The 65643-nt window shown below is 39.2% G+C and overlaps 1 protein-coding gene across 1 annotated transcript; it reads right to left on the bottom strand.

Annotated features, from left to right (window-relative positions):
* Window positions 1-9821: 9821 nt before the first annotated feature.
* On the bottom strand, window positions 9822-50517 carry SLC17A6 (solute carrier family 17 member 6). The gene is made up of 12 exons (XM_072793766.1): window positions 49516-50517; window positions 46690-46942; window positions 45112-45230; window positions 28284-28398; window positions 27103-27190; window positions 26438-26524; window positions 23296-23438; window positions 18997-19146; window positions 13774-13906; window positions 13051-13161; window positions 12576-12703; window positions 9822-11846 (listed from the first exon to the last, which is right to left on the bottom strand). Exons 1-12 carry the CDS (start codon window positions 49599-49601, stop codon window positions 11511-11513), a joined length of 1749 nt encoding a protein of 582 aa, XP_072649867.1. The 5' UTR covers window positions 49602-50517; the 3' UTR covers window positions 9822-11510.
* Between the last annotated feature and the right edge of the window lie 15126 nt (window positions 50518-65643).

A 65643-nucleotide genomic window follows, 5' to 3' on the forward strand; every position in this document is an offset into this window, starting at 1 on the left:
TCTGTTGTTCTAAGTTACTCAACTTGTGATATTTCTTAGGACAGTCCTAGGCAACTAATACAGAGGTGTTTTGAGTTTCCCTCCATTTGATTCTGTATTAGGTGAGAGGCATAGTTTGGGGACTGGGAAACCATGAAGAGAAATAAAACATGATTGCTTCCTTCAATAACTTTGCTGGGGAGCATAAATAATAAGACAAATAGAAATAAAGGTTATGTGAAAATAGAAGTAACTTGTGTCAGTGAGCAAAACAAAACATGACATCTCAGGTTTCCAGAACCATTGCCTTCCTTTTCAGTGCACCTCTCTCTTCACCCCATACAGGGTCTTCATGCAGTCATGCTTCTGCCCACCCCCAGCAAAGAATGTCCTACTAGCCCTGAGTTCCAGCCCCGGATTGGACAAAGCAAAGACTAACCCTGGGTCTTGATTTCTTTTATTTGAAGAAAATGAGAATAATGCCCCTTCTCCATTCTGTCTCATAACATCGGAGTGTGGATAAAATTAGGGAGAATAACTGAAGGGATTTTGAAAACCTCTAATCTATCATAAAATATTCATAGTTATTAATGGTCTAATATGTTTACATCCAGGTAAATATGTCCCTCTTACTGGGAGCTATTTGCAGAGCTGCTACCTTCCACTCAAACGGAGAAACTCGAAATCACTGCCTTTGGTTAGCCCCTTCTAGAGATTTATGCAGTTCACCAATCAAATCATCTGACTTAATTTTTATCACAATTTAGTGAGTTATGCATTTTATGCCCATTTTGAAAATGAGCATACTCAACTCAGAGAAATGAAATGGTTTGCCCATAAATAGTTGGAAATATATGAGGCCAACTCCAACATTGCATTTGGCAACTTCTAGTAAGGGGGATATTTTGGATCGCCCATCCTTTTCTGTGCTTTTAAAAATCAACCCTTAATGTAAGCAACTATAATGTCCACCATTACTGATGAAGAAGTGCGATTTTGATTTTGAAAGCCCTCTGGTGATACTTTAAGATTTTATTTGTATTTCCAGACATATCATAAAGAATGATGTTCTAGCAAGAAAAAAAGATTTGTTAAAGAAATACAGTTTTTAAAAAGCAAAGAAAGGGATAGAGTATGGTCAAAACTTAACTTGAGTCTACCATTTGAATGAGCCTATTGTTCTCTGAGTTGAGTGCATCAATTTCCTAGAGAAAAGAAACAATTTGAGGTTACTTCTGGAACAAATATGCTCCGAGATATGAGAGAGAAAACAAAGCCACAATTGAGACACTTTGTCTTGTCCTTGTGAAGAACCTTGAGTCTCAGATAGGATTTTGAGAGAGAAAGAGAAGTATTATCTCATAAATAATTGTGCCTGGTTCGTTCTGTCTAGAGTTGTGAAAGCCAGGGACAAGTGGATCACTCTGCCTTGGACTCCTTCTGCAAGGTGCAGAAAGCATGAGTAATGTATTTGTCAATATATTTTGATTACCCACATCCTGCTCTTGGGTTTGAGTTGTGAGTAGGTGGACATGAAACAATGGAAAAGCCAAGCTTTTATCTTAACATCTAGAAAGATACTGAGATTCCCAGAGTACATCACCTTCCCCCACACCGTGTCTGCCTTGGCCCTCGTGTACAGAGCCTGCTTCCCGCCTCTCCCCAGTCCTGTGCCACATCCTCTATGATGGAAATGCTCACTCAGGCTTCACGAAAAATTCCTTCAAATACAACAACATCTGAAAAATGTAGTCTTCCATCTGAGGCCCCGCGTGGCCAGCCTAGTCACCCCATCCTGCCTCCTGCCTGCTCCTGAGCACACTCGATAGTTCATCTGCACCACCTTCTCCCTCCTCCAAACACAGCATGGTGGCCACACCTCCATGATCTGCCACTGATGTGGCCTCTGCCTCTGTGCCTTTCCGCCCCTTATAAGGTGGGCAAACATCCATTCCACTTTCAAAGTATAGTTCAGTGGCTTCTCTCTGTCACTGACTTCCCTTCTGACAAGAATTAATTTCATGAGGAGGGTAATGTCATTCTGTTTGCACATCATCCATGATCATGCAGTCTGCCATCGATTATTTGAAGGATTCCTAATCTATATCAGGCCTAGGGTGTATGGTGGAGAGCAAATGATATGCCTCCTAGGACTTACAGCTTAGTGGGGAAAATGAGTTAATATTAGACTCACCAACAAACATCTATGCCTAATTGCCGGTGGTGATAAACCATATGTAAAAAGTGAAACTGTGCAGTGGTGACTCATGCCAGGAATGACTGTGAATGTCTGTTGATATGTAGAATTTGCTGCCCACATGAGAGGTTCTATGTACATGAAGTTCTTTCCTTCTTTTTTTCTTTTTGCTCTGATGATGTTCTTTCTATAGCTATTTCTATTTCTATTTGTCTTCCCTTCTAAACCTCGCTCTTCTCAAGAGCAGAGACTATGCCTCATTCATTTCTGTATCACCATAGTACAGCAAAAGGCTGGCATATAGCTCAATAAATGTTAAATGAAGTAATGAATGGGCAAGTATTGTAACTTCTAAAAAAAAAGTTTTAGTATGCTAGACGTAAGCTTAGCCGATTGGCATTTCTACATATTAAATAAATCTCACTTATTCTGTGTGCATATTCACTAACATTTAGGTAGTGCTAAAATACTAAAATTGATTACCAAGCTCTTTCCACCTTAGGGTCTTGGCACACACCATTTTACCTTTTTGAAACATTTTTATCATGCTCTGTCAGCCTAACCCATACTCACCTGCGAGGGCTCACATTTTATGTAAAACCCCTGAGGAAATTTTCTTCCGCCCATAGAAATGGTCAAGTCCCCCATTTGAACTTTTCAAAGTACGGGTACATCTCTTTCATGGCATCTGTCAACAACCATAAGTGATTTTTCTGTTCATTTCTTTATCATCAGTCACCTCCATGTATTAAGAGCTCCAATGAAGGCAGGATCCATTTAGCTATTTTCCCCACCATACTTCTAGTACCTGACACATTGCATGTTCTTCATTTTTTTAATATTTATTTACTTATTTGACAGAGAAAGAGGGTGAGCACAAGCAGGGGGAGCAACAGGCAGAAGGAGAGGGAGAAACAGGCTCCCCACTGAGCAGGGAGCCCGACTCTGTGCTGGATTCCAGGACCCTGAGACCATGACCCGAACAGGAGGCAGATGCTTAACTGACTGAGCCACTCAGGTGCCCCCATGTAATACATTCTCAATATATAGGTACTTGACAAACTGCTTAACTTACTGAATGAAAGAGTGGTTCTTCATTACCTCAAAAGCTCTGCTGTGAATCCCAAGAGGTAGGTTAACATTACCCTTCTGCTACTGACTAGCGGGGAGAATTTGACCAGTCACTTCATGTTTCTCACTGAGCCTCCTCATCTATAAAATTAAAGGGTTTCGAGCATGTGTTTTCTTCCTTCCCAGTGCCAGGAATATAATATGTCCCATTAAACCGATAAAAGTTGAGTGACCTGTTTTTAGAACGTAGACTTGTGTTTTTCACACAAGCATGTCGACTCTCTGCAGGACATTTACTGAAAAATGGGTTTTGGGTTCCCACAAAATTCCCAAATCCAAAGTTTTGTAAGGATATGTAAGGTGTTCCTTAAAAGAATCAGAAAGAAAGCAGCGCCACAGAAAGAAGCCCCTCCCCGCCCCGGATGAAGTGAACCTCCAACAACCGTCAAGATTTTAAAAATGTTAATAGGAATGTAGGCAGAAAGTCAAAATTTAGGGGCACCTGGGTGGCTGGGTCAGTTGGGTCTTCCTTTGGTCAAATGTCTTCCTTTGGCTAGAGTCATGATCCCAGGGTCCTGGGATCCAGCACAAGGTTGGGCTCCCTGCTCAGTAGGGGAAGCTGCTTCTTCCTCCCCCCCTTGTCCCCCCACCCCCACTTCTCATGCTCACTCTTTCTGCTCTCTCTCTCAAATAAACAAAATCTTAAAAAATAAAAAAGAAAGTAAAAATTCAGTCTTACATTTAACGGAATTCTGAGAACAACTTTACTTCTTCAAGTGGACTTGAGGAACTCAGCTATTTGTCAGTAGGAATAAAGACAAAAAACTTCAGGGCTTCAGAGTCAGGAGGATCTTTAGAAACCATCAAGACTAACAAGTTCCTTTATTTTCCAGACTGGGAAGCTGCAGCCCACAAAACTGAGAGGACTTGCCTCGGATTATGCAAAGAGGCAGTAGTAGATTTAGGGATTCAATCCACATAATTCTGATTTTTCTACGATCTCATTGCAACTGGAATGGAGGATTACTATGCCTTTAGAGTAATGGTGATATACTAATTTCCACCCTGCATTCAAGGAGATAGGTATCTTCCTCAAACCCCTTTTTTAATCTTTGAGAAGCAGTCCAAGAAACTGATGAGATCTGTCAGGAAGAAGGCTTTTCATCTGTGACATTTATTCTCATGCACACTTTTGTTGGCTTTGTGCCCAAGAACTTCATTTGGATTCATAAACCTGTTCATAAATGTGTATAATTCTACCTTTATCTTGGCTTTATAAAATAAAAACATTTCTCCCAAAGCTGTTGCATTAAATGCTACGGCTTTTAAAAACTGTCAAATGCTCTGGAAGATCATGACAATATCTTCATTGGCAGCCCAAAGATAAAAAAAAAAAAAAAAAAAGTAACCCTGAAGAAAAATAAAAGACTTGTATTCTCTAGGGAAAATATCTTACCTGGTTTGTTTGTTTTATATTTCACAATACAGAAAATTGTTTGAAAAATTAATAAAAGGCCATATATAAATCCCAGAATAAATAGATATTGGTATTTTATCATATTTGCTTCAGATCATGTTTCGAATTTAAAAATGACAAGTTTGAAGTTTCTTTTATGCTTTTCCCAAATCTATTCTCTTTCTTCCTTTCCAACTACAACTCCTACAAATACTTTTGTGTGTTTTCTTCCCATCCATGTCTTTATCTTCTTCCTACACAATATACCATCTAATAAATATATATTTAACACAAATAGCATCCTACGGTGCCAGTTATTCTGCATTTGTTTTCTGTCACATAAAGTTGATAAGCTATACATAGAAAAATAATTTAGATAATCACTGTTTAATTCACTTTTAATTTTAGTAAAAATAAACTTATCTGCCGATAGTTTTCCAAATGACCTGCTGTGATGAATCTGACATGGAGTTCGTACTTGAAGAGTCAATACCTTGTATTTCTATAGCATGATGGACAACAGTGCAAGCAAAATGACCCTTGCTAAACACTAATGTGCAAGTTTCTGTGCTGCTAAGCACTTTATCTGCTATTTTATTTATTCACAATCCCAGCTACAAATTAAGTATTAGAGTACCACATTACTGGTGAAAAAAACCTGAGCTTCAGAGAAATTAAATTCCTTCCCAAAGTGACACAGCTATTTAGAGGCAGTGAACTGTAGGGATGATGAGTACAGGATCTAGAGCCGGATGGCTTGCACTCACATTCAAACTTTACTCCATAAATTGTAGGATCTTCAGCAAGTTACTTACTTCTCTGTGCCTACTTCCCGTGACTTACAAAATGGAGTTAACAATAGTATCTATACCAAGGGTAATTTTGAAGATTTTTTTAAAAGATTTTATTTATTTATTTATTTATTTATTTATTTATTTATTTGGGAGAGAGAGAACTCACACATGAGCAGGGGAAGGGGCAGAGAGAGAGGGAGAGAGAGAGAATCTCAAGCAGACTCCATGCTACACGGGCCTTGACCTCAGGATAATGAGCTGAAATCAAGAATTGGTCACTCAACCGACTGAGCCACTCAGTTGCCCCACAAGGGTTATTTTGAAGGTTAAATGAGTTACAGATTTATATGCGAAACCTGGAGAACCCTTGAATTTCATATTTCTATTAGCATCATTATCATTATCAGATCCCTCACTCATGTCCTCCTTTAAAATAAAATCAAAGGTAGTAACACCTAAACAAACAAACAGTGAGAACCGGAAACTAAATGAAAATGAGGGAGATAAAAACAGCAAAGGAACCAAACAGCGCGTCTCTAAGCTTCTCAAGGAGACAAAGAAGGAGACCCGAAAACCCCACGTCTTGTCATTTCTAATTGCCGATGGTGCACTAATGAATCAGGAAAAGCATTCCTCAAACTCTCAGAAATGCAGGGATCTGTATCTAATGCATATTAAGCAAAGTAATAAAACACGTCCTTAAATGCGATTTAACAAAACTGAAGAGGTTTCTTCAGTTGGTTTGCTCTTGCTGAAATCTGATGGTATCAATCAATAAAAGCTGCTGAATTTGGGCAAAGCACAGGGTAACAGGTCTGGATCCTGGAGCTTTTAGGTGCCTGGCTGCATTCGTGAGAAAGCTCAGAGAAGCCAGAGCATTTTAAGGGACTGTGTAGCACAAAGCAACCTTCACAAATGAAGGGTTTCTGACAACAGCTAAATAAATAAATAAATAAATAAATAAATAAATAAATAAATAAATAAAAATCAGGTTTGAGGTCTTGTATGAAGATGGAGAAAAAAGAATTAGAAAAAAAAAAAAAACTCTGCTCATTATATCACCCTGCTAAGAATTAAATCTCAATAGCCACTACATGTTGTTAAGACTGACAAGGCAGTGTGTACAAGAAGGAAAAAAAAAAAAAGGAAAGATAAAATGTACAGTTCATTCGAAACTCAGGGGAGGAACAGAAACAGAAAGAACTGTGAAGACCTGGGAACTGAGCTGAGAGGTTCAGCTCATCCGTCTCCCCTCCTGTGGACACTCAGGCCCTGGGGGGAGCAGACGCTGATCCTGCTGCCACCTGGCCTCCCTGCAGCGTGGGGATCTCTAAGGCTGAGAAAAGTCTCTTACCTAAAACTTAAAAAAAAAAAAAATTGACATGGGGAGCACCTTGAAGGCAGACCACGTTTGGGAGTTTGGAGGATTAAGACAAACCTTTGCTCGAGGAGGGGCTGGTGTTAACGCCTCTTCCCTTCAGTCATCTCTGAGTGGCCTGTCCGGGCAGCTGGGGGTTCTGCAAACACCTCTGGGAGGAGATTGACTTCAGGATTTAAAAGAGCAGGGGCTGTTTTCTCACCACACTATCGACGATGACTTGCACAGAGTCGGAGCTTAATAAACATTTATTGAGTGAATATGTAAATTAGCAAATGAACCCCAGAAAAGCCCATTGCCAGCAGCACTCTTGGTAGACAAACACAGGAATGAGAAGCTAGGGACAGGAACTTAAATATCCATCATGATTATAGAAATTAAAAGTGCGTATATGTGACTTTGCATTTCCCAAAATCAGCCACGAAAGCAGAAAGTTAAAGGGGAAAAGGTGCAAAGATAGAATTTTCGTAATCAAGGTACTGGATACATAGATTAAATACAGCTCATGCAATAGAGTGTTAGACTCTGGAACTCTATTGTTCAAATAGAAAAATACACATGCTGTATTGTTAAACAACAAAAAAAATAGTTTGCAACAGTAGATGAGGTATGACTTCAAATTTGGAAATTGCTAAATATTTTCTGTGTATTTTTCTTATGAAAGATGCCAGAAATGTTAAACAGTGCTTATCTCTGGATAGTGAGATTATCATTGCCCTCATATTTGGGTTTTTTTTAAGATTTTATTTATTTATTCATGAGAGACACAGAGAGTGAGAGGGAGGCAGAGACACAGGCAGAGGGAGAAGCAGGCTCCACGCAGGGAGCCCGACGTGGGATCGATCCTGGGACCCCCAGGGTCACACCCTGGACTGAAGGTGGCGCAAAACTGCTGAGCCACCCAGGCTGCCCCTATTCATTGTTCTTAATACTGTCTTTAGCTAATGAAGCTCCCCTCCCTCGAACTACCTTTATAATCGGGAGAGTAATACAGTGATTTAAAGATAAAAATAAATCACTCTTGCTGCAGCCAAATGGTCTGTATCTTATTCTAATCCTGCCTAGGGAACCTTTAGGAAGTTAATTACACTCTCTCACCCCCACTTCCCTTCCTTGGAAAATACAGCTACTAATATTGATATGTGGCCTTTCAATTTTATAAGGCAGCTGCGTGGATGCAGTGGGGGTAATGCATTAGAGAGCATTTTGCAAATTGCAGACTACCTCAAACATAAAACATGGCAGATGGGGCTAGGCATCGGGATGAGGAGGGAAAAGGGTGAGTGTGCAGAGAAAGGGAAGGGGTGCCTGGGCGGCTCAGTCAGCTCAGCTTTGGACTCCTGATTCCAGCTCAGATCAGGATCTTAAGGTCTCAAGATCGAGTCCCATCTAGGGCTGTGTGCTGAGTGCAGAGCCTGCCTGAGAGTCTCTCTCTCTCCCTCTTCCCCTCTCCCTGCTCCTGCACTTTCTCCCAAAGAAAGAAGAAGAAAGAAGAAAAAAGAAGAAGGAGAAGGAGAAGAAGAAGAAGAAGAAGAAGAAGAAGAAGAAGAAGAAGAAGAAGGAGGAGGAGGAGGAGGAGGAGGAGGAGGAGGAGAGGAAGGAGAGGAAGGAGAGGAAGGAGAGGAAGGAGAGGAAGGAGAGGAAGAAGAAGAAAGGAAGATGGAACAAAAGAGGACAGCTAGTGGTAATATCCGGAGACATTATTAGAAGATTCCTTTACAGGAACTGTAAATTTTTGCATTATCGAATTGGGGACATTATAAAGTATTAGTTCCAAGATGCTTTCATTCCTGCCAAAGTTATGCACGAATGGCATGTGGGGCCCCAAAAGAATTAGGCTGAGTCTCTGGCTGTTGTTGCTTTGTGCAGAGAATTGCAGGGAGAGAAAATACATTCCCTCACCTCCCACCCCCCTCCGCACACACTCTGAGCTTATGTGACTTGTGGATATGGGGTAGTGATTGAACTGATAAATAATCTTCAGTTAACTTCTCAAATTAAGCCCTGACTAAAAAAAGAAAACAGAAATAAAAGCAAAGTCCAGCTTATCCTAACAACTTCTTCCCAAATCCGTAACGTGCTCTGTGTCCTCTGGATCCAGTTAGTTTCTCCTGTTGCGGCTCGGTGTCCTCGTTAGTTATGTAGGGAGTGTCAGCTAAATCATCCCAAATGCTTTTTTGAGCAGCGAAATCTGGAATCTCAGATTCCAGTGCTATATAATTATGGTCTTCCCTTTCTGCACATCTGTAAAGTCGGGAATCAGAGGGAAATGATCACTTTTCCAGTGACACAGACATTCCATTGGCTGCTACGTTGATAAATCCTGCTCCCTGCTTGCTGGTTTGGCCGACACATTATAATATGATGATGTTACTCTATTTGACCTTGGGAAAGTTATTTAACCTTTATGAGCTTCAGTTTCTTCCTTTGCAATCTGGGAATAAAGGGAATACCTACTTAGGGTCGTTGTGGAGTCATATGAGACGCTCTACATAGAATGGTTAGGGCAGCGTCCCCCACAACCTACACAGTCTCAATTAGATGGTGTCCTTGACCTGATAACTTTTTAATTTTTTCCTATTTCTTTAAACTGAGCACACAAATCATGAGAAGACTCCCATCGAAAGATAGAGTTTGACTCAGAGACCTATTTCTTGATGTAAAACTCTGTCCACGGACCCATACAATCTAAAGGGTGCCAATGTTCTTCCGGTAAATCTCAAGTAGCTAAAAAGGTTATTATCCTTGAACCTAGATTTGGCTTCACAGGAGCACACAAAAGCTACATTTACATTCAAGCTGCAAACTAAATAAAATAAACCCAAGTTAAGGTATTATATTTTTACAAAAGGATAAATAGAGCATTTTATTAACACTTTTTCTTTTTGCAGCAACAAAATGGTAGTCCACATCTTCTCATTCAACACAACAAAAGCTATGATCACATTATATCACTCTGAGACGCAAAGCAAAGGATGTTTTTATTTTCTTAAGGTCAGGGATGGTTTGCATCTTTAAAACAAATGTCATGTTTTCTATTTGCAGTAGCAGGGCTTCCAGTCACTAGCACAATACAATGAACAGATCAAATATCCAGAATAGACAAATACACCAATGATATTTTGCATTGAATTGGGAAATGCATTATTATCATTTAGAACATTATAAAGAGGTCTGATGTTAACTTTTCAAAAGAAAAAAAAATCATTCCAACCACCCAGACAGCTACCACAAGCAAAATGAAGATAATATACAGACAGGAAATTGTATGCATTGCACTTATTGCTTGGAACACAAATGTTGCAATTCCTGTTGAGATATATTAAGAAATGACAAGCAAAATGCCTCTGCCCCATCTAAAATTCTAGACTCTATGAAAGTAGAAATTGCAGTCCCCTAACCCAACATTAGGTGTATGCTATTTTTGGTTTTTTTGTGAAGATTGTTTATTATGTTTTTGTGTATGGATATGTATAAGATATACAGATATATATAGATATAATTTTAATATAATTTATTGTCCTATATATTTAAGACAAATATCTTTTAAATGGGACTTTAAATAATAAAATTGTCTACTTACAATATCTCTATTAAGTTTATCTTTTCATATTATATATAGCTCTGTGGCACAAGTTCCATATAGTATTTAGGAAGAAGAATATCTAAACCATTTTCTATTTCTTTTGTTGTTAATATTGCATTTTAAGGGCTATATCTCCATAGTAAATTTATTAGATTCTTTATGGTGTATGCATCTTTTTTTTTCTAATGCAAGTTACAACCAGTACAAAGTTGTAATAAAAAATACATTAAAGTCTATTTACTTTTTAAATATTTTTTTGCAAAAAAGTTATATGATATGCTACATGAAAAGTCAGGTTTTTGTTGAAATGTGAAGTGTTTTATACTGTTAGGTAAATGAATGGAAGAACATGAAGCATACCCCTCACTTTACAAGTTCTCTTTCACAGATATAAGTATATGTGCACGAGCATTTCATATAAAACACTGCAAGATATTTCTTTTCAGAACCAACAAAATATTCCACATTATGTAATAACAATAATTATTTAGTACACCTTGCTAGTTGCTAGCCCACAATAGTCTTCTCTAATTGAGAGATATATCAACTCTGTTATTTAAATTCAATAAATGTTGCACACACCTGATGCAGCCAACATGACATCTTCAGGTTTCTTAACAGGATTTCTGCATGATATCTTGCAATACAGTGTAACAAATATATAAGTGCATTTTGCATGATCAAGTAGCTTTGGCTTCCTAACCTTTGTAGGATGGGATGTGCCAACTGTTTTAGTTGTGCTTTATTAAATGGTGATGAGTTTTAGCTCATATGAATCCAATGAGTAACTACTCGCTTCTACAATTTTGACCAGTCAACCTTTAAATCACAAACGCAAAAATGGATGACCTGAATGGAAATGGTGGCATTTCACAACTTCTACAGATTGCACTTGATGGTAACTTCATGAGTTTGTTTTGATTCATTTTTACAGCAAGACTTGCCTGGTTGATATGTTTATGTGTTTACACCACTTTTTTTTTTAATTTTTGTGCAATCACAATTAATTTAATCACAAACACTAAAAATAAATCCAGCAATTAGCTTTGTTATGAATAATCATTTCGGTCCTTATAGGTGTATGAGTCTTGTACTTCTTCTTGTACAAATTCCTCTTTCTTTTCCCAACCATTGGGCCAACCTCCATTGGCCTGTGTTGTGGCCCCGTAAGACTTGGTAGTACCATAATTTATATAATTCTGAGTAATGTCTCCTGTTTCTTCATCAAGCTCATCTTCATGGATAAATCCACACTTTTCTTCACTTGTTTCCTCAGGGTCTGCCCAGGGTTGCTTCTCTCCTGAGGCAAATATTGCATAAAATATAACTCCGCCGTAGTGGACCAAAGCAGCGATCAGGAAAACATACTGCCACTCTTCACGTGACTGCAGTGACAAAAAGTGGCACTGTGAAAACCAACTCCCCTTGTTTGACAAGCATAACCTCTTCTTTGAATGCTCCACCATCACACTTTTCATACAATGTTATCTTTAGGGGAAAACCCTGTTCTGAGTATATAAAGCAAATACTGTCCTAAAAACCTTCCATAATCCTACAATTTTCATTAATTAAATTTCTTTAAATCTCAGGTTCTGAAATAAAACCCCAAGTAAAACTCTGTGGTCGGCTCATTTTTAAAATGCCCATAATCTCTCTTTTAATTTCCATTGATTGATATATATTTTTTCCTCCTACTTCTTTTGTTTATTTACTTTAGGTGAACACAAATTGTGAAGCTCTACCTATAAGGACAAATAGCTAATAATACTATCCTTCCATTGATAACTGCAGAGTCTGAATTAACATTTCCAAATTAGCTCCAAACACTTCTACTTGGGTGTTCTAATAAGCTAAGAGAAAAAAGTCTTGCTGTTACTGTTTTACCACACACCAGAACTACAAGAAATATTAAAAGGTGTTGAAAAGTGCAGTGCTTATTGGTTGGGAAAGAAGACTTCCTTGGAGTTCTTAGAGATTTTCTTGTGAGTCTCAATTATCTTCCTTACTCAGAGATTTGGTGGCTGGAACTCAGAGATGGCCCAAACAGAACAGAGTAACTCTTCTCTACCATGAGACAGTTCAGAAAACTGAGCATTTCTTTTGCTTCATCTTACCTTATTCTTTGTCATTGCACCAACAATTATAGGACAAACCATTCCTGACAACGTGCCAACACCATTTGAAATGCCCATTAAGATACTGGCATATCTCGGAGCAATATCCAAGTGGTTAACATTGAAACCTGAAAGAGACACAACAGCTTTAAGTCAGAGAATCCTAAACCCCTTACAAGTGGGTGATTGTGGAATATTCTCTACCACATTCACCACTCTCCTCAGAAGGTACCAGATATGCAGCATGTGCTCGGTAAGTATTTTTTGATAATTTAGCTCAGGGATACGATTAGAGCAGAATGCAGTATTGTTTCTTATCCAGTACCTAATATGCGATGCTCAAATCACAGAGAAATGTTTTCTTAAAAAAAAATAAAGAAGAAGAGTAAGCAGGAGGAAAATGAGTAGCAATAAATCCAAATATCCAGTAAAAATAAGGACATTGCATGTATAAATTTTAAAACACATATCTTACCAGAAATAGCAAATCCACTGAATCCCACTGCAAGTACCAAGAACGAGATAGCTACCCCTCTGGTATGAGAATAGCCAACCACCAGAAGCAGTGTTGCTTCCATGCCAAAACCTTCAGGAACAAACACATGGAAACACTTAGAAATTTGTGGGCATTTTTCCAGTGAGCCAAAACTGCTGAGACTGCTTATGCTCATCTGACCTAGCAAACCTCTTCCAGGAGTATATCTTAAAAGCAATAATAACAGGGGCATCTGGGGGGCTCAGTCCGTTAAGCTTCCAACTCTTGATTTCAGCTCAGGTCATGATCTCTAGGTGGTGAGATCAAGCCCTGCATGGCCTTGCACTCTATGCTCAGCAGGAAGTCTGCTTGAGGTTCTCTCTCCCCCTTTCCCTTTGCCTCTCCCCTCCTTCTAAAATAAATAAATAAGATCTTTAAATACTAATAATAACAATCATAATCTACACATAGAGGTTACCAAATCCTTCCATTTTAATAAAATCATTGAAAACAACCTTAAGTTTCCATGGAGAGCAGGGACGAGTTAGTTATAAAGTTATTTAACACCAGGAGTTATGAAAATTGGAAGATAGAGAAATGATTCTAAATGAACAATGAAGACACAGGTTTAGCTGCATCTCTGGCATGCACAGTAGAAGTTACTCACTCACATAGGTCAGCACTTTGTGAGCCAAAATCATGTCCTTCACGTCATGTACTTACCACCACAATTCATGATCTTTCTCACTGTAGTAGTTGAAAGAATTTGCTTGCTTCTTAGAAAATCTGCAATCTGCCCTCCAATGGGCACAATAATTGTCATTACTAAGTGTGGCACAGCAGATAGCATGCCAACCTGAATAAAAAGAAAAAGAAGAAAAAGAAAAAAAAAAGGTCTTGGTTTTTTGAATCCATCCTAAATTCTTTATGGAAAAAGAGAGAAAAAAGTACTATCTCCAAATGACCACTTATTTATTCCTAGAATAAGCAACAATATCCACAGAAATAAATGAGAAAAGTTAAGTATGTTTACTTTTTATTTCAGAAGAGAATATTTTTTCTGTGTAATAAGTCAGTAAATTTTGAGTTTATGAATAAACTGTCCTGAATCTTAACACAGAATGATTCACATTTATCCCATTTTATATTCTTAAATATGTTTGCAAAAATTCATCATTAGTGAGTGAGAGACAGAGACTGAGTCAGAGGGACAAGAAATCTATTTGACAAGCCTTGAAGAGGCTGTAATTTTTTATTTTATTTTTTTTAATTTTTAAGCAGGCTAAAAACCTTAACTGGATCTTAAATATGTATCTCTTATAAGTTTTATATTTAGTTTCTAAGTTAAAGTAACCCAGAAAATGCAGATCAGTTCTTCAATTTTAGGTATTTTCTCTGTCAAATATCAGTATTTGGTTACATTGTCACACAATGGTATAAAGTCTCTGTATTAATTTCATACGAAAAAGCTCAACTTAACATCTAACCTACCAGCATTAATTCAACACACACTTTTTGGGCAATAATTATGTGTAAGACACTCCTCTAGGCATCATGAAGGTAGGAAATATGAATAAAATGCATTTTAACTGTGTAAATAGACTTAGATTTTGAATATAGACATCTAAGGAAGTTTTTATTCCTAAGTGTAATTAGAAATACACTTCCTGGCAAATTAGAAGTACTGGGAAAACGTATTATTTGTATATAAAAATATCTTCCAACTTAGATTATTGAAGGGTTGAGACAGATTGCTTGATTTTACAGTGGCATACAGCATGGTGCCATGCCCCTGGAGCTGAGCTTTTACCACAATTAATTAAGTAAGTGAATGACTCCTAAGTAGCTTACACGTCTGAGTTATGTAATTCTCTCCCTTTTATCCTGATGAAGGTTTATTATATTATTACTCTCTTGTATTGATGAATAAAGTCTAATTTAAAAATGATTTCCAGGACCAAATATTGAGCCATTTTTACCTGAGTCCAAAAACAGGGCTTTTGACCACTATGCTTAGCTCTACCACCATGTGAGAAAGAAAAATCAAATAAAACCAGATAATGCGTGTGAATGTTCTTGATTTAGTTCAAAACCTGGTATTTAGTATAGGCTCACCAAATGTGAGCTAAGTAAAAGTATGAGGTAAACTGACATTATTGCTTTTCAGAATAGCGTCTTGAAAGAGCAGAGTGGTTCTTCATTCTTAACTATAGAAGATCTCTTTAAAGCAATCAATCTGTAGAAAGAAACCATCAGACAAGAAAATATCCTGAAATATACCGTGTTAGGATTTGTGTAGAATTGCATATCGTGCATTTGATAGTTAGAGGCAAAGAAAGCCTGAGAATGACCTGCGTTTCCTAAGTCCACATAACTGGCCTGCATCTTGACTCAGTGTTTGAGATATCTGAAAAGTTCGTAAATCGAACATACTTTGCTATTTACTGTCTAATCACATAGACATTTTAATTCCTTTGGGTAAATGAAGAATAAAACTATGATTATTAGTTATCACTTCCAACGAAACACAATGGGAACTGCAAGGAGCTAACAATCTGGAAGTTAAAGAGACAGACGTTGGGAATATTCTAGCCCACTGACTTAATACTTGCAGGTACTGAATCTCCCAGGTCCCTAGGCAATATGTGGACATATTTGAATGTGATCTCATCAGGGTCAAGTTGCAGAACTTTATGAGTTATTCAACTATCTTCTTAGCTTTTGGTGACTTACCATATTCACTTGGGATCACATGTGATCAGAATGCTCAAGACTTTTGGGGAGAATCATCATCTATGATAATCACACAGTACTTTGCTCATTATCTTAAGGTTTTACAAGAGTTAGGCTAAGTGTGTGGAGTCTATAACTGATGGACTTTTCATAGAAACTCTAGGTCATTAGACTTTGTGCACCCTCCTCTTTGCTTCTCTGGGTCACACTCTGCATTTCCTCTTTCCCCACCCGTGTCACATTCTGTTTAGAAATTGGCAGGCTGTTATGCAACAAAGAGAAGCCTCTCAATATTTCTCTTCTGCCCCTAAATGTAAAGCTCAGAAGAATTGAATGCCTTCTCTCATTTGGTTGTCTCTTGTAACCTCTCAAAGTGCCAGTTTATCCAAGGTCATTTGATAGGTCATTTTTAAAAACCTAAAAATGTTTCTTTATAAGCATTATACATATAGATATTATATTAATATATTTATTATAATTTATATAATTTTTGAGTTATACAAAATATTAAAATATAATTTCTATGCTATATATAGAGATAGATAGACACACACATCCCTCTGTTATATTTCTGCTTTAACTGGGTCTGTCTACCTGAAATGAAGATTGTGGTTTAGTCTGCAGGATACTCAATTTAAGGTTGGAGAGAACCATCCCCCATTTAAATATTTTAGTTTGCTTACACTTTGCCGCAGTTCTGAAAGAGGGCATTAATACCATTATTTATAGAAAAGAAAATCAAAGCTGGCAATCATTCAAAAAACAGCCCCAGGCTACATATCAATAGTCTATTATAGAGCTTGGATTCGGAGCCATGCCAGCCTGGATCCAAAGCCCCTGCTCTATTTCCTTTACTACTTCCTTTACACGTTTTTCAAGTAAGTCAGTGATTTTTTTTTTTTAACCAGTATAATCAAAATCTTCAAGCCAATCTGCGTGTGCAGAATGTATCTACAATTTTAGTTAAAAATATAACAAGTGAATCAAAACAACCCATCTGGTTATTATATTTGTTTTTTGTGAAATATCATTGCTTTTACTCAAGCATTTTCAATTAAGTGGAGCTACAGGGTCAGAATGGCCACACAGTTTCATTAACATCGGTTGGCTCCTTCACTTCCCCCCCCATGAGACCTGACTTTATTAATAGCCTCTCAGTGTCATATTTGTCCTAGATTATGAAAATGGACTCACACCTCCAGCAGCCTTTGTTGAGAAGTATAACACCTCTCAGAGCTCCCAAAGGCTACCCCGCAATGTTTGATCAGCTCTAGAGAGAAGAGCCCTATGGAAAGCAGCCATTCTTCTCAGGAATGGAGGAAACAGTTTCCTTAGAAACAGGGACTACAAAAGAGCTCTTAGAATAGCTTCTCCTAAACTCAGGTTTTCTTCAATTCCAGGCTTCAGATAGTCTTTCAAGTAGAGACATAATATGAATAGGGAGCCCAGCTGGATGTATGTAATGACATGAAGAGAAATGGCAAGTTCATCGCTAGCACAGACAAGTGTATTCAGTACTCAGCAAAGGGCTTGGCAGAGATGGTATTCAACAAATACTTGCTAAGTGCTTAAATGAATATAGGATCTACCTGAATTTGAATAACATAGTAAAGGGAATTGAATCATAAATTAAAGAATCGGGGCTTAACCTGCTTCTGGCATATATTACCAGCTTGGCCCTTAGGCAATTTAAATACCTTCCCTAGCCTGTTTCTCCATCAACGGAAATGATGAGAGTTATCCAGCTGGTCAACCAAACAAGGTTGTTCATGCATATGAAAGGACCCTGTGAATTTCAAACTCTTCTATAAATATAAAATAGTATTTTTATGTTCATCTTATCCTTATAGAAAACCTCAAAATGATTACATCTTCACAACTATGAACAAATGTCTATAGCGTTTTGCATACTGTGCTGTAACTGGCAACTAATTGCTTTCATCTATGCCACCAGGCTGTGAACTCCTGAAGACAGGAACCACATTTTTATTTCTGAATCCAACACAAAGCTTCATATATCCTATTCAATAAATGCTTGTTAAGTGAATAAATTGAATAAATTAAACCCAAGAATGTTTTCAATTTTTTTTTTGCTTTCTCAAATCTTTTAGCAAAGACCATTTTTTTTTAGATTTATAGAAAATAATTTTTTTTACTTTATTATAGTTAGTATACAATGTTACACTAATTTCAGGTGCAGGACAGAGTGACTTGACAAGTTCATATGCTAAACGGTTGCTCAGGACATGTGTAGCTACCATCTGTCACCATGCAACACTATTACAATATCATTAACTATATTCCCTATACTGTGCCTTTTAGTCCCATGACTTCTTATTGCATAACTGGAACCCTGCATCTCCCATTCCCTTTCACGCATCTTGCCCACTCCTCATTTCCCACCCTTCTGGTAACCACCAATTTGTTCCCTGTATTGACAGATCTGATTCTGCTTTTCATGTGTTTATTCATTTGGGTTTCTTTTTTTTTTTTTTTTTACATTCCACCTATGAGTGGAATCACATGGTATTTGTCTTTCTCAAAGTCTGACTTATTTAATCTAATAGAATACTCTCTAGGTCCATCTATGTTGCTGCAAATGACACAATCTCATCCTTTTTATGGCTGAGTAATATTCCAGCATGTGTACGTGTGTGTATGTGTGTGTCTGTGTGCCCGTGTGTATTACATCTTCCTTATCCATTTGTCTATGAGTCAGGACTACATCAAAATATAAAGCTTTCACACAGACAAGATAGCCAGACGGAGTTTTGAAAGCATTGAAGAAGAGATTGGTAATTAGATAAACACAATTCCATTTCAATAAAATATTTTTTTGTTCACCGTTGCATTGTCTCTGACCTGACACTTAAAGGAAGCTATGTTTCTTTACAGGAAAAAGACTACAGTCCTGTCCACCCTAATTGAGATATAAACTCCATGAGGGCAGAAGCGAGGTTGATTTTGTCTGTATTTCCATCAAAAACATGCAGTTTCTAGCATTGCTAGAAATGCAATGCAATTCAGGCAGCTGAATGCAGTAGACACTCAAACACCTTACTTAGTCTCTGTTTCCCAGAAGTTATTTGTTAAGTGGCTAAACAAATAAATGAGTAGCAAAAAATTTAGAGCATAAAATATTGGCAAAGGAACTTAATATGCCATTGAACACAAAAATAATGCACTAGTTAAACAAGGATAATTTTTACATACCTTGCTGATTTCAAATCCAAAGACTTCCTCAAAATATGCTGGCTGGCTAATAAGCAGTAAGTAGAAAGTCCAGCTTCTGCAGAAGTTTGCAACAATTATTGCATAGACAGGCATAGATGTAAAAAATTTCCTCCATGGAGTCTTGAATTTCTGAAATCCCCAAAAAAAGAGCCATTCTGACCATTTTAAACATTTTCTAACTTAAATAGAAATAATAGGTTCTTTGCATTTTCAGGATGCACATGTTGAGGCATGAGTAGGAGGTAATGAATAGTTAATTGCAACAGTCTGGTTAACCTTAGTTGCATAAATTATTCTTGGAAGAAAAAAAAAAGATATTAGTATCTTTTTCTGATTAAATTGGTCCCAATTTAAGATATAAGATATAAGATCCTATGTTAATAGAATCAATTCCAAAAGCACAGATCCTAGTTTCTAAGAATTTTTTTTGGGGGGGGGCAGTGACAGATGATGCCTCAGCTAATGATCATTGCCGTATCAGTGACCTTGTTGGTATCCAAAATATTTTATCTAAAAATATTGAAAATTCAATATAGTCAGGAGGAGAAAAATAAGAAAAATTAAGAGTGCAATACTCTAGACCCTATCTAAAGTTAATAATACCACTGTCTATAAATTCTCTTGATAGACAATGGATAGCAATATAAATTCTGTGATGCTGAATTGCCAGGTTCTGTAAAACTTACATGGTATATGGCTGGGTTGAAGTATTTAGCTATTCAACACACCATGGGCACATCATAATTAGTTATTTACGATAGTCACCACCTTCTGAATCAACCACTTAAATATGATTGGCTTATGGTATCCATTTAAGAAATATATCTAGTGTCCTTAGAGATCCTGCATACGCCTAAATATAAAGCAAGTATCTTTCTCCAAGACTAAGATTTTTAGACCTGAAAATGTCTCTTATACTCTCTCTCTTTTTTTTAAAGAAAAAAGATTTTATTTATTTATTTGAGAGAGCAAGAGCAAGAGAGAGCACTAGAGGTGCAAGCGGAGAGAGAGGTAGCTGGAGAGGGAGAAGCAGACTCCTCACCGAGCAGGGATCCCGACGCGGGGCTCAGTCCTTGGACCCCTGGATCATGACCTGGATCATGAGCCGAAGGCAGGTGCTTAACCAACTGAGCCACCCAGGGGCCTGTCTCTCACATTCTCATTTTCTTAAGGACTTTGTTTTGAATGGCAAAATACTGTTTGGTGAATACTGTTTGGTGAAGAAACAATAGCTTGGAATAATTGTTTAATGCTAGCTTGTGATCCCTAACCTAACTAAATTAGTAAAAGGGGAAGCAAACATTTTTCAGAGATTTGGTAATTATTCCTGGATGGAGAGCCTCATAATTACTAGTATTGATTGTGACTCTAATTAAGCCTTCCAAGAACACTTTAAAAGTAATGTAGCAGGGATCCCTGGATGGCTCAGCGGTTGAGTGTCTGCCTTTGGCCCAAGGCCTGGTCCTGGAGACCCAGGATCGAGTCCCACATCCGGTCTCCCTGCAGGAAGCCTGCTTCTCTCTCCGCCTGTGTCTCTGCCTCTCTCTTTGTGTCTCTCATGAATAAATAAATAAAATCTTTTAAAAAAAATAAAAAAAAATAAAAGTAATGTAGTAAGAAGTTATACCATTGGGATCAAAAATATGTATAAGACAAAAGGAAAAACAAAAAAGCATGTCCGAGTAACATATAATAAGTACTGTGGTTAAAAATAATAATAATAAGTACTGTGGCTTTGAATGGCTTTGAATAAAAATATCCAGTGACAACATCACAGATGGATTCAAAAAGTGCATTTTTAAAATCCTAAATACTCTGGGAAAATAATGTCAGATAAATATGCTGATTTCATAGATAATAAAAATTGTTGAATACAGGGATGTCAGCATTGTAGTATTATGTTTGTATAAGAAATAGCTTCAGAATATTATTGAAAGTAAATATCTTTGTCCTGCTGGGAAAATGTTTCCATTTTTCATGAGGGGATCATCTCTACTAAGAACTTTATTCTTCTGGTTGTAAAATACTTCCTCAAATGTAAGATGTTAGTGTTTAATTTTATATCTTAAAAAATTGTTCGGGGTCCTGGGAGGGCTTATAGTCCATCTATTCACTGACCTGGTTGTTCGCTTCACAGGTGTGAACAAAAATTAGGCAAGTTGTTCACTTATGATTTGTGCATTTTTCTGTATATTAAATTTTTTTCAGAAAAAAAGATTTAAAAGGCATCACAGTCAGCTGCAATGTGTGATCCTTAACTGGATACAGACTCCAAAGAAATAGCTACAAAGGACATAATGAATATAGACTAGGTATTCAAATTAGGACTGGGCACTAGGAGTCTGAATATGATCTAGATATTGGATAATGTCAAGGAATTATTCTTAATTGTTTTAGATATAATAACAGTACTTAGTTTGTGAAAGAGTATTTTTATTTTTCTAGAGAGGCATATGAAGTATTTGTGGGTAGAGTGTTAGGGTATCTCCTCTACTTTGAAATCATTCAGCAATAAGAAAAGTGAAGTAAATAAGGCAAGGGGTTGACAACTGCTGCATCTATGCAGTGGACACATGGATGTTCCCGTTACTATGCTTTCTGCTTTGTTGTATATTAAATTTGTTCATAGTAAAAATTGAAAATAACATATAAGCATTATAACTAAAATATGATATCATTTTAATTTGGTTTCAAATTACAGGCAAGTATAAAACATCAGTAAGAAGTAAAATATTATGTTTAGAAAAGTGGTAAGGTAAGGAAATGGGGAGTTTGAGATTATCTATGCTCTTTAATAAGCCACCAGCTATTCTTCCCAAGGTCATTTCCAGAAACTGGTTTTCACTTAAACTAAGTTTCTGATTGTTTAAAAAATTCATGCTTGATTTAGACACACAACCTTTCAAGAACTCGTAAATAAAAGAAATATATTTAACTAATGAAAGTATAGTTTGATTGGATTCCTTTGGGTTAGAAATTGAGGCTAAATGCTGAACATAGATCAGCCTATATTTAGTTTCTGCTCACAGTAACCACGGCTGGTGGGAACCAGAGCACGCTGCCAACACCCGCCCCATCCCCACATAACCACTTATTTCCTCAGTAGCCACTGTTGGAAAGAAACTATCAGTCCATGAACAGAAGGAAACAAGAAGGGGGACGTTCTAATCCCAGGCCATAGTGTAAGAATTTTTTTTTTTAAGTAATGAAGTTTCACTTCTGAATGATATCTAATGTGAGATTTTTCTTATTCATTAATGGCCTCAACAACAGCAGGTGATAGACATTTTTACCTAGGATGAGATGTCAAAGACAGACCTTTTCTAACAAACGAAGTAGAGAATCAGAGCTGGAATGAGATATAATTAGAAAGAAGGGAGGAACCTTCAAAAGAAAGAGAAGCATAATATATAAGAGACACTGGTTCTTCAGCCGTGCATGGTACCTTCCAGCTCTCAGCACAAGGAAACTGAGTTACTATTAGGTGCTGAATTGCTGAACCTGCCTTAATATATTAGTTTTGCTTCCCATTTTTAATGGTATCAAATGGCTATTTGTTAATTAATATGTATGATATGTTAATGTCACACAGACTAAAATATTTGCATTGACACAGTTTCTCTGTGTCAAATATTGCAGTTTCTCTTTCTATAGAGCCCGTGCAAGAAATCAAATTAGAATCAGAAAAGGGGTCCATGTTATATTTTTATGATACTTTATCTTCATAATAAGAATCCTGAAAATGATAAGATTTTATCAGTAACAAGATTATATTATATTAAGAATATTTTTATGTCAGCTATCTATTACTGACATTCTAATGATTTCATATTTCTTTAACCACATCTAGCATAAATACACATGTATAACACGTATATTTAGACAATTCAATACACAAAAAAGAGTCTTTTTCATGATTGTATTAGGTTATCTGGCATTTCCTACAGTCTGAAATTAACAACAAATATTCATTGAATTTGTTTAATTATGGACCATATTGAGCTGTTTATAAAAGCTTATTTAGTTTTATAGTCATAGCTATAGTCCGCGGCAAATTTGAAGATTATTAAGAAAAGATAAAGAAAAAAAAAAAGAAACTATAGATGGGGGAAGTAGCAATCATTCCTAAGTTAGAAAGTATGAATGGAGGAAAGAAAACAATCATGATTGACACCAAATTGGTTTTGTCGAATAAGGACTCAGATAGTAGTTTGATTGGTCAAAGAGAGGTGAGATGAGGAATAAGAACAGGAATATACACCATAATAAAGTTCTTACTTCCATTGCACCTAAAAGATTTGCACTCTCTCCAATGCTTTCTTCAATGTACCTACGTTCTTCATCTGTAATAGTAGGATGCTTTGCAGGACTCTCATAAGACACCAAAAGCCAAAACATGTACCAAATCATTCCAAAGCTCCCTGCAAGGAAGAGTTCAAAAGGAGAAAGTCAAAAATCTATAAGTGCCCCCATTTAACTGTCATTTGCTGGAATAAAAATTACAGGAATCTTATGACAAACACATTCTACAGAATGCAAATTGCAGTTTATGCTTCTCCATGGACTTCAGCCTGTTGTTGTGCTATGCTACTAAACTTCAAGCTTCAATAAATAAATAAATAAATAAATAAATAAATAAATAAATAAATAAACTTCAAGCTTCCTGAAGGCTAGTCCTGGAGTTTTATCTCTTTGTCTCCAATAACGCGGACACACAGCCCTGGATAATTATTGAATGGTATGGTTTGAAACATGTTCATATGACCGACAAACATTTGCTGAGCATTTACTATTCCAGCCACTCTGCTAAGTGAGAGAAATATGGTGAACAAGACAAAACTCCTGTCTTCAAGGAATTTTACAAAGGGTGAGTCATTTTCTTATTTGCCTTCCTTGAATATATGAGAGTGGCCTATACTTCCACAAAAAGAAATACTCTCTTTCCTGTTAGCGCTTCCAGATTTAAAAGTAAACAGACTATTAAATAAAATCTAGATTATTTTAACCTGGGTGGTTATCATTCCTTAAATAATGGGGAGGGGGCTTCAGTAATTCATGTAGTAAGATCTAACACTTTATGTGACTATATGCCATTATTATTTTCAGTATATAATATTATCTATTGATCGTTCTTTGGGCAAGTGAAAGCTATAAATTCTAACACAATAGACCATTTGCAAGTTCTTTTGCATTCCTTTTTTATTTAGCACTCTCGCTATTTAAACATGCCCTTATTGGATAATGTAAATCTAAAGTATTAATAAAAGAAAGAATTTCAAGTGATTTATTCTTGTTTCCCATTTTTGGCCTCTACTCTTCTTTATCCCTGGGGTAACAGTCTAAATGCTTTTGATCTCTATAATACTTTTTTCTTGCTTGTTCGATCTCTAAGAATTATTTCTTAATACCACAGATTTTGATGTGTCATCCTCCTTTTCACTACCAAACAGGAGAGCAAACATAAATAGGGGTTAGATAGTACGTGAAAATTTGGGATAGTGTAGTGGTTATGGAGTACAGCTCTCCCAGATTAAATTCCTGGCTGTGTCACTCATTAGCTACATGCTCCAATCGGTGACTGAATCTCTGAATCTTCACTATAAAATGAGACAATTTCTTTTTTATAAGATTGTGGCAAAGAAGAGTTTAAGGAGATAATGCATGAAGCAACTAGCATGGTGAATGGCGCAAAATAAGCACTCGATAAATGAAAGCTCTTGCAATTCAGTAGCAATTATCATTACCGCTAACTAAAAGCATCTGAAGTGCCAGACATTCGGCTAATTGCTATATATGCATTATCTTTTTTTTTAACATAAGACACCATACAGTCCTTCTCTTATTAATTTAAAAAATATTAGCGTTGAATGTGTAACTCAAAGATCTAATTTTTTGTTATATGCAGTAAGTAAGCAAGTACTATAGGGATGTGATTTTTTTCAGATTATCTAATATTTAAACTTTGTATCATTCAATGGTAAATATTAAATGAGATACAACTTGACATAATGAGATTGATTTTCATGAGTGCTTTATGGAAGTTAATACTTTAAAAAAAAAAGATCTATTTATTTATTTTGGGAGAGAAAGAGCATGTGCGTGCACATCACACACATGAGCAGGAGGAGGGGCAGAGGAAGAGGGAAAGCAGACTTGCCTCTGAGCAGGGAGCCTGACTCCGCTAAATCTCAGGATCATGTCCTGAGATCATGATCTGAGCCAAAACCATGAGTAGATGCTTAACTGACTGAGCCACCCAGGCACCCATGAAAATTAATATTCTTACTTTAAAGTCACATTAATTTTCAATTAATTAATGGATTCAATTAGGGCACAAATCAGGGGATTTAATTGCCCAGCATCCCAACGTGTACTGTACACTCTATACCCATTTGCTTTAAACTTCTTTGAATTATGGACTCTTGAAAATCTAGTGAAAGACATGGATTAAAATCTAATAAAAAATATCTCCCCGGGAAAAAAATGTACAAATGCATGTGTGGCTTATAATTTTGGACATTCATTAATCTAAAACCCACCCATGGCTTTTGAACCAGAATAAGAGCTCCTGCTATAAAGTATATTTAATAATATTCTGCAAACATAAGAATTTGCTCTGATGAGAACATTTTGAAATGGGAATGGATCATGTCAAATTCAGAAGCAGCCAAATACTGTTCGGTCCTACCTCATGACTTCATTAATATTTCACATTCTCCTGCCCACATCCAAAGACGTTATTAATCAGTGACATCAGTTGGAATCCAGCTCTCTTATATTTCTCTTTTTCTCATGGCTAAAAAAAAGGTCTCCTAGAGAGAGATTTTAGGGGTACTCTCAAGTGGTAAGCTTTCTGGTTCTGGTTAAAAAGTGATCAGAAAGAGACTTCGGACTTAGGGTTTCTTGGCCTTTTTAATTTCTGCTGGAGGGTTTCATCTCATTGAATCCTGGAGTCATGAGGACTCAACTGTGCTGTTGCTGCAGGTGACTATTAGTATTTTGTCCCAAAAGTGAACTGTTGCACTTGCACTACTATTGCCTTCCAGCTTCCCATCTCTATCCAGTCTTGACAAAGTTGGGGAAATAACTGAGGAGGTAGTAGCAAAGAGGTGCTGCGTAGCTCTTTCCTCTTAATTGGCTATGAAGCAAGAGCTAATTTATTTTTTTCTTCATAATTGAGTACAATATATGAAATATATCACAATGTTTCCACCAGCAATATAGTTCCTTTTTGAAATAAATAACAAAGTAGGGAGAATCATAGAAATAGAACATTTTTCTTGATCTTCTCAAAATATAAGGAAAAGATTCTTTAAGGAAAAAAATGTGAGTAAAATGCAGAAGTACATCCAGTGATCTATGTCACTGTTTTAGTTTATACCCATTTCTTTTAACTTTACTGTACAGATATACCACATACCATAGACATAGAATACTGAAGACCAACCAGTATACTGCACAAGAATGCCAGCTAAAGGCATTGCAATTACAGCTCCAGCATATGAGCCTAAAGTAAAAGGGAGAGTGGGAAGTAGGTAAGTGAAATAAACAGAAATTCTTGACTTCATTTCACGTTTCTTGGCAGGCTCTCACAAACACACACTTGCACACTCAGGTGCACGCACACTCATGCCTCTATATCTCCAAATACATATATATGTCTACATACATTACCAGTGATACAGGACTACACTAGTGGATATGACCTACTTACCCAAGACACAAAGAGATCTAAAAATAACAAGACTAAAAAAAAAATAACAAGACTATAATAAAAAAATAAATTTCAAGGACTCTTATAAAAATTATTCACAAATATCTGAAAACTTAGAGTGGATGAATGCCTTGAAAAATACAAAACATGGAAGAAAGAAATAGAGGATTTATGGAGACCAATGAGAATTAAATAAATTGAAATGGTAGTCAAATGCCTTTCCACACACGCGTACACACACACACACACACACACACACACAAGCACACACACCAAATAGTTTTACAGGTAAGCTTTATCAACTTTCAGTTCTTATCTAAAATATTCCTAAACGTTCATCCAGCATAACTATAACTGCATGCAGTACTCACCACAAAAGGAAGTGGTTGCCAATCTACTCCTCTCTAGAGGAGGAGCCCATTTACTCCAAATCCCATGACATGCTGGGTAGGTGACGCCCTGTGATGGGGAAGACGCACATCACCATTTAGGATACAGGGTCACGGAAAAATAAGTGCATTCCCTTCTACGATGCTGTCTACTTAGAATAGGTACAAGGTATTAGGGAAACCTGCTACTCATAGATCTTTGCTAATTCCCTGAAATTCCACTTGAAAGCCTTTCAGCCCAGATCAGGTTAGACATGGTTTCTTTTCAGTGACCTGTCCAAATTCTCCCCACCCTTCAAGTCTTCCTTCCACCTCAGTTTTCTTCTGATGAAGATAAAAGAAAAGGCCCTCTAGTACTTCATTCATCCAGAACTCTGAACAGTTTGAGAAATGTGGGAGGTCTTTTTGTGAGGCTTTAAACACAGTGATTCCTAAATATAAGGAATCGATACAAAGGAAGATAAAGCTTAGGTCCTTGAAGCTCACACTTCCTGAAAGTAGCATCCAGAACTTAAGACCTATAAAATAATTATCTATTTTATGTATTTCTATCCTATCACTTTTTAAATTTCTTTTTGGAGAAAAAAGAGAGTGTTCTCAGTGCCTTAATATCGGATTTATCTTCTCCCACTATACTTCCAGAGAAGGGCAAAAGTAGGCGAATCCGAAGTTTTTAAATGATATTTTTTCAAAGGCTATAGGGTGATGAAGCAAAAGTCATTCATTAGAGTTTTATTCCCAAAGAACATAGTCAATGAAATATTTTGATGAAAACTCAAATCATGATTCAAGTCCAACAGGGATTTGGTATAAAACTCCCAAAAGGTATTAATTCAGGGTTATCATCAGCAAAGGACGGACTCAGAAATTCTCATCACAGCATATTAATCAAACTGTGTGTCCTTTTTTTTTTTAAAGTCAAGCAGTCATTAAGTGTTTTTTTTAATACTATTCAATTCTAAAGAAGGGGAGGCAAGCAGTCACAATCGTACTTTAGCATTATTTAAACACAAAAGATCTAATTGCCTAGATTTTCCAATTTTTTAAGCAAACTATGTAGACACAACCTTATAAAATGTTTATTTGTAGATCAAGTCAAAGATAATCTGCTGGTTCTAATCAACATGCCAACCTTAAGATGACGCCATCCTGCAGTTTCATACCTCAACAAGGCCTTGTAATATCCTGACAAAGATGACACACCCATAATGCACTCTGGCTGCTGATGGGATTAGCATATTCAGAGTAGAGGTAAGAAGTATGGCAGCTCCAAAAACCCTGAAAAAGAAAAGGAGTTAAGGGATCTAATTTTCTCAGGTCAAGTTATTATGCAATTTTAAGATCGATTTTTTTTTTCTAAAAGAATAAAATATGTTTTGGACTTGCTTGGTTGGCCACTACAAATAGATACTTCAACTATCTTGAAATGTTACATTATTGAAACGTGAGAAATAAAAGAAAAATTTAACAAATCCTGTTATATGCACTTGTATTTATTTTCTTCTTAGATCTAATTACAAAATGCAAATGTTTAACGAATCATCATCCACCGCTTGGGTTTATAGCTCAGTCTGCAATGTAAGCTGCTTTGGGGCAAGAGTCTGTTGTTCAGGGAGGGACACTGTTGCATCCCTAATACAGCACGGAGCCTGACACATAGCAGAGATTCGCTGAAAAGTTGTCAGAAAAAGAATAAATGCCTGAGTGGAGCTATGTCTCATATTATACGACTACTTGCATCTTCCCTAGAAGCTGCATATACATAAATATTTTATGAATGGAATTATACTTTAAATGCCCCAAGAAATCTCACGATCAGATCCCACAGCACAAGGATTTGTAGTGAAAATAACTATTATATATATATATATTTCTTTCTTTCTTTCTTTCTTTCTTTCTTTCTTTCTTTCTTTCTTGTGGATGTGGGTGGGGGTACTGTCTGAGGCACACCCCTGGCTGTGCGCCGTACACAGGGTGATTCAGAAAATAATTACTGAAAATATGGTTCTTGCACCTTCCTCCACCTGCAAGCAAAAATTCCACTCTGTTTTTTTTTTAATCTTCCATAATGTTCATACTAAGTAAGAAAAATAGTCCCTTAACTGGTTAAATTTAGAAATATCCTCTTGCAGAGGAATTTGGTGACACATTATCTCGAATGAGCTAAAGCTGTGTGTCCTGGGCAAGTTTTCTCCAGTTGAACACTGAGCCTCGAATTCAGGGAAGATGGTTGCCTCATAGAAGGTCTGATCCTTCCATGGGGCACATTTAAGTGTAAGAGTTAAATGACTGGAGTTTCCAAAAGGGTCCCTGGTCATTATTGATCAGCTACTGAAATTTGAGAAATGATTTTATGAAGGGCTGAAGTGGAACAGCTGTTTTTCCACGAATCATAGACCAGGTCAAATACTTTTGTTTACCTGATGTAACCTAATACCGCCTGTCCTCAGTGGCTTCTCTCCACTGAGATGGGTCACACAGGACATAAATATCCTGTCCTGTACTTCCCCTGTGCCGTTTGCAAAATAGGTATTGTTAGGTTTGAGTCAAAAAATAACGTATCTCCTAAAAGTCTATCGCAAAATAGAATCTTTCTATTTCTAAAAATGATTACTCCCATTACAATGCCACACCTCCAGTGACATTAAACCTCTGCTGAATATGAATTTATTTTTCCAGAAAAGACATGCAAAATCATATAATGTGTCTTTGTAAAATAAGAACCCAAAATTGTTATAAAAACTGACTTAAAATGTGTTTTTATTGATCATTACTTTCACATTGAAAGAATTTTCACCTCTCTTAAAAATGTAATCCAAATGTTCTTGTGTGCAAAGCCCAGGATACTTTGGAGGTTTCCTTTAAGGCTGAAAGGAAATAGGAGAAAGTGCATGGAGCATGTTTCCTGGACCTAGTGGTGAACAGTGCAAGTTCCCAAAGGCTGCGAGATGAACATGTTTACGCTGTTCTGGGAGTAGGAGTGTTTTACCCATGTCACAGGGAGGATGAAGGCAGGTAGGACAGATGACACTGGGGTCTTGGTCATATTGAGAGGCTGCCTGGGTACTGCCAAACTCGTGCTGACTGTATTTTCTGTAGATGGATCCCACGTTGCTTATGATCCTCAATAATAAAAGAGACTGACCGTGCTTCAGCCTTTAAGGATAATGAGAACCAGAGCTACATGATGCTACAGAATTTTTGAAAGTGTTTATAGGAGTTAGGCATCCACTTCATTTAGCCCTTTGGAAGAATCCCTTCAAACTGTTGTCCATGAACCAGCTGCAGGAGAATTCCCTGGAGTGCTTATTAAAAATGCAGATTTTTCACACCAGAGTTTCTAAATCAGACTATGCTGGGAGTGAAGCCTGAAAATCTGTGTTTTATTAAGAAATCCAGGTGATGGGATGCCTGGGTGGCTCAGTGGTCGAGCGTCTGCCTTCGGCTTGGGGTGTGATCCTGGGTCCTGGGATCGAGTCCCACATGGGGCTCCCTGCAGGGAGCCTGCTTCTCCCTCTGCCTGTGTCTCTACCTCTCTCTCTGTGTCTCTCATAAATAAATAAATAAATAAATAAATAAATAAATAAATAAATAAATAAACAAAATCTTTAAAAAAAGAAAAAAATCCAAATGTTTTTTTTTTTTTGTATGCTAAGGCTTGCAAAAAAGCCCACAAAATGTTCATATCCAATTTTATCTAACATGTGTGTCTTCTTTTCCAATAATTTCTTGAAAGTATGATGCAGGAAGTTTATTTTCTATGAATTTAACTTTCAACCCTCACTCTCTCCATTTGAAGAGTTTTAAAATACTGCATTTCTAGATAGGCCATTGAGACATGAATTTTACCCATTTCTCAGCCTCTACTCTACTGATATTTCGGGATGGATAATTTTTGTTGTGAGACGCTCTCCTGTGCATTATGTGTCTAGTGGCACCTATCACCTTTCTGCAGTAGAAGCCAGTAGTGTTTGCCCCCAAGTTGTAACAACTAAAAATGTCTACAAAAATTGCAACATTTTCCTTGGGGAACAAAATCATCCACCAGCAGAACCGAATCAGTCATGAATTATTTGTTGAGCACTTACTAGAGTTAGACCTAAACCTAGTAAGTGCTTCTTCAACTTGCCAGACACCATGCAAACACTTCACATGCCATAAAATCCACTTCACAACCAAATGAGATGGATATTTTTCATACATCCATTTGATAGACGAAGAAACTAAGCCCAAGACAAGTGAAATCACTTGCACGCTTTGTTCATCAGTTCCAAGTAGAAGAGCCTTGGCTCAAATCTATTCTCTCTGACTCCAAAGCCAGTGGGTTTTACCACTAGGGTCTTCATCTGATTATGCACAAGTGCAGTTAGTAATGTGTTTCGGAATTCTAACTGTAAATCTAAATAATAATAATGTAATTTAAATAATAATCTTCACAAAGCTACCCGAACTCATCCTACTATTCCTAAAATAAAACACCAACAGGTCACTCTTAAAGTTTATTTTCCACCCTTGCCCTGAGTAGTGTTTCTAATTATACAATCTTGTGACATGTCTAAATGCTTCCTACTTTTACCTAAATTCTTTTACCTATCCCTTTTTCATTGTTAGTTGCTATTGGATCATAGAAATGCATTGACTTTTCTTCTATTTAAGAATAAATCCATCGTAGGGCACCTGGATGGATCAGTCCATTAAGCATCTGCCTTTGGCTTAGGTCATGATCTCCGGTTCCTGGGATTGAGCCCCACATCTAGCTCCCTGCTCAGTGGGGAGTCAGCTTCCCCCTCTGCCTCTACTCCTCCCTCTGCTCATGCTCCCCCTCTGTCTTTCTCTCAAATGAATAAATAAAATCCTTTTTTTAAAAAAAGAATGAAATCCATGGGATTTTTCAGAACCTCATCTTTTTAAAATTTCATATCATTGTTATCCAAGTCAATATCCAAGTAATTAAAATTCTGATTATCAAAATTCTTGCTCAGTACAGGAAGCCTTCAAGCTTTCTCTTGCTGTGCTACACACAGCCAAAATTAAAGCAGCCACTTCATTCAACATTCATTTATGCATTCACACTCCAATTCTTTGTGAGACTATATTTAGAGTAGGGTACTGTGCTGAGGAGGAAAAGGGAGCTAAAGCTTACAAAGCTCTTACTATACTCACTCCACCTACCTTAATTCATTTAATCCTCACAACTACTCTCTGAGCCGCACATTCTTCTCATTTTACAAATAAGAAACCGGAGACAATGATTGTGCAAGACACAAGCAAGCATTAAGTGGAGACTGGAATCCAGGGCTCTCTGACATGAAAATCTGTGCTCTGTCATTGGTACGATGCTATTAGGCACTTAGTAGAAAAGATAGGATGGCCCTTGGTGTGGTAGGGGAAAGGAAGGGAAAGACAAGTAGCAAGAAATAACTTAAGCCAAAGGTCATAAGAGAAGTAAAAGTGAAAAGCAAGGGAGGAAAAGACCCAATCCAGCTGGAGTGACCAAGTAGTGAGCCCTTCACAGGAAATATTTTCACACCGGGCCTTGGAAGATGAATGTTAAAAGGAAGAAGTAAGAACTTCCAAAAAGAGGAAATGGATCAGCAAAGGTTCAAACAGTGCAAGAGATTTCATTCTATGTCAGAAACTAGGTCAGTATTTAAAATGGCTGGACATGGTGGCCCCTGTACCCTGAGTAGGAGAAGTAAGACCACCAAGAGTGAGATTATGAACAAGGAAGGTGTGAGGAAGACTTGAGGAAATACAGATTGAACGAGGGGAAGAGCAGAGTCTGGAAGTCCATGGCACCCAGGAGATGATGCAATTTAGAGTGACTGTAGAAGATAATGATTAAGCCTTCTGAGTGAAGTAAGCACAAAGCTTACTAGAATTAAGGGGAGAGGGATCTGTGAGGCCAGTGCGAAAGAAAGTGATCAAGAGCCATGTAAATTTAGGCAAGATGATGGGTTACAGAGGAGCAAGGCGCCAAAGTCACCAACGGTGGTAGAGGGGGAGAAAGTAACATAATTATGGTACAGAAATTTTTATAGGACCCAAGCTCTGTTCCTTAATAACTATGTGACTTGAAAATTAGTGAACTTCTCTAGGCTTCTGATTCCTTGCCTATAAGATGGCAGAGTCACATAATGGTCAAGAGCATGGTTTCTAAGACGAGACTGCCTGGCTTCAAAGTTCATTTCTGTCATCTATTACTCGAATGATCTCGAGTAGTTTGTTTAACTAACTACACTTCATTCCTTGCCAACAAAATGAGGATTTTTTTTATAAATTTATTTTTTATTGGGGTTCAATTTGCCAACATATAGCATAACACCCAGTGCTCATCCCGTCAAGTGCCCACCTCAGTGCCCGTCACCCATTCACCCCCACCCCCCGCCCACCTCCCCTTCCACCACCCCTAGTTCGTTCAAAATGAGGATATTAACAGAACCTACATGTTATTACAAGTAAAGCACCCAGAAGAACACCTGACATACACTTAAGGGGCGTTAGGATCTGTACAATGTTGATAAATTCATGTATTACATGTCATAGGGTTGCTGTGAGGCTAAAAATAATACACTTGAAAGGTGACCTACATGTAAAAATAAATCCATAAATGTGAGCCAGTCAGGTAGAAATAATACTAAATCACCAATGGTTACTGGAAGTGTTAGTGTGTGTCAGTCACTGTTCTAGATTCTCATTTTAAAGTAACAATAGGATCAGTTTGCTGTAGGATTGCAGCTACTGCTGTAATTATTTCATAGAACAAGTACAAGTGAGTTTAAATAGCTTGCTACAGTCACATAAATATAAGTGGAGAAGTATGGTTTGCATTTACTCAGGCTGGTTGTAGATCCTAGACACATTCCCGCTAAGCTCTCCTCTACTGTCACAGCAGCAGAACTAGTACTCACACGGTGCCAGCAGCAGCAGGTAAAATGGCAACAATTTGGGAAGACAAAAACAACTTGGATAATGGATGATAGCAGTGAGGAGTGAAAGAGGATTCTACTCCTGCCCTATGTTTCAAAGTAGTCAACCTGAGAAGCTTATTTAGGGAAGGTTTGGTCTCCTTATGAGCCAAGTCTAGGTTTCAAAAGAGAAATGGAAGAAATAGAACTAAGTATGGAGTAGGAGTCCCAGAATACAAAATAGTTCAGCATGGTGATTTTTCAGATTTCATCCTTCATGATCACCGCCTTCAAGGGTTTGTCCAAACACTGCTGGGTGCCAAAGCTTCTGGTTCAGTAGGTTTGGGTCAGGACCTGAGAATCTGCAGTTCTAACTAGGTCCCAGGTGACGCTGATGTTACTTTTCCTGACTTGAGAATCATGGGCTTAGCAGTATTATGCTAGATTTCCCCCCCAAGACAGCATAAAAAGAGCAGATCTGGGGCAGGGCTGGGGACAAACCTAAAATGGACAGAGGCAGACACCACTGCAAAAGGGAGTTTACCCTTATTTATAGAGGGGAGGGGCAAGAATGGAACGGAAACACCTGCTAACAGGGGCGATATCCTTTACAAAACAAATTGCCATTTGATGGTTGAAACAAGACCCAAAGTGAAGTTCTCTGGCCTCTTTTGGACTGCCCTCACTGACCGAATCGACTGAGCAGCTGCTGTATTTCTCCTGGGGACATAGAAACAGCACAACATAATATTAAGAATAAAAGCTGTGGTTACGGTGTGTGAATTCAAATTCCAACTCTGATTTCCTTCTAGGTATAGTGTTGGGCAAGCTGTTATTAAGTTCACTAAGCCTCACTTTTTCCTTTTGTAAAATAGAAGTAGTAAGTTTTCATACTTCAAAGGACTATCAGGAAGATTAAACGAATTAGTTATGAAAGGGGACAGTGTCTGGTTCAGAGTAAATGGTTTATAAATATCAGCTATCACTATACAGGAATTTCCCAACATTCCTTAGAGTTTTCAGAGAATTCTTCTTCTTTGCCCTTTTTTTTTTTTTTTTCCCAGAGTGCTTTTGTCCTGGTTAAATAGTATTGTTTCTGCAACAATGGATTCAGAGTTGTTTCATGTCATCTTGAAATCCTATCAGCTTAAAGTGCATGAAGACATAGAGAAAAAATTCTATCGCCCAGTCCGAAGGCCTACAGAGTGGATTGCACTGCATCGGGCTCCCGATCTGTGCCTCAATAGACAATCTAAAATATCTGGCGGGAAACAAAATGTTTTTTTTTTTTTTACATGGACAGGCATCATCCAAATGAATTATATGTGTCTTGGTAATAGCTTTGCCTCCACCCTTATCCCTAATACCTACCCCCCGCCACACACACACATGTACACCTCTTTTTTCAGCTAATCACGTCTCTCAGAGACTCCTCAAGCACTGTAGATTGCTTTTATAAGACTTAATTCAAGACATCACATATTCCCCTAACCCTGCATTGTTTGTGCCCCTTGGGGAACACAGTCTGGGTCTTTATTTCATGTTTTCAAACCCCATGTTGCTATCAGAATGCTTTATACATGACATGCTCTTAGGAAATGGCTACCCAGTTACTTTTGTTCGAAGACTTTAAAACAGAAGGCGATAATAACTTCCCTTTCTGAGGTATATGTGGGTGATAACAGATCTTTCTTCTTTGAACCTTTGTTATCCCAATATCTATTTCAATCAACTGATCATTTCTTTGTTCTTGAGCTTTTAGTAGAGATGAACTGCTGTTCTGGGTATCCTAAAAATCCTAGGAAGCTGAGTTACTCTCATAGAATAACTGTAGGATGGAGGCTATGGACTAGAATTTAGAGTATTCTTGCGGATATTTATCAAATCCTCACTTGAGAGAGTTGCTGAGTTCAAGTACGTGGCCCAGTCTGGCCTCATCCTTGTCTTCCCAACAACACTGTAGAATCTTCTGAAACCGACTGCCATTTACATTCTCTGTTTATCACAGCATCCTCATCAGCCTTTGAAACCACTGTCGCTAAAGCTCTGCTTTCAAAATTAAATTAGGCGGTAATGCTTCAGAGATGACATATTGTCCTCTTAAAGAATCCCACCATTTATCAATATTTAATGTCATCATCTATATTGTATTATGCTTGACAGTCGTTCGTTTCGTTTGGCCCGATGTCAACCAAAACAAACAAATAAACAAACATAAGCATTGAATATATTTTTGATATCGCAACAGAAGGAAATAGGTTATATACCAAGAAATATTTAATATTCATGTGAATTTCATTATCTCTAGCACTGGTTTCAACACTGACACACAATTGCATTTCACAGCGCTGCTGCCCTGAAAGCAATCTCTACCATAATAGGTTTCCAAGTTTATTCTGATTAGAAGGCTTGTCTAAAAACCAGAATCGTGAAAAAATGTTTTAAATTATTCCACAGCCATGTTCTTCCCTATGAGCCTAGCCTAGCACTAAATAATACAGTGAATTTTTTTAAGAAACTGTAAAACAAATGTTTTAAAGAACACATGCTAAAGTTTTTTTTTTTAATAGGAGAAATGTGTTTTTTTTTTAAAAAAAGGGAGAAATGTGTTTAATAAAAAAGCACATCCTTTGAAATCAGATATACTGGGGTTGATACTCCAGCTTTTCCTATTATCAGCTAGTGATCTTTGGGGAAATAACTGCTATTTTGCCTTCAGTTCTCTCATCAATAAAACGAGTGTTAAGAATGTCTGCCTTACAGAGTATTTATGAGGAAGAAAGATGACGTATGTAAAAAGTTTAGTGATAACGTATATTTAGTCTAGTAAATGAATCTGTCTAATTTCATCTGTCTCCTGAAATGAGGAACTAAGGCAATTACAAAAACAATTTACAACTCATATCCTCTCTCTTCCCACCCCAATACAAATGTACTCTTTAGGGAGAGGTAGAAATGTTATCCCTGAATGATCTACTTCACATTGATTGAAAAGCTTTCTGATACTCACTCACCCCTCTCCACTGTGCCTGGTTAGAGTAGCTCTTCTATGTTTCCATTCAGTTGAGCTGGCTTTGTTTTTCCCCATTTTGATCTAAAAGCTAGATTTCTAAATTCTTTTTAACTACAGAGAAGGAGAAGGCTGTCTTTTACTCCATCATATAAATTAAGTAATCATGTCACTGCTTGACTTCAGTAGAACTAAGAAGAGCATCAATGCTGCTTTTTAGGTTCATTTTTACAATCTTAATTGTCTTTTGAAATTTCACTGTGGATTTCCTCAGGTACATTTTCAATGTTTCTCAATAGGCCGAATGCTAAATTTAATGGCAGACAAATAATAATGTAGTTTATTTGAGAGTGTTTTCATGAATGCTGATTTTGAATAGAAATTTAAGACTCTATTCAATATAAGTAACCAATTGCACATTTGTAAAATTAAGCTGACTTCTGGTTTATATTCTGGGTTTTGTGTTGTTGTTTGTTTTATAATTCATGTCAGTTAAGAAGCTCACTTATGGTCTGATCCACCACTTATTCCAAGTAAAGGTGAAAAATGTATAGGTAAATAGAGAAATATTATACTCTACATTAAAAAAAAATTTTCTAGAAACAAATATCCCCAAGTAAATATCTGCCTATTTTAATATATATATATTTACTTTCTAAATTATAAATCTGAGTTCTCTAAAATATAAGGCAGTGTTTATATCAGCATGTATAACATCAGGCAATATATTCATATCAGCACCACATATAAAAATAAACCATCAATGAAAATTCTAGCTGAATTACACAAAATTTTTTCAGCAATAAAATAAACTAAACCATTTCTTTCACTGAATAATCAAGCCATGTAGTTATTAATTAAATAAATTTTGCCAAACTTGAAGTCCCCCAGAGTAAGTTGCATCTCTACTAGCAATGATATTTCTTTTCGCCTAATGTCCTTCTCCTTATAATTGGCAGCTAGAGTTCCACCTGAAAAACCCACATGTATAAATATAAGTCAGAGATGAGTGTCAGTAATTGCACCAAGGGAAAAAAAAGGCAAAGAAAAAAAAACATGCAAACTAAATGTGAAAAATCTTAACATTTCAAATGCCTTAGGAAGAGGATGAGAAACTGATGGGTGTTCTCCATTTCTCAGGGAACATCATAATCTCTGTGAAATAGAATAAGGGTCATTTGCTTATTAAGATTGCTTTTCAAAATGATAAACCACTTGAAAGCTACTTAAAATTGTTGTTTTCCTCATGATTTCTCCTGCAGCAAATGAAATACTAAAATGAATTCAATTTGCTTATTTTCAAGTTAAAACCTAATTTCAACTTGTTTTTCCTCTACTTGTTACTCTCTCTCTCTCTCTCTCCCTCTCTCTGTTCTTGTCTTCCAGTGTGAAATTACTATATTCTCTTACATAGAGTGACTTCAAGAACAGGGGTTTGTGTATGTGTGTGTAGGTGTGGTAGGAGGCTCTATATTACTAAACAGATTCCCAAAAGGGAGAAGCATATAGTGTCCCTGCTACAGAAATGTTTGGAAAAGCAGATGTAATTGCTGAAAACCTGCATCACACCCTGACTGATGATTAACATTTGGTGTGTCCAGGGTGAGTTAGCTGTGAAATTCTCAGTCATATTATTTCTCTATGACCCAGAACCACGAACACCCTCAGCTACCAAGCCCACCCCAAAAGGCTTTGCCTGCTAGAGGTGACAGGCACACTGGTGACCTGTCACTTCTGCAGATGATATTCATTTTCCCCAAATCAATCAAACCATTTCCATTTGGACGATGACTTGTCACTTAACAGGGAACTAGTGTTCCTCACCCCAGGTGTGGCACTAATCCTGTCCTAGAGGGTCTGTAGGAATAGACTGATGCAGGCTGTTTAATCTATTTAATCTAATCAAATCAGGGCTCAGGCGCCTCCCTTTGTCACATCTGATGCCCCATTCCCATATTTTAAAAGGAATACACAGGCACAAGCCAGCCCTCTGGGTCCCTTGGTACATCATTAAGTTGTAAAAATGACTTCATCACTCATGACAGAGAAATTAGACAGCCCCAACAGTGGCATATGGCAGCGGGAGAATCATTGTACCAGCTGCCCACCTGACTCTCTCCTCCCTCAGAATCACGTCCCCCCCTCCCCAGGCTGCCTCTGCACTGCAGTAGTTGGATGTGGCGGCCGCAGGGGAAGCCAGAGCTAGTAAAGGGTGAGAGGAGAGGAGGATGGAAGGAAAGAGAAGCTCCTGTCAGCAAACCACGTGCAAGCCCTTGGGGACCCCTCCCCCTCTCAATCCATTTATTCATCTTGTGGAAAGGGTATTTTCTTTTGTTGGAAAAAAGGAAGGTCTCTTCCGCACAGTCCCAGACACCTAAGACATAGAACCCACAATGAGGAGGCGGTGAGATATCCGATAGGCTGCCAGATGAGTGAAACAGTCACCTCTGGCCCTACAGGACTGGATGGTGAGAAACCATTTCCACCGCAGCAGGACGGTGGTCTCTTGCCGCAGCTTTCTGTTCCCAGTCTGAATTATTTTCTCAGACAAAAGGAATTTGCAAATGTTTCTCACTGGAAGGGTTAAGGAACCTCTGCTTGCGATAGATGCTGCAATGGATAAGTAAATGAGCGATAGATAATAGATGATAGATAGATAGATAGATAGAGATAATGTTTGCATTTGTGTTTAGTAATGTCACTTAAGAATTCATTTCCAAAGCTTATTCCAATAAATAAAGCGCATCTTCATTGTTTTATTTCTGTGAAGGGAAGAGAATAACACCAGGAAAAATGTTCCTTTCTGGGCTTAAAGTATGAAGATGTTATGTTTAAAATATCTTCATCCCTCTCTTTCTGAAAAATCCCTCTGACAGGAGAATTTTTCAGAATCAGGAAGGCCAGAGTATACTCTTACCTAAAGTATACTCCATTTCATTTTTATAAATGCAAAGTCACATTACTTGTTTTAAAATCCATGCATTTGAATTCATTGCTTTTTTTTTTTTTAAGTCTAAACTACTCTCTCTCTCTTTCTCTCTCTCTCTCTCATGATGGTGGTATGAATTGAGTTGTATCTATCAAAATCCCAAGGAAGAATTTCTTCTTTTTTGCAGATAAAAGGTCTAAACTACCCCAACTACCTACCCACCCACACCCCTGCCCAGTGATACTCAAATCTCTGAAATCTTGCAGGAGACCACGTTAGTAGGTTGGGAGAAAAAGTTCTAAATGCCACATTTTCTCCTGTAGAAAAATCACACTATATGTTTAAGTCATTATCATGTTTGGGTTTTTGTGTCTTGTAGAGAAGGGAACAGAATCATTCCTGAAGCCACACCATTTGGGAGTCCCTGCCTACACACACACAAAAAATACAGTATGTTTCTCCTGCCACCAAAACCAAAGGATCCCTTGGGCCAGCTAAAGGCTTCTCTTTCTAATTCTTGGATTTTTGTCCTGGATTTGGGGCATGATGGATTGTAGGCACTCATTGAGAGAGCAGATGGTTCAGCTCGCTGCTGAAAGTGAACTTCGCCGTGAAGCACGTAGTTTCAGGCAGAGATATTAAATTTCAGTGTAGAGATAACCTGAGGTCATGCATTACTGGATATCTGAGTTTTGGTGCCAATCTCTTTGTGATCTTGGGCAAGTCACCACCTCCCTGACTCTCTAGTTCCTTTCCTGGTCCCTAAGGGAGAAGATTGGATTAGATGAACCTTATCTTTCTCTAATAGGGATTTTTTTTTTCCTGTTAGCTGAAGTTCACCACGTGCTACAGACACATAGGATCCTCAATCTCTTATGCAAATAAAGAACTATTTCTTTTTGTTTTACTTTAGCAAAAATCAAGTTAGAAACCCAAGAAATACCCGAAAAGACAAAATGCGGTACCAGCAATTAAACACTTTTTAAATTAACGAGAGGAGTAGAGGGAAATAAACTATGACTTTCAACAGAGAAGTCTAATCTCAAACTTAAAATGGATTTCTCTAAGTGTTTTTCTGGTGCCTGACTAGAATTCAAAGACTGAAAGCACTGAATCACTAGCACTCTCTTTACCCTTGGCTAAAAAGCTTTGCTAAGACAGTCCTTCAAATGAGACTTAAGGCATTTGTTATTATTTTGAACAATAATGTGTAAATAATGTATATGGGAAAATAATGTTCAAGCTAGAAATCCAACGGGTGAAAGATTTGCATTTTTATCACAGTAGAAATAATCCTTTTGTATTACTAATACCAAAGACCAACTTAAACATAAGGAATATTGAATGGCCTCAAGACGTTATTCATTCTTTCATTTTTTTTCTGAATTTAGGACCTTATTAATAATAAATGATAACAGCCAATAACTAATGAGGGCCAGGCACTTGTAAGAACTTCACATGTATTCTCTTATTTAGCTGCCATGATACTCATATCAAGTAGGTAGTTTGATTAGTCCCCTCTTCCAGAAACATAAATTGAAGTTCAGAGGAGTTAAATAATGTTTTATAGCATTCAGTGATTAAGTACTACATTCAAGAGTCTGAATCCACATGGTTGGTCTTTAGAACCTGTCTCTTAAACACTCTGCTCTAGGCTCTTTTTAAAAAGCCCAAATGCTTTGTTGGGGGTGTTCATTTTATTTATTCAACAAATACCTGTCTTGGGCCAGGCTGTCTATGATGCTAGGGTACAACCATGAAAACAGCGTGGATACAACCACCTGCTCTCAAGGAGCTTACACTTAATTGGACAAAACAAAAATAATTAAATAAATTAATAAATAATTAAAATTCTGATGTGACAGCTGGCAAGAAGTGCCTGTAAAAAAACTAAATCAGCATTGGCAGATCAAGGAAGCATGAGCAGAATGGGGAAAATTTTTAAATAGGGTTTATATAATATTGCCACCTAGACAGAAGGAAGAATAGTCTTGTGAAGACAATATAGTCCATTAAAAACATAAGGTTGACCAAATATCCTTTGGTAAATCTGACCATCTTTCATTAGGCCTTTTGCAAAAATTCTGTTGTTTCTCCTGTTAAGTACTTGCCTAGGTCCCTCATCAGTCTAAATGCAAGGTAAAAATAACCCTTAGCTATTTCACATGTGTAATTATCTTGATTACTATTATAAGCCTATTGTCCGGTCCTGTTTAAAGACAACATTGATCTGCCCCAACACATTGTTATCACTGGAGTAAATCTGTTCTCATCTAAAAACACTGCAGATTTTGTCAGGAATCTTCCATGACTCCTCACCCCAAAGCCCTCCAGGGAGGTAACTAAATTCTCCTGCTCACAATATGCAATAGCCCTTTAAGAAAAGACAAAGGAAAAAATGATGCAAAGGTCCTCCTCTGGGACTGAGATTTCTCTCCCCGTGACTCCCCATTTTTTCCCCCTCAATGAGGAGGAAAACAAGAATACTTAAAGTCCGACCAGAAAAGGGACCAAGGATCTGTATTCTGACCAAGGGTTCAGCTGCTTTTGCTGAAAGCATAAAATAGAGAAGCCACATCATTGCCAATGGTTTTTCATTGAGACACGAGCCAGGAGGTGTATCCAGGAGCCCTTCTCTCTAGAGGAGCAGTCTCCACACACCTCAGTTCCTCTACTCCGCTTCCTCCCATACCTGTGATGGCAAACACTTTCCAAAGTGAGCTTTTTTTTACACCTAGAGGGAAAGGAATCTGTCCCCAGTACCCCACCCAAGGGAAATATTGTTCTATGATTAGATGATCTACAGGGAGAAGTTTATTTGAATGGGCGCACAATATTTGCAGGTGGAAAACTGGTCTTGTATGTTGCTTTTAGTTTTTTTGAAAAACGATCGTAATGGGAAATGTATAACTTTCAGACCAATTCTAAAAATCTCTCAGATTTTATGTTAATAAAAAACAAGTTCTAAGATAAAATTCTAGATAGCATACATAGGGCTGTTTGGATATTTACCAACATGTTAACAATAAGGTCTCTGTATAATCTATGATTTTTATTATATTTGATTTTTATATATTTTTCTTAGAATATGATACTTTCATCATGAGAAAAGGGACTATTATATATTTCTCAAACCTGTCTTCACAGGAGGCTTCAACTGTATTTGTAATGTTTTGTTATATTCTTTTAAATGAGGCAAATATATCAACGCGCTAAGATCTGATAAGGAAGTTAGTCTATATTTTCTATACGTTGTCATATTTTATAATAAATTGTAGTTTTCTCAGTCTTAGAGAACACAAGACATTGAAAACATTAAGTTTCCCTCTCTTGAATATCTGTATAAAGGTAAGGTGAATTCAGATCCAAATATGACTTCTAAAGTTCACACTTTTCTCCTTTAAGGAAAATCTACCAAATATATCAGAACCTGAGTTAGCATCAGTCTTTATTAAACATAATACAAATGATAGAGAGGAGCTTGCTTTTTTTTTTTTTTTTTTTTTTTTTTTTTTTTTTTTTTTTTTTTTTTAAGCCAGGAAAACCTGTTTACTGACCTCCTAGTGTTACAAAGAGGGAAAAGCTGGGGCATCCCTGGTGTTTTTTCCTGGCAGGAAAATGTTAGCATTTTAACAATTGGCAAGCTGAGGGTTTTGACTGGGAAAAAAAAAAAAAAAAAAAAAACACCTTAAAGGCACAGCCATTATCCTTTCATTTCACATTACATAGTTTCCTATATCATTTTTTCTCTGTGTGTGTGAATTGTTGCTTGTTTTCCCCTGAAGTGAAAATAGTTCGTATACATATATTTGGACTATCTTTCTGTGAAGTTTGTTTTGTTTTAGAAAAGAATTTGAAGAGAAAAAACCCAATTCAAGACCTTATGCCTTGGGGATATGACAGCCAAAAGTGTAGCATGTTCATTACCAGGACTATTTAAGGAAATATTTCCCTTTATTTCAGTTATCCCATCCATAGAATTGGCTTCTCTAAAGAGTTTAATGATTTTCATTTTAAGCTAACTCCTTTTTTAAAAGAATAGTTTGTCTCCTGTTGGCTCTGAGTACAAACCATCATGATGTCAGGGGAAAGATGATATTCAAAAGGCACCGTTCCTAATCTTTCATTCTCTTCTTTTGTCATTTTGAAGGACTGTCTAAAAATCCTGGCCCAAGGATTCTGAAGCCTAAAATAAACTTGCAAGAGTTCTTCCCTGGGCTTTGGACAGGAGAGGGCGGAAACATCTTGAGCAGGAAGTCACCGCTGGTGAAAGGGATCCTAGATGACAAAAGCCACTGAAAGAGGCCTTCTCGGAGATTTTACTGAGAAATGAGGAGGGACCAGTTTACAAAAGCAAAGAGGAGAGAGGTGCCCAGGTCAAGATCCCTTCCCCGGAATATCCGGCTTTGGAGGGGGCGAGAGAGGTGAAGTCACAGGTACAAAGTCCAAAGAAAGACCCTAAGTCTTCTGCGGGGGGAGGGGGGGAGGGGGGTGTCTCTATGAAGCAACACTTGAAAAGGGGAGTGCGGGCGTTCTTTCTCAGTTTTATCCTTCAGACTTAAGGAAGATTAATTTAGTTTTATTTATCTTCATATCTACAGAGTGAAGCAAATACAGCTGCCCCTCCTCCTGCAGTGGCCAGGTGTGCTCCTAGAGCTCCGCACCCCTTGCGTCCTCACGCCCCCTACTACAGGGGGTGTCTCCGCAGGTGACCCCGGTGGCTTTCCCGGAGCTTTGCTGGGACCTGGGCTGCGGGGCTGGAGGCCTCAGGGCGTCGCGGGGTCGGACCCCACCCCCGCCCCACCCACTGGCTCAGCAGCAGGTGGACTCGCCCCGCCCGCGCCCCCGAGATCCCGCTGCCCCCCTGGAAGCGCGTCCTCGAGACCCCGAGCACCGAGCACCGTGCAGGCGGCTCCAGGGCCCGCGTCGGAGGAGCCGGGGCCCGAGGGATGCTCTGGCCAGAGCCGCAGGTGTCACCGCCCCCCAGCCGCGCACCCCCGCGCCCCTGTGCGCCCAGCCCCGCGGCCCGTCTGGCCCCTCCCCGCGCCCTGGGGGCCGGGTTCTGCGAGGAGGCACCTGCCAGGGCGGGCGCCGCGGGGACTCCCTGCCCGCCCCTCCCGGGGCGCCAGCCCGAGCGCCCTTACCTGTTGGCCGCCAGCCGAGACGCGATGTAGCCGCCCGGGATCTGGGTGATGATGTAGCCCCAAAAGAAGGACCCGTGTATCATCCCCACGGTTTCCGGGTCCCAGTTGAATTTGGCTTTCTGGGGGGGAGGGGAGGGGAGGGAAAGAGCATCGTCAGTGCTCGGGCCGCACACCCCAGGCGGGGCCCCTGGCGCCCCGGGGTGCCCCCCGCGCTCCCCAGGTGGGGGTGGCCGACTTTTCGTTTTCTAACAGAATTGAACGTAGACCTTCTTGTAGAGGGAGACACGCGGCTTTGAACTGCTTGTTGGAAACATCTGGCAGTTAAGGAGGGAGCTGGGCCCTGGCCTTGCCCTCCCCCAGCTCCCCCCTCCCCATCAGGCGGGTGCGATCACCCCGAGGCAGGAGCCTCCCCTCTGAGCTCCAGGTGTGGAGGTTAGTGCCCTCCGGGGAGGCAGTCGCCTGCGGGCTGCGGGCTGCGGGCTGCGGGCTGCGGGCGGGGACCCCTGAGCCGGGTCCCTTTAGCTAAGGCCCGCCAGCACTAAGGCAGCAGCTGAGGTCGTTTCCAGAATGAAATCCAAGCAGGGCGATGCTGAGGAAGGGACGTGGGGCCCTTGGGACGGAAGGTGAGGACGTCGGAGGAGCCAGAGCAAAAAGCATCGTCCCTGCAGATTGGGGACGCGCGCAGGCCGCAGAGACCCGGGTCGCCCGGGGACCTGGCGGAGGGTGGGGGCGGCCAGTGGGGACGGGAAGGTCCGGGGGGGCCCTACGGTGTCCGAAGTCTAAGACCTGATTCCCCCCCCACCCCCCCGCCAGCCCGCGCCGCCCGGAGAGAACCTTCGCTGCCGGCGCCCCAAAGGCCCAGGAGCGCTGAGCTCGCCTGGGCAGCTGAGGAGCGCGTTGCTCCCTTTGATTCCTATTTTGAAACCAAATGCACTTTGCAGAGGGGGGGGTCTCCTCGGTCCGGGTCGTCCCCGAACCACCCCCCTCCCCCCTGCACCCTGGCTCTGCCCTGCTGCAGCTCGCCCGGGCCCGAGCGGGGAGCGAGCCCCACAGGTGTCGGTGGTTCTGAGGCCTGAGTCTCCTGTCCCCAGGGCCCCTCCGCACAGCCATCAGGAGGGGGCGGGCCTGGGACCCCGGTGGCCCGCTCCTCAAAGCCCTTAGGCTCCCCGTTGGTTTGATTTTGGATTTGTTTCGTTTTTTTTTTTTGTTTTTTTTTTTTTTTTTACTGGGAATGTTTGGCCGGAATTGGAGGACACCAGAGGGACCCCATCATCACTGACACGCAGCCCTCCTCCTGCGAGTGACCGGAAAAGATTCCGATTGACATTCAGCAGACATTAATTAGGCGACTTCTCGTATGAAGTCATTCTTCAGAAAGGAAAAAAAAAAAAAAATATATATATATATATATAGGGAGCTCGATGCTGTTTTGCACCTGGCAGGTGCGCAGAGGAAGGCCCGGGGAGCAGAAGCGCAGAGGGAGCGACTCGGCCCCCAGGTGGGTCCCTGTCCTAGGAGGGCGGCGCCGGCGGGGGCGGTGGGGACGCTGGGGCCCAGGCGGGTGCCGCGGCTGCCCACCTCCTTGATGACCTTGCCCCCGCGGTGGATGGTGCTGTTGTTGACCATGTCCACGATGGCCACGCCCAGGTTGCAGCGGATGCCGAAGGAGATGCAGAAGCCCAGGCCGCTCATGATGGCGATGATGTAGCGGCGCGGCAGGCCGAAGCAGGTGCAGTCGCACAGCGGAGCCTTCTTCTCCGGCACCTCGAGGGGCTTCCCATCCTCCGTCAGCTCGATGGTCTCCCCGGTGTCCTGCTTCTTCTCCAGCACCCTGCGCGGCAGAGCGGGGGGCGGGGGGCAAGGATGCGCGGGTTAGGCACCCCCGACGCCCAGGACCTGGCAGGGTCCTCCTTCGGGGCTTGGGGTGCCAGGGCGCCACCCGGCTTCGGGACCTCCCCGGCTCTCCAGCCTCCTGCCAGGCCCCCTCCTTGCACGTCTTCAACTTTAACACCACCTGGCTGGGGGCGCCCCCCCCCCCCGCCCCCATCGCCTCGGGATCCGTCCCGCAGCGCCTGCATTCGCCCACACGGGCCTAACTTTCCCGCGGGGTCTGTAGCTTGTGGGGAAACCGGGAGCGGCGCCAGGTGGGCCCCGGGGTGGACGCCCCCCGCCCGCAGGGCCTCGCCCCCCAGCGAAGGCGGCTGGACCCCGGGGCCCTCCGTGCCTGTGCCCCGCAGGCTGCAGCTGTCCGGGTTAGGGACGCGCGCCCCGCCCCGCCCCGCCCCGCAGCTGGGCGCCGACCCCGAGGGACCCTGCGCCTCGCTCCAGGCCCGGGTGCCGCCCGACGTCCGCCCTCCCGTCACCTGCCTTACTTCCCTCTCCCTGTTCCTCGAGTTTGAAACAAAGGCCTCCGCAGCATATGGCCGACACCTAAGCTTCCCGCTGCCAGAACATGAATAATTAATTATTCACAATCTTGCGTCATTACTATCCCGGTTACAAACAGCGAAAAATGTCAGATTTCCAAAGGCGTCAAATGCGACTCCCAGACCCACAAACGTGCCCCCCAAAATCGACTCTGGTAAGGTGTTCCACCAAAAGTAGAGCTCACGTTTATGCTTTGTTTTGTGGTTGTTGTTGGGTTGTTTTTTTTTTTTTTTAATTTGCATAGTGTTTCACAAGATTTCTGCCGTCTAATTCAGTTCCTTTTAGGGTTTCGTCCTTGAGGGAAGGGGGAGGGGAGGAGGAGAAAGCGGGGTGATGGAATGGTTTGCCTAAAAGCTGAGGGTGCTGCTCTAGTTCACAACATAGCCGTGAAATGTCTACTAAAAAAGAAGAAGAGAATCAATGTGAAGAGGACAATCATCGTGGACTCTTGAGACGGATACTTCCGATATTTAAACAAAGAACCTCCCCGTTTACAATTTGCAGAGGTTTTTCAATCCACCGTGTAGTTTATTTTCCTGTGCGCCCCTTTCAATGATATATTCACACACAATCGTTTCCAAACACATGAGTAAAGCTAATGAAATTTTAAGATCGATTCCAAGAATGCACAGGTCGGGAGCTGACTGCCAAGCAATTTGAGGCTACCAGAAAAACAATGTCAGACTTCCAAATCCTACAAAATATCACCTGGAGGATAGGTCATGGAGGTTTTTGCAACCATGTTAATTCTTATTTTTTAAGTTCAACCTCAATGTCAGAACACATGGCAAATTCTTTATTCTGGGAGAAAAAAATAATGTGATTTTTTTTTACATTGGCTTATAGCTGATATATGCAAAGTTAGACTAGACACCTGAACTCCCCACCTGATGGCAATTGAGCTGGGAAAGAACAGCTCTTTCCAGGGCAGCTGCGGGACTGCAGGGCCCTTGCGGTATCTACTGCCGCATAGGTGCATGATGGTGCCTCCATGAAGCCCACCAGATCCAAAGAGATTTGGAAAATCGGGAAGTGCATTGCTCATTTTCTTTACATTTTCTATACACTTCTAAAGCCTTCAATATCCCAAATGTGAAAATTAGCGCTCTCTTGGAATCGTTTTATCCTTCTGTCCCTGCCCTCTCTTCTTAATTTTGCTCATATTATTAAGAAAAGTGTACTCATGTAGTATTCTTCAGGTGATTTAAAGTTGTAGAATTTTCAGCATAATTACTACATTGACTACAGGAAGGTTGAGAAAATGAAATCATTTCTAGTACTTTCAAAGTCATTTTGCTGGTTATTATTATGGCTTTTCTTATAAACACTGTGACAGGCAAGAAATAGACTTCTGGGAGAAGTCAAAGAATTAAAATACATGTACATTGTTTTAGGTTCTGAGAGAGGAACCGCTTTAGCTATTAATTATTGATATATTTTGATTCTTCTTCCTTCAGCACAGAAGGAAGATTCCACTGGGAGATTCTGTACTTGAGTGGCTTTGAAGCTGAGATCTAAATTTCCTTCTGCCATTACTCTTTGGAATTTCTTGGTTAATTTTTTGAAGGTTCTATTTTTTTAAAAAAAATTCATTTGTCTGCATCAAAGGAATTTAATTTGTTGTCACTATAAACACCAAAACAAAGATTCTTTGAACAGGTGCTGATCATTTCTCGATTGTAAAGAGGATAAATCCTGGGTAAGAAAGGATGAGAACCTGCAGGTACCAAAACAAAAACCCCACACACACATACACACAAAGCAGACAGGTTCATTTAGTGCAACATTCCCGAATTAATAAGCAGGTTTCCAGAGCAGCCCCGCTTGAGCAATGAGCAACAACAACAACAACAACAACAACAACAAAGACTTTCCGATCATATTACAATCTCTCAAAGCAACCAGGGTTTACGGAAATAGCCCTGCAGATTTTTTTCATGCTGAGCCCCAGGCAAACATGGGTTTGCTTTCTCTTACCTGTAGATCTGGCCAAGGGATTTTCCAGCAAAATTCTTTAGCCCCTCTTTTCCTGGGGTCAAAATCCTTTGTTTTACCGACTCCATTCTTGAAAAGACTGGTGTTGGCTCTCGCCAGATTTAAATAGTGATCGCTACGAAAGGCGAGAGTTGCGCATATTGTCTTAATCGCTTTAGGTAGTTGTGGGCTTTTTCTCCGCGGCAGAACGGTACTGGTGTGCCTCCAGCAAGAGTGTGAGTGAGAGAGGGGAGGGAGTGAGAAAGAGAATACAACAGAATAGCTGCATGCAACCCACGGGTTTCCTAATAGGAGAGTTGGTAGACACAATCAGAAAGTCTCATTGGAAGGGGAGGATCCGGTGGCAAAGGGCGCACCAGTGCCTTGGTATTTGGGCGGGTGCAGAGGAGTCCTTGTCCTGGAAGTCAGTCCACTGAAAAACAATGCAAATTCCCGGTTTTTGAAAACCTGATTGCTGTCAAATCTTCTGGCTTTTAAACGGAGGAGCAGACATGTCACAGAATCTTTGTGTAAAAGCAGAATCAGAAGAATAGTATTTTCTTTTCTTTTTTTTTTTTTTTAATGGTGTCTTTGCTGTAGGGAGCAGAGCGCTTCCAAAACTCCTGGGAGCATCTGAGGTCTCAGGTGAGCAATGCTGCTGTTAGTTTTTCCTTCTTGCCCGGTGATCTCCTCCCATCACGCCGGCGCAACTCTGCTCTGCGGTTGTGTCGAATTAAGATGGAGAAAGCTTGCTGCTCTTTGAGGACGTGAGTAAATAGCGGATACACAGTTCTGGGGCGGGCAGCGGCAGGGATGCTCTCCCGAGCGCGGCGGGCAGCGCGGGCCAGCGCGTCGCGGCCGCACTGTTCAGCACCACGGACAGAGTAAGTTTCCCGGAGACGCAAAGCTGCTGCTGGCTGGCCAGGTGGCCAACTTTCTAGGGGAGCTGGGTGGATCGCCCTGACCAAGGACCCCTGTGGGCATCTCCAGGAATGGATGCTATGGAAACCAAGCCTGTCATCATCGCCAGAGTTTGCAGAGAGGCTGGGTGCATTTGGCTCTTCAAGGGAGGAAGGCTTGATTAAAAATTGACAAGTTACTCCTCAGTCTCCTACATTCTGCTCAGCGCGCTACCGCCAGCCCTGACAGTGTGTGTGATTCAGGGAAGGAAGCTTACAACATATTGCATTTGTGTTTCTGGAATTCTGGGGCACTTGGGCTCCCTTGGATAGAAAACATATGTACACAGAATGCATAATTATATTGTTCATGTATCGTGTCTTAATTTCTGATAAGAAGGAAGGAAGGGGAAGAAAGAGAGGCGGAAGGCAGGAAGGGAGGGGAGAGAAAGAGAAAGAAAAGAGGAGCTGCAACCTCAGTGCCCTTGGTTAAATAAAATACAGGCGGTATTTATAAAATCCTAATATAAATTCCTTAGGATTTTATGATTCTTTGCTTAACTGAGTTACAGCATACTCTGATAATATCAATATACTGGCAAAATTTGTGGCTGTATCTTGTCCTTGTTAACAAATGACCACCAGGGATATTTTCAAGATTCATTTGAAGTTGCTTATATTCCTTTAAAATGTGATATTTTTCTTTGTACCATCTTCCCCTAAAGTAGAATTACAGATAGACATTCATGTAAGACTTTCGTTGTCACATACATAGGTATAGCATCAATGAATCTACTTCATTAAGCAAAGCAAGAAAGCCATGCTAGCTCTATATTAATTATTAATGTCTTTAACATGAATCACAGACCTTTTAGATGCCATTCAGCCAAGTGATTACAAAACCGATTGCCCTTGAGCCACATTGTCAAGGTCAAAATCCTTGGATTTTATTTAAGCCAACAGGGGGAGTAGATTTTTCTTAGGGATTCTGAGACCAAATCTCAAAAGTATGGATCTAAATACAGAATCATGGAAGAATGTTCCCTGATTAGGTCAAACAATACAATGGATATGTATGCACTGAATAGATAGCCAAAAAAAGATAATCAAAAGTAGCTAAAACCATCTGCTGTTATTAAATTTGATAGTTGTTACATAACACATCAGTATGAATTATAATAAAGAAAAGAATACCAGAGGCATCTTAGTCTCATTTTAATAAACGTGTATTAAAATATACACCCCTATTGAACAGTGAACCAGGTTTTTCTAAAACTCTGGAATGCTTTAAAATAATATCCCCAAAGATGATCAAGTAGAAAAAGGAAACACACACACACACACACACACACACACACACACGTAACTCCTTTCAAATAAAAGGTTCGAGCTAATCAGAACTTTACTCATCTAGGGTGCTTTTCAAAATATTTATATTTTTCAATTCTTTAGTGTCCAAATTCATTAGATCAAGTTCATTTAAGGAGATCTATGATTTTTAAATTCTGGGAAATTATGCCAAAAATAGAAATTAGATAAATATCTGTGATGCTAAGAGAGTGATATAAAACTGATTCTTCTCAGCACTCCTGCTTACATTTCACCTCAAATAATTGAAGATCTAAACCACCAATAAACCTAATTGCTAACTCTGCACTGTAGATTATCTGAGAGTGTACCAAGCAATACAAATCCAACATGAAAACATTGTTTCTATAGTAAAATAGTTGTATTCACCTTTATTGAAATTCATGTCATCTGGCTCCTCCATTCTCTTGATAACAGGGCAAGGGCTTGAATCAGAATTATTGCTAATATTGATTAACTCATTCTAAAATTACTCACTTAGTGCCAAGAATTGCACTAGCTTCTGGGAATATTCCCTGAAAGATCTCAGAAGCTATGGGAAATAGACACATAAATACAATTACAAACAATTAAGGATGCAATTGGACAAGTAAATAACCCAGCCTGGGAGTAAAAGAATACAGAAAAGATCCCAGGAAATGCTGTTTCCTTGTCTGTCTTCATACTTGAATAGAAACTTAGCTCTATGGAGGTGCTGACAGCCCAGTGGAATTGGGTGAGGAGGGGCAGTGATACTGGGAGAGCATCCCAACCAGAGGGGACATCTTGAGCAAAGTCGTAAACAAAGGAAAATATCGTATGTGGAAAATTACAAAAATTGTTACTAGGCCACCTGAGACCAAAAAATGCCACTTAGGCTTTTCTTAAATTAATAGCTCCCAATATAAGACACATATATTCAGGCACTATTTGCACATCCAACAGATTTTGATCTGATCCTCCAATCCAGGCACTGAAAAATGTACTTTTGTCACCTTAAGATCACCAGACTTATCTTTATGCAAAGAAATATCAGTTGTTATACATATAGTATTAATTTAGTGATATGAAAAAGGCTTTTCTTTCTCTGGACACCTCCTTTACCCTCTTACTCCCACCCATACTTGCTTACCTCCCTTAGGCCTTACACCCTCTTCAATCCAATTTTAACAGTGCCTTAAATTGAATTATTAGACAAGTCTTCCTATAGAAGAAATGTCCCCTCTACCTAAGCAATCTTAAAAATAAAAGGAGGTGGGATCCCTGGGTGGCTCAGCGGTTCAGTGCCTGCCTTTGGCCCAGGTCGTGATCCTGGAGTCCCAGGATCGAGTCCCGCATCAGGCTCCTGGCATGGAGCCTGCTTCTCCCTCTGCCTGTGTCTCTGCCTCTCTCTCTATCTCACTCTCTCTCTCATGAATAAACAAATAACATCTTTATAAATAAATAAATAAAAGGACGTTACAGAAATTCATTCTATGTCTGTAGCACAGTACAAATCATGAATGACTTTCATTTATAGGATCACATTTATTCCTTATAATTATTTTTTCAAACTAAACTAATTTCATGCCATTGTATTGAGGAGAAAAATTAGATTGAATGAATTGCCTGAAACCATGCAAACAGCAATGAAGAAGGAGTATGAGTTAGAGTAGTTGGTCACCATTTAAGATCTTGTGAAAACACAGATTCTGATTCCATAGGTCTATAATGAAGCCTAAGATTCAGCAGTTTTAACAAGTCTTCAGTACCACTTGCTCAGGGATCACACTTCGAGTATTGACAGCATTACAGTATGAAAATTGAAATTGGCTGACCTGGGTTTGGGTCCTGATTCTGCTGCTTATCAACCTTGTAACTTTTAATTGATCATTTAACTTTAATGAACTTCAGTGCTTTACTTGTGTAAATGAAGTGTTATAGTAAGTGATTACTATATTTCCCCTTCTACTTGTAAAATTTTATTACTTTTTCATTAATTTATTCATTGATGTAAAGCCACAATTACTTTGTTTATTCCACCATGAGATTTTTCTATTGTATTTGAGCTAAATGGTTAATAATGAACAGAGGAAAGTACAAATAATATGAGAGAAATGTGCTTCTTTCCAGAAAATTGAATCTTCTTACATATTCAAGGAAGAACTAATTTATTGCTGGCTTTACTATGAGTAGACATTGAGTTTTATATGCAATCATTTAAATAATTGTCTTTGCAGTATTCTTTGAAATTCACAGAAATTATTACCCAATAACAATGTGATAGGTTCGCATTTGTTTATACTGTCCTGTGAGGAAATACTTTTGAGATATCATTTAAATGACTTGCAAATATTGCCCTCTGCTGGAAGGACATACAATTATTTATTTTAGAAGCAATTGTAGTCCCTAATTATGTAATTAAAAGTACAGTTTCCTTCCTTTCTGTTGGTCTCTTGCTCCCTCTGTCCTTCTCTCCCTCTCTCTCTCCCCTTCATTCACTCTCTCTCTCTTTAGTACTTGTTAAATTAATATCTACAACTAAAAATATGAAGTCCATTTTGTGAACAAACACTTCAATTGCCTGACCAAGTACTAAATGTCTTTAGAAGTAAGTTGATTGTCTAAAACTCAGTTAACCAAGGAGTTATTATAAAAACATTTAACTCTATCTAGATTTATAAATGTTATGGTAATCACATGGGGGAAAATGGGTTGAAGTGTCTAATCTCAATAGAATAAATTGTGAAAATTTTATAAATACTTTGAAATAGTGGTGTAGGTTTGATGCTTCCTTCTCCATTACCAAAATATATATATATTTTAAAAGCATCATACTTAATGCTATTCATAAATCTTTACTAGCGCATGTTTATGGCAAATTTATTTCAAAAAGTTCTTCAAGGTGTCTAATTCCGAGGCTATTTTAAATGCAACATTTTCTATTGTTTTTTTTTCAACAAATATCAGCAGATAATTTACACGTGTAGTGGACTAGGCCCCTTTCTGGAATGTAGTAAACCAGTGAACTCAGGACAATATCATAGCTTGTTATAATAGATGTAGGCAGTGTATATTCCTGAAGAAAAAGATGCTTTGAAAAGCCTTTAAAAAAATCACTTTTTATTATTTGACTTGAATTCCTAAATCAACATTCACTCTAATAATCACACATTTCTTTCAGGTTGAGTCTATACAAATAAGCTCTAGGATTCATCTGTGACTTGTTTCTTATCAAAGCTTTTTAAGTGGACAATTTTAGTTCAGCTTTATTTGACTTTACTTGGCAGTGTTAGCCTCAGAGACATTTCCAAGAAATTATGATTATACAATTTCTTGAGTGCCAGAGATAGAAGAAATAACTTCGTTTGTCTTATCCACATCTGTGTACATAACCCAATATGCTGCACTGTTATATTTAGTGGCCTAGAATAAAATATCTTTTGATTTCTCTGTGACCTGATCTGTCTGATTTAAAAACTGGAAACTGTAAGTTTTCAATAAAGCACAATGTAATCTTAATTATATATTTTAACTACCAAAAATGAATGTATATAATCATGTATGCTACGTGTTCTTCTTTTGGTGTGTATCTTACTCTGTATATTTTACCACTAGAAAGATGTATACATTTTATTCCTGCCCCTTCTTTTCTGTACTCAAGGAAAAAAACCTTTTTCACTACAAACCATTATGCCTTAGGAAAATCCAAGTTTAAAGTAAATGGAGAACAAATACTGTAGTTCCAATGCCAGAAAAGTATTTTTAACTTTGAATCCTACAGTATATGTAGACAGTAATGTGACAAATTACAGAAGGACTTTGAATTCTCTTTAAGCTCTCAAAAATTTTTCTTAATGTGAAAGATGTGATTGTAGAAGGGAATGTTGGGAGAAATTAGAGCAGAAAAGAGATGCAACTTGTAAAAAGAATAAAAGAAATACATACTTCAATAGGAAGGAGACGAAGGCAGAGATCACCATGACTTAAGATATTTTATAGATAAACAGATTGACAAGTAATATATAATATTCTCCAAGTCTGATGAAATCTTACTAATTGAAATCTTTCTCTCTTTCTCTCTTCTGGGTCCTATAAGGATCATATTTAACTTTCATCAGCCTAGGTTACTGTTTTCTTTGAATAGCATATGCTTGTCATTCCAGCTTGTGGAATATTATCTTCCTTGAAGGCAAGCATCTAACATTATAGAAATCTCCCACTTGGCTGCAAACAGCTAACTATCTTATGTTTAAATTGTTCACATTTTCTAAGTTACTTAAGCTATTAGAGACAGAAGGTGGGGGAATTTCACTTCTAGAATACTTACACATTTTCCAAAGTAAAGATATGGGTGCATAGTTTTTTTTAATAGGAAAGGATATTATGATACAGAATATTTCACTGCTGCAAGCACACATCACAATTTTGGAGAAGTAAAAACAACAGCAATAAAAATAGCAAATAAAAAAATAAAAAATAAATAAAAATAGCAAATAGATGTAATGAAACACAGAAGCAGCTATAAATCTTTCCTAACTGCTGCCCTCTAGTGTTGAAAATGAAAAGGATGCCTTTGAGTTAAAAAGGCTAAACCTAACGATTTAAATTATTTTAAAATCAGCGGGTAAACATGTCTCAGATCATATTCGTATTATTTGTATGTTTTCTCTTAGCACAAAGAATAAAGGGACACTGATTAATTAGCACTTAAGAATGTGCCACAAACCAAGTGGGATTTATCCCTAGGATGCAAGGTTGGTTCAACATTCATAAAACGATCAACGTGATAGATCATATTAATAAAAGAAAGACAAGAACCATATGATCCTCTCAATAGATGCAGAGAAAGCATTTGACAAAATAGAGCATCCATTCCTTTCAAAACTCTTCAAAGTGTAGGGATAGAGAGAACATTCTTCAATATCATAAAAGTCATCTATAAAAACCCGTGTGAATATAATTCTCAATGGTGAAAAACTGAGAGACTTTTCCCTAAGGTCAGAAACACAACAGGGATGTCCACTCTCACCACTGCTATTCAACATAGTGCTAGAAGTCCTAGCCTCAACAATCAGGCAACAAAAAGAAATAAAAGGGATTCAAATTGGCAAAGAAGAAGTCAAACTCTCCCTCTTCGCAGATGACATGATACTATACATAGAAAACCCAAAAGACTCCACCCCAAGATTGCTAGAACTCATACAGCAATTCGGTGGCGTGGCAGGATACAAAATCAATGCCCAGAAATCAGTGGCATTTCTATACACTAACAATGAGACTGAAGAAAGAGAAATTAAGGAGTCAATTTCATTTACAATTGTACCCCAAACCAAAAGATACCTAGGAATAAACCTAACCAAAGAGGTAAAGGATCTATACCCTAAAAACTATAGAACACTTTTGAAAGAAATTGAGGGAAGACACAAAGAGATGGAAAAACATTCCATGCTCATGGATTGGAAGAATTAATATTGTGAGAATGTCTGTGCTACCCACGGCAATTTACACATTCAGTGCAATCCCTATCAAAATACCAAGGACTTTCTTCATATGGTTGGAACAAATAATCCTAAGATTTGTATGGAATCAGAAAAGACCCCAAATAGCCAGAGGAATATTGAAAAAGAAAACTAGAGCCAGGGGCATCACAATGCCAGATTTGAAGTTGTACTACAAAGCTGTGATCATCAAGACAGTGTGGTACTGGCACAAAAACAGACATAGATCAATGGAACAGAATAGAGAACCCAGAAATGGACCCCCAACTCCATGGTCAACTAATATTCGACAAAGCAGGAAAGACTATCCACTGGAAAAAGTACAGTCTCTTCAATAAATGGTGCTGGGAAAATTGGACAGCCACATGCAGAAGAATGAAGCTGGACCTTTCTCTTACACCAGACACAAAAATAAACTCAAAATGGATGAAAGATCTAAATGTGAGACAAGATTCCATCAAAATCCTAGAGGAGAACACAGGCCACACCCTTATTTTTTTCTTTCTTTCTTTCTTTCTTTCTTTCTTTCTTTCTTTCTTTCTTTCTTTTTTTATTGGTGTTCAATTTACCAACATACAGAATAACACCCAGTGCCCATCACCCAATCACTCCCACCCCCCGCCCTCCTCCCCTTCCACCACCCCTAGTTCGTTTCCCAGAGTTAGCAGTCTTTACGTTCTGTCTCCCTTTCTGATATTTCCCACACATTTCTTCTCCCTTCCCTTATATTCCCTTTCATTATTATTTATATTCCCCACATGAATGAGAACATATAATGTTTGTCCTTCTCCGACTGACAACACCCTTTTTGAACTCGGCCACAGTAACTTCTTACAAGATAGATCCATGAAGGCAAGGGAAATACAAGCAAAAATGAATTATTGGGACTTCATCAGGATAAAACGCTTCTGCAGCAAAGGATACAGTCAATAAAACTAAAAGACAACTTACAAATGGGAGAAGGTATTTGCAAATGACATATCAGATAAAGGGCTAGTATCCAAGATCTACAGAGAACTTCTCAAACTCAACAGCAAAGAAACAAACAATCCAGTCATGAAATGGGCAAAAGACATGAAGAGAAATCTCACAGAGGAAGACATAGACATGGCCAACAAGCACAAGAGAACATGATCCGCATCACTTGCCATCAGGGAAATACAAATCAAAACACAATGAGATCCCACCTCACACCAGTGAGAATGGGGAAAATTAACAAGGCAGGAAACCACAAATGTTGGAGAGGATGTGGAGAAAGGGGAACCCTCCTGCACTGTTGGTGAGAATGTGAACTGGTTTAGCCACTCTGGAAAACTGTGTGGAGGTTCCTCAAAGAGTTAAAAATAGACCTGCCCTATGACCCAGCAATTGCACTGCTGGGGATTTACCCCAAAGATACAGATGCAGTAAAATGCCGGGACACCTGCACCCCAATGTTCATAGCAGCAATGTCCACAATAGCCACACTGTGGAGGGAGCTTCGGTGTCCATTGATAGATGAATAGATAAAGAAGTTGTGGTCCATGTATACAGTGGGATATTCCTCAGCCATCAGAAAGGACGAATATCCACCATTTGCTTCGACATGGATGGAACTGGAGGGTATTATGCTGAGTGAAGTAAGTCAATCAGAGAACAACAATCATCATATGGTTTCACTCATACACAAAATACAAGAAATACTGAAAGGGATTATAAGGGAAAAGAGGGGGAACTGAGTGGGGAAAATTAGAGAGGAAGACAAACCATGAGAGACTCCTGACTCTGGGAAACCAACATGGGGTTGCTGAAGGGGAGGTGGGTGGGGGGATGGGGTATCATGGAGAGCACATGATGAGATGAGCACTGGGTGGTATACTATATGCTGACAAGTGGAATTTAAATAAATAATTAAAACATTAAAATAAAAATCTTTTAAAAATGAAAAAAAATGTGCCACAACTTAAATAATGTTTTATATCTGACGATAGAATTATGGCAATGGTAAAAACACCTTTATACTGTAGTGAGAACCAAGGTGAGTAGGTCTTATTGTGTAAGAAAAAAAAAAAAAGAGAGGTATGGTCCTTCCCTGACACTGGATATTGAGCGCCATTCCCTTTGCTCATTCATTGTGGAGAAACAGACTCAGAAATCTGATCAAACCACACCTGAAACCTACTCCCCTAAGTCAATTGACTTCCCCAAATTTGAGAAATTGAGTCCCTTTTAATTAATATTTAAGTCAGTTTGAGTTGGGGTTTTCATTCCTGGTAAGAGAGAATCCTGATTTATCACCTTAAAAGCATTTTATGGATGAATAGAAATAAAGGATGAATAGATAGATTTGAGATCTAGAACATAAACCAAAAACACTGGAAAGAGAAGGAATATATAAAAGTAATTATAGAACAAAATATTAGAAAGGAAGAATAGGATAAGACAAAAGAATTTCAAGTGATTCAATTACATTTTTATTCAACATTTCTAAGTTATGATTAACCTATGTCTTTCGCTAGATACGAGGGGAACAGAAAAAATAACACAAAGATCTTGCTTTCAGCTCAGATTTCTCTTAAGAAAGTTAGATTTTTTTCCTTTAAATAATCAGGGTAACATTCTTAGAAGTTTAATCATGCAATAATGTGGTAAACTGTGGAGACAAGCTGGAAGCAAGGTTCTCAGCTCAGAAGACAACTATTGCGGTCGTGTATCAGCTGACAAAGTGCTTTAAAAATTCGTCTTCTTTCCTATGTCATGATCCAGTTGTTGCTAAAGATAAGAACAGCTAAAATTAACATTTTCACGAGGCTGTTACTACTTTTAGTTTTCTTTCTGTCCCTGTTTTTCTGTTAATTTCCTCTTTTCCACTTTTGTTTTAGATTCTTTGAGAGTCTTTCCTCAAACACCTCGGGGTCCTCAGCAGTCCACTTGTATTCAAGAGGGAGGCGCTGTGGGGGTGCCTGGGTAGTGCAGTTGGTTAAGAGGCCTGACTCCTGATTCCCCTCAGGGCCTTGTGAGATCTAGCCCCCTGTCAGCCTCCAGGCCCTCCATTTCTCTCTGCTCTGCCCTGGGTCTCTCTTTCACTTTCTCTCTCAGAAGTAAATAAATCTTAAAAAAAAAAAAAAAAGAAGAAGAAGAAAGAAAAGAAAGAAAAGAAAAGAAAGAAAAGAAAAGAAAAGAAAAGAAAAGAAAAGAAAAGAAAAGAAAAGAAAAAAAAGAGGAACACCTGGGTGGCTCAGCGGTTGAGCATCTGCCTTCGGCTCAGGGTGTGATCCTGGGGCCCTGGGATTGAGTCTCACATGGGGCTCCCCGCGGGGAGCCTGCTTCTCCCTCTGCCTGTGTCTCTGCCTTTCTCTGTGTCTCTCATGAATGAATAAATAAAACCTTAAAAAAAAATAAAGTAAGGCACTGTTGGGAGTGGAGTTTACCCACTGAGATTAATCACACAAAAACTCAACCTTTCAGTTGTGAGCCTTGGATAGCAACAACATGTCTTTTATTTTCTTGAGCCCATGAGCTTCTCTACATAGGAACCCTCCAATCTCTTTCCTGAAGATTATGCATATGGCAACTGGGATTCTAGAAGCTGAGTAGAGAAAGGAGCTAGAGAGAGAGTCTTGCTATTCAGTATATAAACTTTCACTTTTCCCCCTGATTTTAGTAAGGCATCTCCTCCCCTCAGACCTCAGCTGTGCCTACCTCCCTTGAGAGCCAGGCCTATATGATTCACCCTGAAGGGATAAATCTCCATATTCTACAAGAGTGAGGTCTGTTGACCTGTCGGAATAGGTTAAGGTAGGTAGAAGTCCTCCTGATACAGAATTGCAGCAAACCATCTTTTTAAGCCCATGATCCTGCTTTCAGATGGACCTGGTCATCTCAACTCCCAAGTTTTTTCCTGGGTTTGCACATGAATCAGATTGCCTCCCATTGGGTTTCCACGGAAAAAGCATTTAAAGTTCATCTCTCCCCACCATGTAGGCCACTTTCCACTTGTCTATCAGCTTCCCATCTCCGAAAATCTTGTTAACATCCTCTAAATATAAGAACCTCCTGTTCCATTCCCTTTATCCTTGGGCATTTATACCTTTAAAAAATGCTTTACTATCATTTTGTCCAGAAAATGGACATAAGAAAGTCTTAGGAGAAAAGTGGACGTAAAAGAAAGTCTTAGGAGAAAGTGGACATAAGCTATATGTTCGATCATCCAGATTTAATTGGAAACCAGTGTCTATTTTATAGTTTGAAAAAACTCAATCAAAAACCATACCCACACAAAAACCTACACATGGAATGTTATAGAAGTGTATTTATAATTGCCAAAACTTAGAAGCAATTGAGATGTCCTTTAGTAGGGGAATGGATCACCAAACTGTGGTGCAACCAGACGATGGAAAATTATTGAGCACTAAAAAACAAATGAACTATCAAGCCATGAAATGACATGGAGGCACTTTAACTGCATATTATTAAGTGAAAGGAGCCGGTCTGAAAAAAGCACATGTTGTGTGATTCCAATGGTATGACGTTCTGGAAAAGGCAAAATTGGGGAGAGAGTGAAAAGATCAGTCGTTGCCAGGGGTTGTGGGGTGGGAAGCTGGGAGGAGAGGGATGAACACGTGGATCACAGAGGATTTCCAGAGCAGTGAAAAGGCACCATACTGGTGGACATAGGTCGTTATACACTAGTCCAAACCCATATGATGTACAACGGCAGGCGTGAACCCTAATACAAATTAGAGACCTTGGGTGGTTGGGATGTGTCCATGTAGATCAGTTCTAACAAATAGATCCCTCTAGTTGGAGATGTTGGTGTTGGGTGTCAGCTAGGGAGTATGTGCAAATCTCTGTACCTTCCCCTCAATTTTGCCTTGAACCTTAAAATCCTCTAAAAACTTTAGGTATCATTTTTTTTTAAAGAATATAGTATAAATCTTGAGGCAGGTCTCGTGTTTCTCTTTTCCAGAGATAGAAAAAAATAATATGCTTATCACAGAAAAAAAATCTAATGTTTCAGCTTATACCATTCTGATTAAGAGCAGCTGAATGCTTCCTAGAGAAGCCCACCTCTTCACCTTCATCTTACCTAATCTCATTCTTGCTCTTTACCCACCATGAGCACAGGGCAAGTGTGTTTTTGTGTTAGGACCTGTTCACTGGCTTACTAGCATATATCTTTTTTACAAAACCTCTTCATTATGAGGAGCCTGGGTGGCTCACTCAGTTAAATGTCTGACCCTTGATTTTGGCTCAGGTTATGGTGTCAGAGTTGTGAGTGTGAGATCCATTCCTGCATCAGGCTCGGTGTTGGATGGTAGAGCCTCTCTCCCTCTCCCTCTGCTCCTCCCCTCCCCGACTCCCTCTAAATAAATAAATAAATAAATAAATAAATAAATAGTAAAATTCTCATCATTCTAGATCATATCATTACCAAAAACTATCTTGATTAATTTTCTGCTTAATTCTGTTTTAGTTCACTCTTGCCATTGTAACAAGTGAACACAAGCTCAGTGGCTTAAAATGGCACACATTGGGACGCCTGGGTGGCTCAGTGGTTGAGCACCTGCCTTTGGCCCAGGGCGTGATCCTGGAGTCCCGGGACCGAGTCTCACATCGGGCCCCTTGCATGGAGACTGCTTCTCCCTCTGCCTGTGTCTCTGCCTCTCTCTTTGTGTCTCTCCTGAATAAATAAAATCTTTTTAAAAAATAAAATAAAGTGGCACACATTTATTACCTTAGAGTTATGTCACTAGAAGTCTGACATGGGTTTCACTAAGCTAAACTCAAGGTGTCAGAAGGGTGGCATTCTTCTGCACACTTTAGGAGAGAATGTGTTCATTGTCTTTCCCAGCCTCCAGAAACTTCCTGAGTTCCTTGGCTTGTGGCCCTCAGCCACCAATCAAATCCCTCTGACCTCTATTTCCATCATCATTTCTCCTTCTCCAATTTGACGGTCTTCCTCTTCCATCCATAAGGACCCTAAGGATCACATTAGCCTCACCTGAAAAATCCAGCATAATTGCCACATCTCAACATCCTTAACTCAATCACTTCTGCAAAGTTCCTTTTGCCACATAAGAAAACATATTCACGGATTCTGTGAATTTTGATGAGAACATCTTTGGACTTGCCTGCCACACTATCCATTGGTTCTTTGTCTTGTTGCCCATTGCTAAGTCAGCTAGAGAAAACTCCTGAATGGCAGAAAATGTGCCTATTTTACTTTCAATTCTATCCTGGGTACCCAGAATACTCCTGCTACGAAGAAGGTCCTTAATAGGTTTTTGTTGTTGTTGTTCCTGTTATCTGTCGTTTTTGGAAAACACGTTTATTTTCAGTCAACCATATTTTCATTTTTCTGCATTAGAGCCTATGGAAGAACAGCTTGAGACCACTTGATGGCCATCCCTATCCATTCATGACTTGTTTCAGTCTCAAGGGCAGGCTGAGCGCTCCAGTCCTCACCAGGGAACTACTGGATAAGCACACTGAGCACCTGCAGACCTTCAGACCTCAGGCGGAGTAGCAGTCTACTCAGGAGCTAGAGCAGTCTACCCCCCTTGAAACACCTTCTTGGTCACAGCCTTTTCAGCATCAACTTGATCTCCCTTTTCATTCTCTCCAGGATTTCTAGAGAATTAAAGTCAGGCATGACCTCCCATGGGTTCTTACACGGCACCACACATTCTTGAAACTTCTAGGTCGACATTTATCACATCAGAACCCCTGCTGTTGTACAGAATGACATGTCCACCTAGGGCACTCTGTGTTGCATAGAGCCATGGAGACAGGTTGGCATAAGACATGTCTTTGAGAGGCTGGTGTCATCCCTAGGATCAGTAAGCATCAGAACATGTGGCTCCTGGGAAGCCTCCTGGATCTGGTTAGTGAAGGTTCCAGAAGCCAAGCAACCAATAGTAAGAGTGGTTCTGGCAGCAGCAGCAAACATCAGCCCATCTCCATGGCCAGCATTCCTGGAGGATGTGACACTGACATCAGCCACATTTTCAATGGCAACAATGGCGTGAGCCATCAGCAGAAGCTGCTTCCAGGTGCTCTTCAGATTTATGGGGTCGATGCCATTGTATCACAAATTTCCTTCTGTAAGTATATGGTTGTTTGCAAATCAGTGTTGGTGCCGCCGATGCAGTTTCCTGCTGCAAGAAATTTGAGGACATCCTTCTTCACTTGCAAGATATCTGGGTTCCAGACACTGTGACCATTTCCCTTTCAGTTAGGACAGAAAACCGGGACATTGTCATAGAGACAAAACACTGTCTGGATAACACAGAAAGGTTCAGCAGATATTTTTTTAAGATGTTATTTATTTATTCATGAGAGGCAGGGACAAAGGCAGAGGGAGACACAGTCTCCCCTTGGAGAGTCTGATGCAGGGCTCCATCCCAGGACCCCAGGATCATTACCTGAGCCAAAGGCAGACGCTCAACCACTGAGCCACCCAGGGTCCCCCAGCAGGTATTTTTGAATAAATGAGTAATTGCTGTTTGAATTTAGTGTTGTTTTCTGAAGAAAGTGAATGGATTTTGTCCTCTCTTATGACATTTGGCTCCTAAATGGATTCCTGGTCACCAGTCTCTTCCAGGCTCCAATCCATATTTCACATCCCTGTGGGATTTATCTGCCTGAAGCAACACTCAGATCTTGCCACTTGTTTTTGCAAAATCTTTCAGAACTTCCATCTCTCTCAAGAATCATTTCACAGTTCCTTCTGACATCTGCTCGTTGGTCAATAGCTGGTCTGTATCTGCCATTCCCATTTGATTTCCCACTTTTCCTTTTCAGTGTTCTACATGCTCCAACAAATTGGAGCCTGTATTACCCACAAAAGCCCCACTTCTTGCTCCTCTGGCTCACTCCCACTCACCCATAATGCCATTGCCCTTGCCTCCATTTACCAGTGCCCTGCATGGATCATCATTCCAGACCCCAATCAAATGCATGCTCTTTAATGAGGTTCCTTTCTTTATCCCCTCCCTGGAAAGTGAGATCCAGCTCTGTCATTGGAAGAAATGAACAACCGTGAAGAAGAAAATTAAAACTCATCGAACGTCAGTTTCATTATCTGTTAAATGGAATGAGTTATATCTATCTTTTGCTAATTAAATTAAATAATGCACATTAGCCACCTCTCATAGCGCCTGGCATATGAGAGTGATCATTAATATGATGATGATTTATCTAAAACTTTTAGGTGAAATCAAAACCACAATGAGATCCCACCTCACGCCAGTGAGAATGGGGAAAAATAACAAGGCAGGAACCACAGATGTTGGAGCGGATGTGGAGAAAGGGGAACCCTCTGCACTGTTGGTGGGAAGGTGACCTGGTGCAGCCACTCTGGAAAACTGTGTGGAGGTTCCTCAAAGAGTTAAAGATAGACCTGCCCTATGACCCAGCAATTG

The sequence above is a fragment of the Canis lupus genome, chromosome 23, assembly GCF_048164855.1.
Source record: "Canis lupus baileyi chromosome 23, mCanLup2.hap1, whole genome shotgun sequence".
Classification (NCBI taxonomy): domain Eukaryota; kingdom Metazoa; phylum Chordata; class Mammalia; order Carnivora; family Canidae; genus Canis; species Canis lupus.

Excerpts from the sequence above, each read along its gene's own strand:
- SLC17A6 (XM_072793766.1), bottom strand. The coding sequence starts at position 49,601 with ATGGAGTCGGTAAAACAAAGGATTTTGACCCCAGGAAAAGAGGGGCTA. Across the intron at positions 19,147-23,295 it reads ATCTTTTAGGTGCAATGGAA|AAATTCAAGACTCCATGGAG; the intron begins GTAAGAACTTTA and ends TGGGGATTTCAG. Across the intron at positions 11,847-12,575 it reads GTGCAATGACAAAGAATAAG|TCACGTGAAGAGTGGCAGTA; the intron begins GTAAGATGAAGC and ends TTGTCACTGCAG.